Below are 72,089 nucleotides of genomic sequence, written 5' to 3' on the forward strand. Positions count from 1 at the left end.
TCAGTGCTCTATGTACTCTGGGCTTACGCCCTAGGTATCTTTGAATTCCTCCCAGTTCAGCTGATATATCAAGATTGCCACAGACAATTAGAGAGCAGGGCCAAGTTGCCCGTTCTATCTGGAGATCCTCAAAGATCTCTGGGTCATCTTGGTTTGATCCGTTTATATCGCACATATAGTGTAACCTACCTCGAGCTCAACCACTGCCCATTGCCCAAGTGCATCAGTTATTTTACGCTTAGCCTCCCCCATAGCAGCCTTTGCGAAAATTTCAACCCCCCGAATATTAGTGGTCTGGGATGTACAAGCCGTCATATTGTATCCTCTCATACTCATCAGATCCCTTTTTCCCCAGGGAACTTGCATTTCTTGTTCACACACGGAACACCTTGGGTATTTAATCTAACAAACTCGGCCATCCGATGTCTTTTATTCCGATCATTTAAACCACCCACAATTATTGTGCATATATTTATCTTACCCATTTACACTTGTTTTTGACCAATCAGATATGTCTTCACTGCCTTAACCACCTTAACCTGTTCACAGCATAATGTTCCTTAAACAACCATTAATTAATCTCTGGGTATATATTGTTTTAACTTTCCTCGCCCACATCCCGCCACCACCCTCTCCCACCTTAGCCCTTCCCCGCCTACTCCCTGACTCCTACCCTCCCTCCACCCTCCTTCCCTTCCCCGCCACCACCCTTGTGAAGTGCTCAGACCTAGGTCTGCGCATGAGATAAGCGCAGCTCGCTCGACCGAGGGCTTTACATTAAGTCAGTTACCATGTGCTAACCCTGTGGTATCTTCTCAAGAAAATTACTACATTGTATATATATTCATACTTGCACAATACATTTCCTATATTTCATTTAATTCATTTTATATCATTTATATATACTGTTTCTTCCCCCTTTTTAATAATTGTTTTCCCTCAAAGGTGTTAATTTAACCCACTAACAATGCCTCATATCAAGTTTCTACAACTTTTTCATTTTAAGTTATCTAGGCCATCCAGAAACTCTTTAGCCTTAATTTCAGAGGAGAAAAAGTGTGCTTGTCCCTCCCAGATCACTTTCAATTGTGCTGGATTGATCAAATAAGCTTGCATTTTTCTGTCCTGGAAGGGCTTGATCATCTGTCTGAGTCTCCACCATCTCTCCACTGTGGCGTAGCAAAAGTCGGAGCACACAAAAAAGGACACCTCACCGCTGGACCTCTTTGACTCAGGCCTAGCTTTTTCTGATATTGTTTGGCGAAGCAGAACATTTCCAAAATAAACAAGTATAGCTCCGGGCTTTGCATCTCCTTTTATTGGGTATCTTGGTTTGAAGGGAGTTCGATGAGACCGCTGTATCTCATGCGACCAGTTCCATTCAGACAGTTCAGGAAAATCGGCCTTTAAAATCTCCACTATGTATGTCCTGGTATCGGACCCCTCCATGCCTTCCGGGACCCCAAGCAAGTTGTGATCCTCCAGCCTCCACTGGATGTCCTTCAGCTGGGTTTCATGTACTTCAGTCTGAACTGACGTTGCCGTGAGGTCCGACTCAACTGTGACAATCCTAGTCTCGATGTCTGACATTCGTACCCCAATGGTGTTACAAAACTTGATCAGCTTTCTGACCACCCCCTGCACCTTACGCAAGGTCCCGTGCTCTCCATGCCACTGAAGTCAAGCTATCCTGGCTGATGAGGGCTGAAAGCCCGAAACTGGTCCTAGGCTGCTTGTTTCCAGTCCAGGGAGGACCTGGCCTGGCAGTTCGGGCTGGACTGTTTCCATTGGGCGAAGGGTCAAGACTGATTTGCATATGGCTGGGCCCAAACTGGTATGACATGGTGAGCAAAAAAAAAAACGATGGATTTAGGCCCAGATCTCTGTACTGGGGTGAATGTACGACATTGTTCTGCATTCTGTCCATCAGTTCTTTTTTTTTTTTTTTTTTTTTTTTTTTATTTGAGAGTTCGTACCGGCAAATACATATTACTGAATGGGTACATAGATACATAAAATAAAATAAAATGGAATATTACATTATACCCTCATGCAATACAAAAACAGACAGAGTGATAAACAGTGAAAAACAATACAAATTAAATTAGCATATTAAATATCGATACAGCCAATATATCATTCGTTTGTGGTTAATTTTGCTGTCCTCCATGTAGCCACTGGGGCCCAGAGTCGCTTGCCCACATCCCTTAACTTTGCTCCCTTTAAGTCATATAATGCCTCCTCAATATTATGTATACCCAACATTCTACACAACCACATTTGAAAAGTTGGGGCTTCTGTATCCTTCCAGGCTGCGCTAATTAGAATCCTAAGAACTGCTACAGAGATAAAGACTAAAGCTTCAGCCTCGATACTTATGTTTAGTTTCGCGTCACAGCCAATTATTATCAGGGTCGGGGATAGGTTAATTTTAACATCAAGTAGCCCCTCTAAAAACCGTGTTATTTCAATTTTGATTGATTTCAATTTTTCACAGCCATAGAACATGTGTATAAGATCTGCCGTACCTTTTCCACATCTGGGGCAGTTACTATCTATCGCTTTCCCCCATGAAAATAGTTTTTCAGGCGTGTAGTATAAATTAAATAGGGTTTTGTAATGTTGGGCTCTGAGATTCGAGGAGCGTAGGAACCTCTTGTCCATAGCTAACGCCTTATCAACGTCTATTTCTGGATCTCCCAGTTTTTTGGACCATGCAGCTTCGATTTTGCCGACATCATCTATTATTGCATCATTGAATATTTTATATATATCTCTAATTCTATGGCCCCCTGACTTCAAATACTCAATTAGTTCATATTTCCCTTGCAGAGTGATACATGGCCTAATTGATTTAATTCTATTTACAATCTGCATGTATTTGAATTCTTGATAACCTCGTAGAGAATAGTGTTGTGTAAGTTCTTCAAGTGTTCTACACTGATCACCAATCATTATTTGCCCCAGCTCAACTATACCCTGACTCTCCCAATGACGCCACGTTCCATCCCTACTAAGATTTGGAAAAAGTGTTGAGTTCCAAAGTGGTGTGCGATAATGGATGGTAGGTATATCTAGAGCTTTTTTAACAGTTTTCCAAATATACCATACATCCTCGAGCGTCTTATATCCAGTTTCCTTGAAATAACTCCTCTGAGTTTGCCTTAATAAAAGCCCTACGGCTTCACCTCCTACCAATAGCTGAAAAATTGATGGTATTGCCGACTGTCTGAGGGTTGGGCCACCCGGATGGAGTAGAATAGCCATGTCTGTAAGGAGGCATGCAAGATGGTAGCTCTTAATATCAGGCAGTCCCAAACCACCTCTATCTTGTGGTAATGACATATATCTATTTGACCGCCTTATTTTGCCATATTGCCATAAAAATTTCAAAAAAATGGCCTCAATCCTCCTAATAATTTTCTCATCAATTTTAAATGGGATTGATCTTAATTTGTAGAGCACCTTAGGAAACATTGTCATTTTTATAACGTTAGCCCTCCCTATCAATGACAGCTGTAATGAATCCATTCGTTTTAGGTCTGTTTCCATAGATTTCAAGAGAGGGGTGTAATTGTCGTCAATTATTTTACCTGGTTCTGCATTTATTGTTATACCCAGGTAAACTACAGATCCTACATATCTTCCATCCACCTTGGCTATTTTTTTTTAGCATAATACCTGAGTTTTGTCAACATTTAATCGGTAGCCAGACACATCTCCAAACTGACCAGTTATGTTAACTACCTCCCTCATAGCTAGCTCTGGATCTTTTGTGATGACTGCTAAGTCATCCGCATAAGCGAGAATTTTAGTATGAAACCCATTTGATGTTACTGGTTTGATAATCGCACTATTCATTAATTGTGTAATTAAGGGATCTATATAAAGTGCGAACAAGATTGGAGAGCATGGGCAGCCCTGTCTAGTACCCCTTGTTATATTAATCCTATCTGATCTTTCCCCCATTGATTGAATTCTGGCCGTGGGTGATGAATACATAGCACGAATAGCTTGACAAATTCTAGGGCCAAATCCCCTTGCTTCCATAACCTTCCATAGAAAGCTCCATCTAACGCGATCGAAAGCCTTCTCTGCATCGAGGAGGATCATTGCGACCCTCTCTCCCCTAGCAGCACCAATGTCAAATAATGTAATAGCTCTCCTAATATGGTTTGTAGTTCCTCTTCCTGGGATAAATCCATGCTGCCAGGGGGAGACCAGGGACGCAATAACCCTCCCGATCCGAGCAGCCATAATTTTGGCATATAGCTTGTTATCGCTGTTGATCAGTGATATTGGCCTGTAGGAGCCCGGGTTAGTCTTTGATTTCCATTTTTTATGAAAGATTACTATATTGGTTTCTTGCCAAGACTCTGGTATTATTCCGGTATTCATAACCCCATTGAATAGATCTAAGAGCAATGGTGTTATTTCCTCCCTTAGACTTTTATATACCTCTAACGGTATGGCGTCTGGGCCCGCCGCTTTTCCACTTGCAAGATCTTGCAGAGCTTCCGATATCTCCGTCAATGTAATATCCTGTTCCAGTGATATAATCTGGCCTAAATTTAGCTTACTGCCCATGTCTAACCAGCTTATATTCGTGTGCCCTCCAGCTGCTTCCTCCTGATATAGTTCTTGATAGAATTTCCTAAACCCCTCCAAAATTTCACCTGGTTTTTTATATATTTGGCCCTGATATTCGATTTGTGACACAGTGTTTTTACTTGCAACCTGCCTAATTCGCAGGGCAAGAGCTCTACCTGCTTGCTCACCGGTTTCATATAGACATGATCTCTGTGCCTGATAGTATGCTGCCGCCTTTCTTGCTAATTGTTTCTGGATCTCAGCTTTTATGGAATTTACTTTATGTAGGCTCTCAACAGATTGATCACCTGTAATTAAATCTTGTCTTTGTTGTGTCTCTGCCTCGCTCAATTTTCCCATCCATGCTTCCCTTTCACTTTTAGCCTTTTTCCATACGTTGGTGGTATAGCTTATAGTCTCTCCTCTTATTCCTGCCTTAAAGCTATCCCACACCACTCCCCGTGAGGCGCTATACCTATTGGCATCGAAAAAGGACTGAGACCATTTTTTCATACGTGTAATGTAGTCGACATCCGCTAACAGTTTTTTGTCGAATGTCCAAGGTCTAGGGACCTTGAATGATCTATTAATGATCATATTTAGGACTAGGGGGTTATGATCTGACATGATTTTAGGAAGCTTGTTGATTTGAACACTCTTAAGTAGGGTATTCGAGATCATAAAGTAATCTAATTTCGAATATTTATTATAAGGATGTGAGTAATACGTGAACCCTGGATCTCCGGTTGATAAGTTTCCCCACACATCATATAAGCCATGTGACTCCATCATTGACATAATTGCTCTAAACACCCTTGGCTTCCTGCCTATGTATGCACTACCATCCGTGAAATTCGCAGAAATGTTAAAATCTCCACATAGTACTATATTAGTATGCCAATCGATTAATTCATTTTCAATGTGGCTAAAAACTTGTGGCTCATCTGTGTTAGATCCATATACTGTGCAAATAGTGAAACCTAAGTTCATTTCGCATATTGCCCATCTTCCTAGTGAATCCGCCTTACACCTTTTGGCCCCCCCTAGCCCCACTTTGCCAATTATGGCCACGCCTCTTATCATAGAAGTCTGGGATGAACATGACAACAATTCATAACCTTTAAAATTCAACCAGTGTTTTTTGCTCCACGGTAAGTGGGTCTCTTGTAGACATATTAAATCTAAGTTTATCATATTTAGATACTGTTCAAACTTCCCCCTCTTTTTCCAATTATTTAATCCTCCTATATTAAGAGATCCAATACTAAGTTTAGACATTGTCAATTTTTAAATACTTCCATAGCATCAACCTGTCCGGATACCTGAATTCGTAATAAGAACCCATCATTTGTTTCAAATTTCCTCCTTCATACGCAATCCCTTTAGCAGTACGACCTCTCTTTGGTTTTTTATTTTCTCCCCCCAAATCCACCATCCAACCCCCTTTCCCCCCTCCATCCCCCCCTCTTACCACCCCCCCTCCTGCCACCCTTCGAGGCATCCTGGGTTTAGACTCACCCAGCTGTTGATGGCCGTGTGATCCACCCGCCTGAGCCTCCTACCTGGCCTGCTACTATATAATCACGCTTAGTGTCAGCCTTACATCCGATAATAGTAGTTAATAGTTTATCGACACTGAATGTCTCCTTCTATTCAGTTACCAATGTTTTACTTCATACTTGCTTCAACCTCCTTAAGATAGACCTCCGCCTGTATCTCACTTGTGAAGCTCCTTGTTGTGCCTTTATATGTTATTTTTAATCGTGCCGGATTTTGCAGGTAGACTGTTGCTCCAAGTTTTTCAAAGGGGGCGAACAGCTGTCTCATTCGCCATCGTCTTTCAACTGTTGCATGTGCAAAATCCGGTCTTACAAAAAACTTAAAGCCCCTATATTCTCTTTGAGCCGTTGGCCTAGCCAGATCATATATAGTGTCACGTACCACAAAGTTTCCAAAGTTGACTAGGAAAGCTCTCGGATATTTAAGTGATTTCTCTGACCGTTTTGGTGTTGTCAGTGGAAAGCGATGTGCTCGGCATGCTTCTTTATCCATTTCCCAGGAGTTAAGTTCCGGGAAAGTGGATTTCAGTAAATTTATCAGGAAATTTCTTGGGTCACTACCTTCCGAGCCCTCGGGAATCCCAAGAAATCGAAGATTGTTCCTTCTTGTTCTATTTTCTTGGTCTTCGACCTTTGTCATTAGGTCTTTGATTATACCCTCGTGCTCCTTGGCTTGGAGTTGTAATTTGCCAACGTCTGATTCCAGGTTTTCTGCTCGAACTTCTACCGAACACATTCTATCGGAGATTTCCTGACATGTATTGCCAACTTTATTGATAGCACCTTCCAATTTTTGAATAGCGACATGGTTTCTTTGACTATCTTTCTTTACATCTTGATGAAAATTTTTAATTGATTCGAAAACTTCACTCAATGTAGGTTCTCTATGCTTCGGCTGCTCATCGTCATCCGGATTGTCAAGAGAAATATTCTTATTTCTTTCAGATTCTGCGTTTGTTTTGCGATGAGGACGTTTGCGTGATAGTTTGGTTCTCGCTGTTTTTTGTTCTGGATTACTCCCAGGATCTGTTATTTCATCCTGAGTTATATTTAGGTGCCTTTTGGGTTTGCTTCTTTTTCTCCCGGATTTCTTTGTTAATATATAGTCGCAAAGTAGAGTATTTTTAGATCCGATTTCTGTCGGTAAAAGTACTTTTTTGTACAGTTCCTCCTGTCTAGAATTCTTGCCATGATCGGTCTCTTCACTGGATTTGCTGGATACACTATATTCACTGGAAATTGATATTCCTGTCTCATAGATCTCTGATTCAGAACCATCGGAAACTTCTGCCGAGGCATACTCCTTCGTAGGTTGGTTTATATTCGACAGTTCTGCTGTAGTGCTGCCTTTCACTTTCCGCATATTTCGCTGTTCAAGATGTTCTGCCGGGACTAAAACCTCTTCTACAGCAGTCATGGTCCTATTTTGTAATCCTTGTTGATCCATTGTGATTGATACAGTTTCATTATAGGGGCCATTCTGCTGTCTTTCTTTAATTGCGGGACTAAATATATTTGAAATTCTGGGTTGGGAGCCTATTGAATGCCCCGTTATATTAGCCACAGCTTTTAATTTTTTAATCGTCTGTAGTCTTTTAGCCTTTTTCTCCAATAGGTCAAGATTCTCACTGCTTGTCAATTCTTTTTCCTTTTCTATCTCTTTTGCTCTCTGATTTTCCTTAGCTTTCTTTTTTAGTTTCTCAGCTTCCTTATTCCGTTTCTATTCAATCTGACCAGTCTCGATGTTTCTCTCTTTTCCATCAGACTTGATATCCTTCGTTTTGCCATCGTCATTATTTTCGTCGTTTTTTTCCATTGCTTTGTAACCCCTGGTTTCGGGTCGTCTTTGTCTTCCTTTTATCTTCTGAGATCCTTGTAAATTAAGGATCTCTTTAGTATTTCCTCTATCGTGGTCCTCTGAATCCTCTATATTCTCTTCTCTTTCATAATTTTCTTGTATTTCCAGTTTCTCTTGATCGGCCTCTCCTTGTAGCTGGGTCTGAGCCTGGGTCTGAGCCTTTGCTTTAGCTTTTGTATCAGTTGTATCGGTTATTGTACCGTTCTTTATCCCAGGCTGATTCTGATTTTGAGTTTGAGTTTGAGTTTGAGTTTCATCTTGCGGAACAGAGTCACTAGTTATATAATTGTTTTTCTCTTTATCTTTTTCCACATCTTTCTCCATGATTGTATTCAAAATTTGTATGGTGATTTCCGTTATATTTTCTGACAGCACTGCGTTGCCTCTGGCTCCTCTGGCCCCAGGACCTCCAACTTTAAATCTTAACGCTGTTTTAAGTAGCTTTCGGAATCCAGCATGTGCCCTTCTCGCCCAAGGAAATTTAATGGCAAGGCCTGTGTTTTTCCCCAGCTGTTGGTCAAAATAGACCACCTGAGAGTTTAGGCCAATCAAAAGAGAGCCCATACGTTCAGCTCACTTTGTTCCTTTTGTTCCTTTCGCTCCCTTACTCCTTTCACTCCAGGTATATAGTTAGTGTCGTATTGTTGTGCTGTATATATTTGTTTTCTTTCCCTCGCTTTTCCAACTTTTCCTTACTGTCCCTTACTGTCCCTTACTTGCTCTCTTTAATTCTTTTTTTAAAATTATTTTTCCCCCCCTCTCGTACTGGATTGATTGGAACGTCTTCTTGTCAAGAACATAGTCTCACAGTCTCATGTGATCTTCCCGCCTACATATCCCTCTGCAGCCGTGTCTGCAGATGACAGGTGATGTCAGCCAGCCAGTGCCAGCAGCCGGCGGTCGGTGATCGGCGTGGAACACAGAGCACAGAGCAAGAGCACAGAGATTAACGAAGGGGCAGAGAGGCGGAGAAGCAGAAGCCGTTAACAGAAGCCGAGGCCGAGGCCGAAGCCGCAGCAGAAATCACGAATACGGAAAGCTTCAATCACGTCCTGACTTGCTTCGCGTTAAATCCTTTCGCGCCTCGTTTTTCCGTAGAAAAGTCATGGCGTTGACACTGACCGCAGTCCGCAGTCAGCGCCTGGAAGTCTTAGGATCCAGCAGCTGAGTGAAGGCAGAAGGTAGAAGGTAGAAATTAGATTTTCTCAGGTTGACAGCCAGCGTTGTGCTGTATCAAGCATCTTACAAGGTCCAGGTCTCTGGAGCAGGCTCTGCAGCGACCTCTCACACGGACGCCATCTTGCCCCCTTGCATTCTGTCCATCAGTTCTTTTGACACTCCGAGAAGGAACATATAAATGAACATTTTCCCACATGAAAAAATAAATATACATTCTGTCAGGTTGTAAATTGAGCGAAAATACTATTTCCAATACATACTTTCATTGAAATTATTGTTTACCCTCAAAAAATGTATAAAAGAAGCTGACGGCCATTTTGTGCTCAGTGGTTAACTGACTTTCAAGGTGACCACACACAGCAGGAGCAGCAGTAGACTATTGTCTTTCTCAAATTGAACACTGCCATCTACAGACTGAAGTAAGTGTATCATTACAAAAAAAAGAATCAAAATATTGACACGCAAATACTCACAATATTTTACATTAATTTACAGGAATTACACATTTTGAAAACCATCCAGCAATCAAAAGCAGATATTCGAGAAAATATCGTAACATTAAAAAACGTAAGTGATTAAATGAAAACAATGTACGTTAAAGTAAAAATAAAACATAAGGTAGATAAAAAATTAAATTACATTTTAACTTTTGATACAGATTTTGAACATACATCAACACTGAACACCTACCAGGAAGTAAAAAAAAACCTTCACAAAATTCTAATGTAGGTAAAATGCTAACACTAATCTGAACAAATAAAACATTAGTAGACAAAGATCAAAATTATTTTTTAAATATTACTAATTTAACTACTTCATATTTTTAATTCAGGAGACAGGCTAAGGGACAGAGTTGGATAATGGCGGGGGCAAATGTACTATTCCTACTACTACCTGTACTTGCCTCAGGGAAAGCGTTGGATGGTGGTGGAACAAATTTACTATTCCGACTCCGACAGGTGCTTGCCTCAGGGAAGTGTTGGATGGTGGTGGAGGCAAATTTACTATTCCTACTCAGGCAGGTGCTGGACTCTGGTAAAGTGCTGGATGGTGGTGGGGGCAAATTTACTATTCCAACTCCGACAGGTGCTGGCCTCAGAGAAAGTGCTGGATGGTGGTGGGGGCAAATTTACTATTCCTACTCTAAGAGGTGCTGGCCTCAGGGAAAGTGCTGTATGGTAGTGGGGCAAATGAATTATTCCCACTCTAACAGGTGCTTGCCTCAGGGTAAGTGTTGGATGGTGGTAGGGACAAATTTACTATTTCTACTCCGACCTCTGTTGACCTCAGTGAAAGTGCTGTATAGTGTTGGGAGAAAATTGGTTCTACATAATGTTAATACATTACATTTTTAAAAGTAAATTACCTATTTTCATTTTAGTTATTTCTCAAGCATACAGTCAAACATTTTTATTTCTTTTAACTTCTCTACAGATTAAACAATAAAAAACAGTATGAAAAGCGGAAGACATTCCTCAATCACATTACATTCTAAAGCCCATCACCACTGAAGAAGCCAAAGCTTAAGGTAAAAATATACAAAAAGAACATTATGATTTTTTTTATTTGCAGGATTCACGTAGATAATCAATTTATTCTTAAAAGTATCTTTGCAGTAAAAATGTAAATAAATAACATCAACATGAATTGTTTTCAACAAAATCATCATTATACAATCTGTCAAAACAGAGAACAACAATTGAAAAGTAAAAATAATGAAGTCTATAAAGAGAAACAAGAAGGGCTGAGAGAAAAGTATACAGAACCATCAATGAGTGAATATTACAACAAGAAAGAGGTCAAACAGAAACCCATGAAAGGCTAGAAGCTGTATAACTGCAAGCAATATAAAGAATCAAGTATTATCCGATGAAGAAGGCCGTTGAGTGTCCATAGCAGTTGGGTTACATGAATTGATAAAACTTTGTAGCTTTACTGGGTCTTCGTAAGATATTGTTCTGTTGTTATATGTAACCTTAAACAAGCAAGGATGAAAAAGGCCAAAACGGGCCCCCAGTGAACGAAGAGCTGGCCTCATGTTGAGAAAGGCTTTGCGCCTATTTGCAGTAGACTTGGCATAGTCCTGTGCGAAAAACAAAGTTGAACCAGACCAAGTAATGCGCTGAACTGATTTGACCGCAGAAAGCACCATCAGCAGGTCTGTGTATTCCAAAAAGTATATAATTACTCCTCTTGGTCTTGGAGATGATGACAAGTTAGAGGAGGGACGACCCAGCCTATGTGCTCTTTGGATGTTAAGAGTAGTACCTTCAGGTAGATGAAGCACCTTGGGAAGAAAGGAAGTAAAGAAGGCGAGGGGGTCTGATCCTTCGATTCCCTCCTTCAAACCTTAAATACGTAGATTATTTCTTCTACTGCGATTTTCAAGATCTTCTATGTGTTTCTGAAGTGACGATACTTGAGATTGAAGTTGGGAGACACTCACACAGGTAGGATAAATGCATATCCAATTGCCTTGAGGAGAATTTTATTATGGCTGGGATTTGTAATCAAGTGTTAGATGCCTTTGTTGACAGGAACTCAACAGTGCCTTTTGTCCCTAACAAGACACACAAATCATTCACTCGCACTATCTCTCATCACAAATTACTTGGCGCCTCTGTAACCCAATCACTAGGGAATATTCCTTTTATTCTTTGTCACACCATACTCAGTCCAGAATTGACTATGTCTTTGTTTCCCATAATATCTCACAATCCCTTACATTTGCAGACATTGGCCGAATTCTGCTGTCAGACCACACTCCCATCTCTATTGGTTCCGATTTATTGCCTAGAAGTAACGCTCCTAGAAGATGGCATTTTAATAATGCTCTCCTCTTAGACCCCAATTTCTCATCGTCATTTAATTCCTTTATTACTGATTACTTTGAAAACAATCAGACAGAATCTTTATAATTTGCAATTATTTGGGATGCATTTAAGGCCTCAGCAAGGGACTTTATTATAAATGATGTGGCAAAGAAAAGGAACGCGGCACGTAAGATTACGTCAGATCTCCTTCAGGATATCAAAGCACTTGAACACTCATACTATACTTCTAACTCGGAAGTCTGCTTAAAAACATTTCTCAAAGCCAAATTGCAATTTAATAAAAAATCTACAGAAGATGCTTCACTTTACAAAATACATATTGATTTGGTTTTTGACGAACATTCAGTTTTAAAGTTCAAAGATGCGGAGATTCTGGAGTAATTTTCTCTTTTTTATAAATCCCTATACTCCTCTGAAACTCAACCTTCGGACTGCTCTTTAGCGCAATTTTTTTCGACGATCCAAGCACCTCAGCAGTCCTCTCCGGACATTTCTCAATTAGAGTCTGCTCTTACGTAGCATGAATTATTTAATGCTTTACAGAATCTTAAAAAGGACATAGCCCCTGGCCCAGATGGCTTTACTGTTGAGTTTTATACTCATTTTTCCAAACTTTTACCTACAAAAATTCATTTACTCATAAGCTCTTTTCTCTCTTCTCATAATTCCTCTGGCACTTTCTCAGAGGCCCATATTTGTCTTATCCCCAAAGATGGTAAAGACCCTAAATACTGCAAAAATTACGGGCCTATCTCTCTTGTAAATATTGATTATACATTTTTTTCTAAGGCCTTAGCTATACGTCTAGATCCCTATTTACAAAAATTGTTAGGGAAAGAACAATCTGGTTTTGTTAAGGGGCGAGTTATTACCAATAATACACAACTCTTTTTTGACATTCTATCCAAATTGTCTCATCTTGACCACACTTTAGCTGCAATAGCGCTTGATGCTGAAAAGGCCTTTGACAGGGTTGAATGGAAATATTTATTTTATACTTTAAAATGGTTTGGTTTTGGCTCAAACTTTATAAATTTATTGTCTCTCTTTTACTCTAATCCTTGTTCAGCAATCTGCATTAATGGCTTGACTTCCTCTTTTTTTGATTTAGGTAGAGGAGTTCGGCAAGGCTGCCCTTTATCGCCTTTTCTTTTTCATTTAGCCCTCGAGCTGTTTCTATCCAAATTACGCCAAAATCCCCATATTTGTGGGTTCCATTCATCACATGTTCACATTAAATTGGCGGCTTATGCTGATGACATTATGCTTTTTGTTCCAACCCAACAGATTCAATTCCTGCCTTCTTTGAGGAGGTGAAAGCTTATTCTTCTATTTCTGGTTATAAATTGAACAATGATAAATGCGAAATATTGCCTCTAACGAAATATACTTTTAGTTCAGATTTTCAAATCTCCCAATTTAAATGGAGTCCGAATAATATTAAATATTTAGGTTTACATTTTACCTTTTCAATCCCAGGAACTATAACTCTTTGTATGAATAAGTGTATTCAAAAGCTCTCTGATTTAACTTCTTAGTGGCATCCTCTTTATTTGTCTTGGTGGGGTTGTTTGGATACTATAAAGATGATGCTATCGCCCATAGTTTTATACACTATTTCCAACATCCTGGTTCCAGTTCCATCTAAATTAATTAAAAAAATTAACTCCATTTTATCTTCATTTTTATGGAGCAACAAAAAACCTAGAATGTCCCTGAAAAAATTAACCCGTCTTAAGGCCGAAGGTGGAGTTAATTTTCCAGATTTCTTTGCTTATCAGAAAGCTTTTTTACTACACCAAGCCTCTTTATGGTTGCTTAACCCCACAGATGATTGCCCCATTTGGACATCAGTGGAGCGTCTCTTTCTTTCTCCTATTCTTTCTCTGAGTACCTCTCTTTTTCTTGTAAACCGCAATCCATCTCTACTCCTATAATAAAGCACACTTCCAAGTTACTTGAGATACCTTCTCACTCCATTTGTGACTCTAAACAATCCTTCTTGAATTCAACAATTTGGCATAAGAAAAACGTATTAATTCACAATAAACCCTTCTACTGGAAAACCTGGAGGCAAAAAGGTTTAATTTGGATATACCAATTGTTCTGGGATTCACATTTTGTACCTTTTGATGCCCTTATGAAGTTATTTATTTTGCCTACCTCCTTTCTTCATAAATATAATCTGCTCAAATCATCGATGCTGAACACTCTCTCTCACCTTCCCACTGTACTTAATACTTCTGTAAACCCAGAATCCTCTCTTAGTCTTAAGACTTTGTTATTGACTACGCCTAGAGCCTCTATTATCTACAAACACCTACAAGACAAGGATAATAATAGAGAGAAGACAAACACAGAAGAAGCTTGGGAACGTGACTTTAATACTTGCTGGTCAATATTGATATGGACTGGTATTTGGACCAAAATACGCAAATCCTCCAGGGCAGCTAACACTACCCAAACATTATTCTTTGTATACAATAGAGCATTGCTAGCACCATCTACTCATCTAAACGCTTCTCTTCCATTCCGGACACATGTTGGACCTGTTCTTCCCCCAATGCTGACCTTTTTCATATGTTATTCAGTTGCTCACAGGTACACCATTTCTGGATACAAGTTTGGTCTCAAATTAATTCAATTTTTGGTACCAAGTTCCCCTTCTCTTTCACTCACATTTTCTTAGGTAGTCTCTCGCCCATTTGGAATGACACTCTTCTTAATGTCAAGATTATTGATTTAATATTGGCGGTTACCTTTCAACAAATTACTGTTAATTGGAAGGCCTCATCAAAAATATCGTTTAAGGCTTGGTGGTATACTGTGTGCCATAATCATAGGTTAGATAGTGCTTTTGTATACCCCCCTCAATTGGCTGTCAAACATGCTGATCTATGGCCGCCTGTTACAGTTTTTATTGACACAAGTGCCAGACAATGTTCTTTGCCACAACCTTCTCAATGGGAGGTTCCTAAACCAGCTTAGATTCCCTAATGGCTACACAGGTTTCTTTTTGTACCTATTTTGATGTGTATATTTCATGTTTTAAATATTTCTTTAATCCGATTCCTTCATTTTGCATGTAATAGCTTGGATTGTATAGATGTATAATTTACATTGTATATTGTGTGTAAATTACTATCTTTTCTTATAAATAAAATCTTTTCTTGAACTCAAAAAAAAAGAAACAAGAAGGTAAAGATCCAATTAGAGCACTGTGCTGAATGACTACTTTTTAATGCTGTCCTAAAAATGAGTAGATCTGTCATCTGCCTGTAATTCAAGCATGCCTGTTAACAGGTGAAACATAGGAACGGGTAGCAGAAATGTCCTGAGATGTTCAAAGAAAAGAGAGAAGAGAGCTTTTGAAGAAGACACATTACCTTGAAAATCATATGATGGTGTGAGAGCCAGACCCTAATATTTTACTGCTCCCCAATATATTACTCACCCCAAAATTTACCTCTAGCAACTCTGCTCTTGCACCCTTGTTCTAGCGTAATAGTCAACACTCTCCTCAATATCAGGCCCACAAAATTAACTTAGCACAGTAATAATTATAGTGACTAGAACCACTTAGCAACTGAGTTCTAGATCGATGAAAGGATTTTATTAAAATATATTTCAATATAGGAATACAGGGAAATAAAAATATATGTCATGAAGGCTGATAATACAGAGAGCATGGTCATGAATCAAGATTATTATAATTCTCAAACAGTAATAAAAATCATAAGTAGAACTGTTAGACCTGACATCCTTAGGGTGGTCTTCTCCCAAACACTTTGCCTGCAGAGCTCCTCTTTTTGCTAATTGGTGTATACATAAGTGGCATATGTAGTTTACTTATAAGTCCTTTGTAAAGAGATATACCCTAAACCCATGGCCTGTAAATCAAACTCTACTAGTGGGTCTACAGCACTGATTGTGCCACCCACACAAGTAGCCTTTCAAACCTGTCTCAGGCCTGCCATTGCAGAGCCTGTGTGTGAAGTTTTACTGCCACTTTGGCTTGGCATTTAAAACCCTTTGCCGAGCCTAAACACCCCTTTTATTACACATGTTGCCCCTAAGGTAGGTCCTAGGTAGCATATAGGGCAGGGTGCTGTGTAAGTATAAGGTAAGGCATGTACTCTTAAGCTTGGCATGTCCCGGTAGTGAGAAACACCTAAATTAATTTTTTCACTACTGTGAGGCCTACTCCTGTCATTGGTTAACTTCAGGAACTCCTTAATACACTTTTAAGCTGTAATGTCTGATTAGAAAGGAGAAGCTGTGTCATGTTTCATATCTTTGGGATGGTAATGATCATTCAATCAATCAGGAGTTTGTATAGCATGGCTATCCACCTGTGAGGGTCTCAAGGTGCCGATTGGGGAGTGGGCTGCTGATCTTTCTGGGCGTGGAGGTTCAGTTGAAGAGCCATTACTTGAGGTACTTCCTGAATTGGGTCAGCGACGGGGATTGCCTGTGGTAGAGGGGCAGGGTGTTCCAGGTCTTGATGGCGAGGTAGAAGAAATATCTTCCTCCAGTTCTGGTCTTGGGAAACAGTGGGATGGTGGCCAGGGCAAGTTGGCAGCAGTGAAGTTGTCTGGCGGGTACGTGGAATGAGCGGCGGTGGGTAAGATATGCTGTTCCTGTGTCTTGGAGAGCTTGGTAGGCATATGTTAGGAGCTTGAAGGTGATTGATAAATCCTCTTTATTGGTGAATTTGGATTTAACATTACTATTATGAAAATGGCAGATTAAGAAAGTTGACATTTCTTTGGTCTGACAGCTTTATGTGCCTGCAGCCAGTCTCCAATACACATCTGGGGTGGGTGACAGCTACACTAGAGCTACACTCGCGAGCTACGATTTCAGGACGGTTACGTGTGCCTTGGTACACATCTGCATTCTGATGGTTCTTCCTTGGCAGGAAGAGAGGGAGGAGCTGACACTTATACCTGAATAGGCAGTGCCCTGTTCTGACACAAAGGGCTGATTACCCCCTACTGATAGTCTGGAGCCAGGGCTGGTAAGAAAGGGCTTCTGTATACTTCAAAGACCTTTCTTTGAAGACACCCCTACTTCAAAGGCACAACTGGGAATAAGTACTGTGCCTCTGACACCAAACAATCAGATGCTTCTGAACCTACAACTGGACCCTGTCAGACGACCTGCTGTGTGCATCAAGGACTGACCCTCTGCTGGACCGATGACCTGGAAGGCTTACTTTTATGCTGTGCTGCCTGCTGCTATCTGACTCTCATGAGGGAGAGCTGGACTTTGCCTAGCAACTGAACTTATCTCCACGGGCTCATTGACTTGCCTACTGTTCTTTGAAACTCAGATCTATTAAAGGCTGTAGAATTGCTCCTGTGCCTAGTTCACTGAAAGTGGACCCAGATGCTTCCATCAGAGAAATCAATGCATCTCCAGTCTGCACGTAGCATAACCAGTGCAATGGGAGTAGAATCCGTGCATTGAACTTGGAACTGCCATTTTACATCTGGAACCTCTGCTTCGGAACCAATACATCAACAAAACTGCATGGAGAAGATCAACACATTGTTCCTCCTGCATGAATTAGCCCGGGGCATATTTTTCAGACCTCCGCACTCAGAACCAGCACTTTGCTCAACAGAGTTGGCACATCACCGCCACTGCATGAATAAATTCGACTGTGGGCTAGACATTCATGCATCGCTCCTCTGTACCTTGCATCTAGTTGTTGTGACCAGGATCATGGTATTCTGTTCACTGGGTCTGCATGGCTCTTGTCTCCATCACAGTCACTTTCAGCTGTTGATTTTGTGCTGGTCCAGCACGACCAGATAACCCCAATGGGTCCTTATTGCTTCTTAGTGCTAGAACTCTTTTTTATTCTTACAAATTTATAACTCAACTTCTACCTATTGGCTTTTTGTCATTTTTGTCTTGATTTATTTATAAAGTTATTGTCTGTTTTTCTAAAGCTGTGTGGAGTCTTGTGGTATTTTCATTGTGTTACAGTGTGGGTATCTTGCACAAATACTTTACACATTGCGTCTTTAGATAAGCCTTTCTGCTCTATACCACACTACCAGCGGTGAGCACAGGTTCGTTTTTAGTGTGAAAAGCTACAGAATTCACACACTGCTCCTGTGAAGTTATTGAGGGAATTTTCCCAGGTTTATGCTGCAAGGTTATCGCAACCTGGAGCTGATCCATATAATTACTCTCTGTACAGGGCACTAGTCATTAATTTGCTACTTGGGACCGCGGACAACTGTCCTTGTCTGATCTGTGCTTGTCGGTAGGTTTCAAATTCTTATAAATTAATTCAGATGTTTGCTCCTAATATTTCTTGTCCTGATGATGATGACCTAATGAACTTACAGAGGTTGAAACGCCATTGACGCCCTCCTTTGGCAAACCACGAGGAAGCATACATTGTGTTGTGTTCTGTCATTTAACAGACTTTTTTGTGTAAATTGCAGGCCTGGGCGTAGTTTACGGAGTTTCGCTACGTGGAACTCTGTGAAGTGACAAAAAAACTCAGAGGAGGTCGGCAAGTGGCGGAGTACAGTGTGAACTGCCGTTCGCGCTGGTCTTCCTGCCACTCAGGTAGAAATTCTACCGAGCGGCAGCTCGCACTTGCGAACTTACCGCTCGCGAGTGGAGAAAAAACTCAGCTGCACAGGGCGGAGCGGAGTTTTCTGCACTCTGCGAGCTCTGCGGAGGATGGAGTGCAGAAAACTCTGCAAACTCCGCAAACAGAACCGAGTTCACCGCCCAGGCCTAATAAACTGTCCTTCTGCCATTGTTTTTGTTTACACTGGTATATGTCTTCTATTATGTATGGTTTGTGCAACTGTTTGAGCACATGCTGAACAGTGTATATATGTTTTGTATTTTTGAATATTTTGCAATTATAAAAGTTTTAGTCATATAACTATTGTGGGAACCTTATCTCACAGTCTTTTATTTATTGTTCTTTGTGTTGTGCTGCAAGAAGAATGTTTGTTTTATAAAAAAATATTTGCCTTAACCACTGTTCCTCGGATATAGGGATGTTTCTCAGGCGCTTCCTAACCAATATGGTAAATATCACTGAGGCCAACCCTACAACCTTTTAAGTAGCTCATGTTTGCTGTACAGCAAATAAGAACAAAACACCATCTGTTAGGGCATTTTGAATATTGTACAAGTCTTTGTCCACATTGAACTTTGGCTCTCAGGGGTGGGGAATTGAGTGAGAGTATCATAGGGAACTTACGTGTGTTCTCCAACATCTAAAACTAAGATCCAGTTTGAAGCACACTCTGCATCCACATCAAACCCAGAGACACAAGTACAGTAGGACAAAAATAGGGCCCTTCAGCAACCAGACAGGGGATACACAAGAATTGCTTTTGCATCCTGTTTCCTCCCTTTCAAGTGCACACGAGAGTTACATTTAGCTCAACCGACCTGTCAAGCAGGATTCAATGGTATGGTGTCGCAGGATGTCCAAAGTCCTCACTGTGAGTATTCTGTGGAATTCACAGGAGTTATCTCTGCCCATCAGACAGTGAAAAGGTAACTTTTCCTTTATATTTATAACAAATCTGACTTCAACATTGAATATAGTTCTTTATTTTTTCTTCTAGTCCCATTCCCCAGATACAGCACTATTTTAATCTGCACTCTGGTTTTCATCCTAAAACAGCTTGGCCTGCCACATTAAAACTAGATTTTTTGGACTGTGTCATGGACTGTGTCACTCTAGAGGCACGTTGATATCAATTTTCTACAAATCCCACTTCTAAATACCATGCATCCTATCTGGTGGGCTACAAGGCCTGTATAGGGGCGACATACTATTAAGTAAAAGTGAGGTTTTTACTTGCCAAAAAGGTTATTTTTTGACAGGTCGCACTGCAGGTTTTATACTACAGCAGTCAGGCGACAATGGTAGGCCTGAAGACATGTTTTTTTTTTGTCACACTAGTTGCTGGCACAGTAACAGTCTACAGTTGACAAAGTAACATTTCATGCCATGGCATCATTTTCTATGGCACCGTAGAAAGTTTAAATAATAGGGCTTAGCCAATTTCTCCATGTTTTAAGTGTCAGAACAAATATACCTGTCACTAAAAGCAAAGTCCCAGTGTGCACAGCCAAAAGTAAGTAAAAAAATAGTGTCCAGCACAATGTAAAAAATTGGGGTCACCATGCAGAAAAGACAGATTTCCTACAATCAGAGTAAAAAAGGACTTTGCTTCAGTGTCCTCATTTGTTGAAAGCTTTTTTGCCTTTATTATAAGATTGATTAAATGTATTCATCAAACTAAGCTAAACTAAGCTCAGCTCAATTACAGAAAATACTTTGGGAAGTTTTCAAAGTGCTACATTTATCTACTGACTTGAAGATTATTGAGCACCTTATTACATTTCCATTTCATGAGATATTTCTGTTTTCTGTTGGTTGAGTTATACCTTTTATTTTTCTATAACATAAAATCATTTTTTACTTGTTCAATAAGTATTTATAAAAGTGTATGGTTTTTGAACAAGAGATGTGTGCATTGACCAACTAAATTCAAAAACCTGGTCTATTTTTTCATTTACTGAGATTGAATATGCAAGAAAAAAACATATCAAATGCATTTTATTGGAGATCATTTTTAATTAAAATCTCACCCTAATGGGCTTAGCATGGAATAAAACATAGCTGACAGTCATTTAAAGACCTGATAATATCTTTCACGTTCCTTGCCATTTATAATCAATCAATCATCAATCATGGAATTTATATCGCGCACTACTCACCCGGAAGGGTCTCAAGGCGCTTGGGGGAGGGGGTCTGCTACTGCTCGAACAGCCAGGTCTTGAGCTGTTTCCTGAAGGCGAGGTGGTCCTGGGTCAGCCGCAGCTGGACGGGCAGGGAGTTCCATGTCTTAGCCGCCAGGTAGGAGAAGGATCTTCCTCTGGCGGTGGCTCTCTGGATGCGAGGGACGACGGCGAGGGCGAGGTTCGCGGATCGTAGCTGTCGGGTGGTCGTGTAAAAGGTCAGGCGGTCGTTGAGGTACCTTGGGCCCAGGTGGTGGAGGGATTTGTGTGCGTGGGTGAGGAGTCTGAACGTGATCCTCTTGTTGACAGGGAGCCAGTGCAGGTCTCTCAGGTGGCTCGAGATGTGGCTGCGTCGGGGGGCGTCCAGGATGAGACGGGCGGAGACGTTCTGGATACGCTGAAGTCTTTTCTGAAGCTTGGCTGTTGTACCGGCGTAGAGGGTGTTTCCGTAGTCTAGTCTGCTGGTGACGAGGGCCTGGGTGACAGTCTTCCTGGTCTCGGTCGGGATCCATCTGAAGATCTTGCGGAGCATGCGGAGGTTGTGGAAGCAAGATGAGGAGACGGCGTTGACTTGTCTGGTCATCGATAGGGAGGAGTCCAGGATGACGCCCAAGTTGCGTGCGTGGTCCGTTGGCTTGGGTGCGGTGCCCAGGGCCGGGGGCCACCAGGAGTCGTCCCATGCGGAGGGCGACGGTCCCAGGATGAGGACTTCTGTCTTGTCCGTGTTCAACTTCAGGCGGCTGATGTTCATCCATTCGGCGACATCTTTCATCCCTTCGTGTAGGTCGGCTTTGGCGGTGTCGGGGTCTCTGGTGAGGGAGAGAATCAGCTGGGTGTCATCGGCGTAGGAAATGATGTTGAGGTTGTGTTGGCGTGCGATGGCAGCGAGGGGTTTCATGTAGATGTTGAAGAGAGTAGGGCTGAGCGACGATCCTTGCGGGACGCCGCAGATGACTTCAGTGGCCTCAGAGCGGAACGGAGGGAGGCGTACTCTCTGTGTTCTGCCGGAGAGGTATGAGATGATCCATTCCAGAGCATTCCCCTGGATGCCGGTGTCGTTAAGGCGTTGGACTAGGGTGCGGTGGCAGACAGTGTCAAATGCTGCGGAGAGGTCAAGAAGGATGAGTGCCGCTGTTTCACCTTTGTCGAGCAGGGCTCGGATGTCGTCGGTGGCTGCGATGAGGGCGGTCTCGGTGCTGTGGTTGGTTCTGAATCCGGATTGCGATGGGTCGAGGGATCCGTTCATCTCGAGGAAGGCGGCCAGCTGCTTGTTGACGACCTTCTCGATGACTTTGGCAGGGAATGGAAGGAGCGAGATTGGGCGGAAGTTCTTGAGGTCGGTCGGGTCCGCTGTTGGTTTCTTCAGTAGTGCGCTGAGCTCGGCGTGCTTCCAGCTCTCCGGGAAGGTGGCTGTGTCGAAGGAGGCGTTGATGATGTCTCGGAGGTGGGGGGTGATGGTAGAGGCGGCCTTGTTGAAGACATGGTGGGGGCATGGGTCGGTCGGAGATCCGGAGTGGATGGTGTTCATCATGCATGTCGTGTCTTCGGGGGTCACTTTGGTCCATGTCTGGAGGATAGCGGCGGGGTGCGTAGGTTCGGTCGATGGGTGCGGGGGTGGAGCGCCGAAACTGTTGTGGATGTCGGCGATCTTGGAAGTACGAGGCGAGGGAGTCGCAGAGGTCCTGCGAGGGAGTGATGTCGTTGTTGCCGGTGCTGGGGTTGGAGAACTCCTTGACGATGTTGAAGAGCTCCTTGCTGTCATGGGCGTTCTTGTCCAGTCGTTCCTTCAAAGATTTCTTCTTGGTGGTGCGGATGAGCTGGTGATGTCTGTGGGTGGCGAGTTTGAGGGCAGTCATGTTGTCGGTGGTCTTGTCGAGGAGCCAGGCCTTCTCGAGGGTGCGGCAGGCCTTCTTGGAGTCCTTGAGTTCGTCTTGCTTCTGGGCCTGGTGAGTGGGTTCTTCAGTGGGGCGAGGTCATTGGCACAGGAGGTCAGCCATTGCGTGAGGTCGAGGGCTGCTGTGTTAGGGTCCGTTGTCCTGACCGGTGGGTTCTGGCTGAGGGAGGTGGTGAGCTGGTCGGCGGTGATCTTGCTCCAGTTTCTGTGGGGAACCTGCTTCGGGTGGTGGTGGACCGTGTTCTTCTTGAAGCTGAAGTGGACGCAGCTGTGGTCAGTCCAGTGGAGTCCGGTGCAGTGGCTGAAGGTGACGTGCGTGCTGGATGAGAAGAGGGGGTCGAGCGTGTGGCCGGCGTAGTGGGTGGGGGTGTTGACCAGTTGCTGGAGTCCGAGGTTGGCGAGGTTGTCCAGCAGGGTGGTCGTGTTGCGGTCGTTGTTGTTCTCCAGGTGGAAGTTGAGGTCCCCGAGGAGGATGTAGTCGGCGGAGGGGAGGGCGTGAGGGCTGATGAAGTCTGTGATGTCTTCGCAGAACTGTGCGCGTGGTCCCGGGGGTCTGTAGATGAGGGTGCCTCTGGTAGAAATGAAACACTTTTGTTTATCTAGTCCTGTGCAGTGGTCAGTCTCTGGACCCTGAAAGTTCCTGATCTCAATCTTCGGAGTACCCATGGTGACCTCACATTACTCTCTGGCAAAACAGATCTTTTGCACAGTCCATATAATTCAGACCTAGGGTAGGCCTAAATGCCCTTAGTGCATGCTAAATATTATTTAAAAAGTACCAAGGCTGGCTTTCCCATAGGACACCACATGGTTACATTATAACTACTTATAATGTATAACTTCAGCTGGGGACTAGCTAGAAAAGTGACTCAATGGCTCAATTTAATAGTAATTCAAAATCCAGCCTAACGTTCATGTCAGATTTTAAATTACTATTTTGAACATGCCACTGCCTGCCTAAGCTAAATGTGCCTTTCTGCCAGTGTCTTCAGGGTCACCTGAATTGTTGTGGCTCTCTGTGGTGTGATGTGTATTGCTTCCAGGCAGTGGACAAATGGCCTGGCTGTGATTCTTCCTGACAGGGTGGCTACAGAGGAGCTGCGCCAATGCCCTCATTGCACTTCAAAGGGTGGCCTAGGTGCTGCATCTATCCTTCCTGACTTCATAAGAAGCCTACCGTGTCACAGGCAGATGCATCTCACACTGGCTCTGCTTGCCCTTTTTTCACCAGTCTGGCTGGAGACCCTGGCGAAAGGGAACAACTGACCAGAACCAGTTTTAGTCTTATACAAAGGGGTATTTCCCACTCTTGGGCAGACACTGGGAATAAAAGTAGCATCCCCAGAACCTGAGATCAGAACAATCCTGGACCTGTGAAGACTAAGGAGAAGGACTGCTCTGCTGTTTGAATCCCTAAGGAAGGCTGGATCTGCTTGCCTAGAACCCAGGACCCTGGCAGTGCCTCCAAGGTTAAGTTGGCTTGCCTTCTTTGTAACTATGGGCATACATCAAGTTCCAAAAGTCTTCTCTGCTTGACAAATCCATCTGGAACTGACCTGGTCTCCTCTGCTGGCCTCTATGGAAGTGAGTCCTGATCCCAAGTGCTGTCCTCAAGGTCTGGGACCCTTGGTTGAAGTCAGAGTACACTTCTCCTTGCCTAACTGAATGATTTCTCCAGACTCAACGCAGAGTGGTGCTAAGTAATGAAGATGCATGCAGAGGCATGCAGCATAGATTTTCACTGAATGCTTCACTGATGAGATACCAAATGATGCAGAGTCTTGCAGAGCTTTGGAACCTCCCAGATGAAAGCCTCACCAGGTCCAATGCAAAGCAATGCTGAGAAATGTAGAGCCCTGCCGAGTGGTGCTTCACAGTCCTTACATCAAAGTCACAACTAGAACTTCAAGCAGGATTAACCTGGTCTTGTATCCAGCCATACTTCATTACAGCAGGCCTATACTTGCGACTGTGTCCCAGTCTGGCTTGACCAAACTAGGAAGTTCTAGTTCTACTGATTGGATTTTTTTTCATTTTTGTGTAATTTTATTTATTAAAATATCCTCCATTTTTCACAGTAGGTTTAGGATTTGTATTGTGTTGTGTTTTCACTTAATTATTATTTGAATGCTACATAAATACTTTACACACTGCTTCTAACTTAAGCTTGACTGCTTTTGTGCTAAGCTACAGATGGTTAACCAGAGATTTATTTAGTAACTTGTGAAGTTAACCCTGGCAAGGATTGTGATTATAATTTGAGGTGAGTACTCATCGCATCAACTAATAGTCCAATTTCTTACTATACTTCATAGATATAACCATCTCTGTTCATCCTTTTAATCCAGCACACTAGATTGCTTTATGGCACTATCAGGTTTGCTACATGTGAAGCCCATGACATTAATATATGTGATTACCCTCACTGTTTGTGACAATCTTTACAAATTTGAGTTCAATTTGACACAGACAAGAAAAAGAATGATGAGTTAAAACCTTAAAGGGATAATGGACCAGAATCTAGACCAACCACATAGCACAAGATGCATGCAGAACAGCAGCACCTCAAAAGTAATTTCTGCAAAAACACTGAGCTGTATGATGTCTGGTGCCACTTCTACACGAAAAGCAGGTAATTCACTTTCGACCATTGGGCAAACAAAGCCTTCTTGATGAGTAGTTATTACGGATACCCCTATCAGGCCTTCTTTGGATCTGTAGCATTCATATTCTACTTAACAGACTTTTGAGCCACTGCCCAGAAAGCTTAGTCCTGAAATATAGGAGAGGTAGGGTTGGTGGGTGATGGCAGCTTAATGCCTGGAAGAAGGGTGGAGTTTGATAGCACACCATTTGGCTGAAGCAGATCATTACTTTGAGGCTAAACTAAGCTCAGCTCAATTACAGAAAATACTTTGGGAAGTTTTCAAAGTTACAATTAATGACTAAAAAATGAGCTAAACAATTGGACACTAGCTCTAAAAAGATAAATCTATGTTAGTCAAAGTCATATTTTTGTGTGAAATTAGGTTCCTGATTGACTGGAGTGTAAGCCCTGGTCAAGCAACAGCCACAATCCTTCCCAGGGTGAACCACATAAAGTCAGTATATTCATGTGTGCTTAATCCTGGGCATCTTGGCAGACAAACAGTCAGGATTAACTTAGAAGCAATATGTAAAGGTTTTATGCAGCAACCAAAAAGTAATAGAGTGAAGACATAACACAAGAAAAATCACAAACCAATTTAGCAAAATAGATAGCATTTTAATAAATTAGTTGACACCAAAACAACAGAAATCTAATCAGAGGAACTGGAGTTGTGAATTTTTTGAGTTTTTGGAGAAGAAAAGGTGCCTGTCAGATCAAGGCACCAAACGTGGACATCTAGTCTTTCGAGGCTGGGCCAAAGTCAAAAACACATGGGCAACTGCAATGGAGAGTGATTCGGATACAAGAAGAGGATAGGGCTCAGTCAGCGCTTAACTCCGGAATTGTAAGAAATTTTGAGAAAAGGTGTTCTGAGAAGGGAAAGTTCAACAGGGCAAGGCTGTATGAGTTGTCCAATGAGGGGAGTGTCATCGTCAAATAGGCATGAGTGGAAGCCATGGTGAAGATTTCTACGTTTGGACTTAGTCTCTAAAATCAAAGTCGAAAGTCTCCTGTAGGACGAGGTAGAGGGCGAAGAATAGCTGAAAAGGATTTGCTGCTGTGTAGAAGAATGTAGTGGGAAATGCTGCAAAGTTAAATCAAATTCACTTTATTTTGGTTACAAAAGTAGCCATAAAAGCACATAAAAACACATCATAAATATACACCCAGAAATCCATTAAATTAAAATTGATTGTTACAAAAGCAGGCTACAGACAGTACCACAAATTGCCATAGACATATCTTAACAGGGCCAGTTCAGTCCACCGTGGGTCCGTCCTTCTTCCATATGAGGCCAAAGAAAATAAAGTACATTGGAATAACTCCAGATTCCCCAACTAAGCTTCCAAATTTCTGATGAACTTAAGCAATACAGGGAACCCAGTTTATCCTTGCATCCATGACTATGCCCAAGTAGGAAAAATCCTGGGTCTAGGCAACAGGCTGGCCTTGTAAAAAGATGCCTCACATCTTATGTTTCCTAGGCTTGCAAACCGTTATAAAGGTTTTCCTTTGATTGGTGACCAAACCTAATGCTCCCATAAAAGACACAAATTCTTGAAATAAGATATTAAGGCCATCGAGGGATCTTGAAAGTAAAACCGTATAATTGTCATATAAAAAAACTGAGAACTTTTTCCTGACGATTGAAGGATCATCTGAAATTACATTGGACATGGTTGTGCCCAGGCCGTTTTATAAAAGAAACAATGAAGGAGCCTGGACTCAGCCCTGATGCACTCCTCTTTCTAGCTTGAAGCTGTCAGTCCGTTCACCTCAAGGACTGAACTAAATTAGACAGGTCATACTGTAATGGTCTCAGGAACTATAACAAGTTGTCCTCCACCCCTCCCTCATTTAAATTGAAGCGTGTAGGCGGTGCAAGGTTTGCTATCCTGGCCCCTAAACTTTGGAATTCTCTTACTCCTAAAATTCGCTTTTGCACTGACCTCCTAGGTTTTAGAAAACTTCTTAAAACCTGGCTGTTTTGACAGGCTAATGAGTAACCGCTTAGGGCACAGGTATCTATCAGGGTAGCGCCATGAAACCAGCCCGGTGTACGCGCGCTATATAAATTCTTTTTAACATAACATAACATAACCCCTATATTGGGTAAGATCTTCCATAGTTTGGACCGGACCACACTGTTGAAGGCATAGGAGATGTCTTTGAAGGCCAGGCAGACAGAGCCGTGCTTTACAATAGTATAATTGCTGACCAGCATATGTAAGTTTAAGCATTGATCCATTGTGCCGAGCCCCTCACAGAACCCATTCTGCACCTTCAACAACATGTCTTTCCCCACGGCCCAGGTTAGGAGATGCTGTAGTACAACTCTCTCTGACAGCTTCACAGCTGAGTCTAGGAAAGATATTGACCGATGGAACTCTGGTGAATAAGGGTTACCCTTCTCAAAAATCATCACAATGACAGCTCTGTGCCATGACTGTGGAAGTCCAACCTTGCAAATAGCATTAAAGCAATTACACAGCAGTGGGGCCCACAGTTCTGGAAAGGATTTATACAGATCCATGGACACATCATCTAGTCCTGGAGCCTTATTAAAGGGGCTCTTATTAATTGTCTCCATAACCTCATCAAGTGTACATTCGAGAGGTAATGGGAAGACCACCTTCTTCTATAGAGCAATTAAAGACACTAGGTCCATTGACGTATTTGATGTGGTTAACTCAGGCTTCATAACTGATGATGGTTATAACAGTGTTAAATTAGAGGCTCATAGTTTTGAGGTTATAAACCTTCAGCCAAAAGGCCCGTGTTTTTTTCAGCCCACATGCCCTGACCAGCTTTCTCTAGGATTCATTTTGAACTCTACTATGCTCTACATTGTATTTCACATGAGTACCCAGTTGTCTGCTTCAGCACCTCATGTAGTAATACCAAGGCCTTTCTGCAATGCTGACCAAACCATTTAGCCTTAATGTACGAGGAGCCCCACCCTTGGTTCCCCACCACCTTCTTGGTAGACATAGAACGAGGCTCATGAGGTTGTGATCACTGTAGGCACTGATAACAATAGCTGCCCTAGAGACAATAGCCAACAAGTAATGTGTAGCAAAAATGTAATCAATAGTTCAGGAATACTTCTTCTTTCAAAGGTGACCTTAGCCGAACAGTTAGGATCACACAATTCAGTCACATTGGTAAGGTCAAATGACTTAATCAGTTGGAAAAGTGCTTGCCCTGTCTGATCCCTGAGGTGATTGTCATGCCCTATGACATTATTGTCAAACATTTTAAGTTTGTTTTCCATCTGTATTGTATCACGTTTGGTATTAAAATTCCCACCTAAAATGATCTTGTAACCCTTGTGCAAATAGGCAAAATGGGCTTCTAGGCAAAATATAAAATTATATAACTTGTTGATGCTGGTAGTGTTATCATTGTCAAAATACCCACTATTGAAATTGATAAAGATAACATTTAAATCATTGGGCCACATGCATAAAAATGCTTGAAATAGAGTGCAACCAGAAGGGACCAGACTGATTTTAAAGTCAAAGGTAACTTTGAGCCATGCCTTTAACCCTGCCCTGGCTCTGCCGAACAGGGATGGAACTGGAGAGACTGAGTGGGAACAATAACAATCCAAACTGATCGGTTCAGTGGATCCAGTCTCATGGAAGAAAATAATATCATATTTACTTATAAAGTTGACCCACTCCTAGTAGCCCACTTTACTAACTAAGCTGGCAATATTCCAGAATAGAATCTTGATCTCTTGGGCATGGTTTTCTAGGATTACTGAAAGCAATGATTATGTAGTCTCCAGTAAATTCTTCATACATATTCCCAAATCAGTCAACTCAACTTGCAATAAGCACCTCTGAAAAATGCTAAAAACTGTAAGCATTCTAGTCTGTACCAGACCTCCCTTCTTTGGAACTCCCTCACTGCAGATATATGATTAAAACGCACAATGCTGTCCTCTTACAAACACCTAAAAGCACATCTGGATAAGCTAGACCTGACAGGGTATGCCTAATGTGATCTAGTAATATCTTGCTAGACAGTCTGTGAGCTACTGGTAGCTTGCGATCGACCTGTTGGAGAACCCTGCTCCAATATAAAGACTCTACGAAGCAGGCATGGAGCAAACTGCTATCGACTGGATCACATCCTACCTCAAAAAAGAACTAATTTCATCCATATCCCCCTTCTCATTCAAACCATATTTCACAAAAGAAGGGGGCCCTCAAGACTCTATCATCTCATCCATGCTTTTCAACAACTATATGAAGTCATTAGAGGCACTGATCAATTAATTTCACCTCACATGCTATAACTATGCAGAAGACACATAGATACCCAGTAAACTGAAAAGGTCTGAAGACATTGGGAGCTCACAAATGTTCAGTTGCCTCCCTTTGATTAGTGCATAGCATGGAGCCATCTCAAACTGAATGCTTAAAAAATGGAAATACTCACATGAGGCAAATGGAAAAATGATGACCCACTAGCTGCCCAGCTTTACGATCTGGGAGCACCACCTAAAGGATCTAAGGAAGTAAGAAACCTCAGAATTACCATGGACTTCAAGCTTTCAATGTATGCCCAAGTGGACAAACTAGCAAGATCCAGCTTCATTACTATAAAATTCTGTGATGTATCTTCCCCCACCTGGGATTTCCACACACGGTCCAGGCTACTATCGCTCTTGTTCTGCCTAAACCCTATTATGCCAATAGCCTCTACCACAGATCATCTTTATCAACTATGAAAAGACTACAACAGATTCAGTAATCTGCCGTCAGACTACTCTTATATATAACGCCACAAGCCCACATTTTCCATGCCTTGAGAGCCCTACATTGGTTACCGGTTGCCAGAAAACCCAGATTCAAGCTACTTTGTATCACTCACAAAGTGATACATGAAACAGCACCACTCTTCATCAGGAATAAAACAACCAAATACATTCAACAAAAGAACCTCCATCCTGGATTGGCAACTCACCTCAAGATCCCACCATACAAGAAAAAAAACATCGGTGGCACATCCTTCTCTTTTCAAGCAGCCAAACTTTGTAACTCTTTACACCAGAACATAAGACCTATGGATAACTACCTTACCTTCAGAAGATTACTCAAGAGGTGACTCTTCCCCACATGACCACCATTTTCAAACATAAATATACAGCATATCCCTGTGTATATAAGCAGTTATTTTGATTATATAGGTGCACCAAGATATACATGTTCATTGATATATGTGTATAATAATCATGTTTACAAATATATAGATATTCATTAGTTCTGCTTAACAAGTGTACATATTACTTATGGTTATATTATTTATGTTTAACATGTATTTAGGTCCCTGCACAAATAAGTACATTTTTATCATAACTATTCATCAACAACTGCTTCACTATTAAAGAAAAACACAATTATAAAAACAAATAAATCACCTTAAAGTATAGCAACACTTGAAAGTCTGAGTTTATTAAACACAACTTGAATCTAGATATATTACCTTACTTCTACATATATAACTTCCATGTACTTATGTAGCTTTATATTTCGTATGTTACTCATAGTTCACCATCTCCAATTAACTACATTATATATCTCGCCCTATACCTCTCTCACTGTATCCTTTACCTTCACTCTCTGACTCATCCCAAACCTGAATCTATGTATTTATTTATTTCAGAATTTGTACTGCGCATAGCTTCCCCAGCAACGGGGGGTCCCCGCGTCACCGAAGACCGAGGCTGTGGGCCTGGAGGAGACTTAAAATTAGACAGCGAAGGGTCAGGTTTTTATGGCTCTGCAAAAAGCAAGGTGGTTCTGGATCACTCTGATGGAAACAGGGAGCGAATTCCAGAGCTTCACAGTGAGACTGCGGAAAGAGCGGCCACCCGCTCTAGCTTTCCGAACTCGAGGAATGCATACCAATGCTTGGTCAGCAGATCTAAGGGAACGCCGTGGCACATAGAACTCCAGCAAATTAGCCAGCCCTGGAGGTACCTGTAGGGTCAAAATCCTATGTGCCACACAGAGCCACTTAAACTAAATGCGCTTTTCCACCGGCAGCCAGTGAAGTTTGGGAAGCACATGAGCAACAGAGCTGGATTTCGGCAGTGCCACCAATATGCGAGCCGCTGCATTCTGAATTCTCTGTAAACGCTTAATGCTGGACTTATTGGCACCCAGATAGAGGGAGTTGCCATAGTCCAGCCTCAAGAGAATAGGCACCTGGACAATGGTATGACGTACCTTGGGAGGAAAGAAACCCAATAAAGGTTTCAAACCTCGCAAAAGCACAAAACAAACCCCTGCCACAGCCTTCGACTGAATGTCGAATGTCAGGCCACTGTCAAACCACACACCCAGGTTCTTCACAGCCTCCTTAGTCATGGGGGCAGGTTTAAGACAATCCGGCCAACACTGCTCGGACCACATCTCCCGATCCTTCCCAAACAGAAGGACCTCCGATTTACCTGCATTCAACTGCAGGCAATTTGCTGCCATCCACAACCACCAAAAGGTCCTCTTTAAACTTGTCCAGGTTGATGCTACATTTCTGAGAGAAGACGATCACCAATTGTGTGTCATCGGCATACGACACCAATGAAAATCCCCTACCCCTGGTTACCGAAGCCAGGGGACGGACATAGATGTTGAACAATAAGGGGCTCAAAATTGAGCCCTGCAGCACCCCCTGTTTCAAAGCAAACTCCTGCGAGTGAAACGGTGGCACGGAGACCTGAAACGACCTCCCTTCCAGAAAGGACTGAAGCCAATCCAAGGCCATACCTCTAATACCAATCTCCTGGAGGCTCTGTAAAAGTATCATGTGAGAGACGGTATCAAATGCGGCACTTAAGTCCAGAAGGACTAAGGCCGCAGAGTCACCTACATTCAGACTCCCCTGGTTCACTTCCGTCACTGCCAACAAGGCAGACTCGGTACTGTGCCGCGCTCGGAAACCGTTCTGCTATAAATCCAGGATGGCATTCTGCTCGATAAACTCAGAAAGAGTGGAATTTACATGAGATTCCACCAGCTTCGCCAGAAAAGGCAGCTGGGAAATAGGGCGATAATTGCCCAGATCGGCAGAATCAGAGGAAGGTTTCTTTAGCAGTGGAGTGACCGCGGAGTGTTTCCATGCCCCGGGTACGGATGCTAAAGACAATGAGAGGTTGACCAGATCTATGTTCACGGGAGAGATAAACTCTTGAAACTGGCGGAAACAGGCAAGTGTCAAGGGGTCAGCCGATTTGATTTTCAAACAGGGGGACTCAAATTCTGTGGGGGAGAGGCGAGGAAAAGATGATAACGTATTCCCCACCGAGAGACTGACAACCCCCGAACCCACCCCCTCCATGGACGAGTCCACGGTAGGCAGTCCCCGATAGATCTTCTCTACTTTGTTCATGAAGTGCCTAGCCAGCTCATTACACTGATGGTTCCAGGAAATCAGGGAGACCCCAGAAGAACCTGTGCTCTTCATGCCCTTCAGCAGAGAAAAGATAGTCCTGGCGGGTTTCGAACTGACCGAGATTTTATCAGCCACGTAATCCGCTCGGGCTCTCTGGATAAGTTTGTGGTACTGCTTAATGGCTTCTCGGTATTTACTTTTTGCAGCCACATGATAAGAGCGTCTCCAGGTGCGCTCAAGCTGTTTACAGCCCTTTTTGGCTGTAGTTAGCGACTCGTTAAACCAAGGGTTAGACGGCCCACGGTTCTTCCCTCCCAATTTGGCCAGGATGCAATTGTCCAGACCTGATGACAGCCACTCATGAAAGCGCAAATTCACCAGCTCCACATCCAATGGCAGCTGAGGCCTGTGGCTGGACAGAAAAGCGGAAAAGCGACCGATGTACAGTTTGAGCCAGGGTCGTTTTAGAACTGGAACAGGACGATTCAGGTCTGTCTTTCCTTGAAATCGTAGCAAAAATGGGATAAAAAAATGGTCTGTCCAAGCCTGTGTAACCGGCGGTAGTACCTTTAATGCGTTAGGTTAGAGAATAAGGGGTCCAGTAGGTGACCGGCCACATGCGTGCACTCAAGGACCTGCTGGACCAGTTGGTAAGCCTCAAGATCTGCCAAAAAGCTGGTAATCTCAGCCTTCCCACAGTTCTCGAGATGAAGATTAAGGTTGCCTAAAATGGTGAAATTTGCTGCGCTACTAGCGTGTAGCATGACTTTGTTCAATAAATCTTCCCTAAACAGGCCAGAGGGGCCGGGGGGATGATAGATGAGAAGGCCAGATACAGTAAAGGTATGATTCAAACTGAGTTTAAACAGTGCACTTTCACAGTCCACTATGTTCTCCTTACTGAAACTACAGGTGTAGACCTCCTTGACAATAATTGCAATACCACCCCCTCTACCACCTCCTCTATTTACGCAGTTCATCATAAAACCTTGGGGAAGAGCCAACCAAGGCTCCACAACTGGCTCTTGAGTGAGCCAAATCTCCGTTAAAAATAATGCATCCGGTGCCCCGTCGACTAACAGATCAAAGACCTCGGCATGATGCTTCACTAATGACCGGTAGTTTAAACTTAGAAATGTATAATCCGTGTAGTCAGGAGGGCATGGGAGGAAGGAACTCCTCCCGAGGGAGTTGAATGTACAAATATTACATTGAAAAGGGCCATCCTGAGGAGACTATACTGATGAAGGACAGTTGGACTCCAAAAACAGGAGCTCTTCACGAGAATATCTCAAATGATCGGCGCAAAAATGGGCAGGGGTTTTGGCGACAGGCGACGTTCCGGCGCGGATGGGCGCAAACGGATTTGCCTTTGGCGCGCCTTCGGCGCGCGGGCATTGCTACCGCTGCACGGAGTCAGCTGTGCCTCCATTTCAAGAGTCAGGGGAGCAAACACTATCCCGCTGACCTGCAGTCTACCCAAGATGGCGGTCTCACTCCTGCCGCCCCGGTCGAACTGCAGCCTTTCCCCCAGCCAAGCCGCCTCTAAGCAGTGCAAAGTCCTCCCCGCAATAGCACAGTACACAGCACCCGGTAAGTGCAAAAAAGTAAAATTAGTGCGGCGCATGTTAAAAAGCTAAGAAATTATGCCAGAAGAGAGCGTAAGTTAAAGAAATACAAATTAACAAATCTCACTCCCGGCTCACGTCTCAGGAGTCTAGGGTCTGCGCGAAGTCAGCTGCGCCTCCTTTTCAAGAGTCAAGGGAGCAAACACTATCCCACTGACCTGCAGTCTACCCAAGATGGCGGTCTCCCTCCTGTTGCCCCGATCGAACTGCAGCCTTTCCCCCAGCCAAGCCGCCTCTGAGCAGCGTGAAGCCCTCCCCGCAATAGCACAGTACACAGCACCCGGTAAGTGCAAAAAAGTAAAATGTGTGCGGCGCAAGTTAAAAAGCTAAGTAATTATACCAGAAGAGAGCGTAAGTTAAAAAAATACAAATTAACAAATCTCACTCCCAGCTCACGCCTCAGGAGTCTAGGGTCTGTGCGAAGTCAGCTGTGCCTCCTTTTCAAGAGTCAAGGGAGCAAACACTATCCCACTGACCTGCAGTCTACCCAAGATGGCGGTCTCACTCCTGTTGCCCCGATCGAACTGCAGCCTTTCCCCCAGCCAAGCCGCCTCTGAGCAGCGTGAAGCCCTCCCCGCAATAGCACAGTACACAGCACCCGGTAAGTGCAAAAAAGTGAAATTTGTGCGGCGCAAGTTAAAAAGCTAAGTAATTATGCCAGAAGAGAGCGTAAGTTAAAAAAATACAAATTAACAAATCTCACTCCCGGCTCACGCCTCAAGAGTCTAGGGTCTGTATCTACTACTCTCTCCAATGCACTACTCTATTTCTCACCTTATACCTCTCTCAATATATCCTCTACGTCCACTCTCTGACAAACTCCAATCTATTACTGAGCCCCAAAATAACCCTTTCTATACTCTTACCTTCTCTACCCCTCCTTGCATCATTTCAAACCTCGTTTACTATTCAGATCTCCCAAAAAAACCCTTTCTAAACCTTTTCCTCTGACTCTTCCTGGCTCCCCTCCATTCATCCCAAACCTGCTACTGCTGCTATGATCTCCAAATAAACAATTTCTAGACCCTTCCTTCTTTTCTCCATCCACTATTCTTTTTCATCCAACTAACAGACTCACGTCCACCACTGAAATTAATTTCATATTTACCATACTAATTCACCACTAATCCTGTTTTGGTTCTGCAGTAGCTTGGTACTTGCCGAAAAGCGTTTTGACACCTCATCATGGGTAGTATGTGCTATATGAATGCAAATACATTTACAATTACAGCATACAGCATGGGGCAATGGCTCAGTACACTCCATCAACTGGTAAACTTCACTTTGAATGACCTAATTTAGCTTTCACATTGAAAACATCAACAGACAGTGCATTTCCCTTCAGTGCCCATGTTTTAGTTTTTATTTTATAACTACTTTAGTATTCCCTTCATGTTTGAAGCTCAATGGGGGAAAACGGGACCTCTCTATCTTATGAGTACACAGACCACATTCCATGTTTATCAGTTCTTTCCTCCTACCATTGCAAATTCTTTTTGAAATGTCCTTTGTTTACCTTACTGCTTGTATTCTACAGAATAACAGATTAAATATTACATGGACAATTCTTCAGAGCACATTTATTTTGGACTCAATTTAAGGAATGCTTTTTTAATAAACGTTACCCAGTGAGAAAACCCGCCATTATCATGTTTAATCTGCACAACTTGTAACACTTTAATTTGTTTACTCCTTTCTTTCTTTTTTTTATTTCTGTCTAGCTCATTTCTTTGTTTCTTCCTTTCTTTACTTCTTTATAGTTTTCTTCCACTCCTGCCTTTGTTCCTTCTTCTTTGCTTCTTTTCATTTTTTCTTTCTTTCTTTACTTCTTTCTTGCTTTCTTTCTTTTTAAGTTTCTGTCTTTCTTTCCTCTTTCTCTTTCTTTCTTTCTTTCTTTCTTCTTTCTATCTTTCTTTCCTTCTTTTTTCCATCATTCGTTCCTTCTTTGCTCCGTTCTTTCCTGCTTGGTTTCTTTCTTTCTCTCTTTCTTTCCATCTGTTTTCCATTTTTCTACTCTTTTTTCCTTCCTTTTTTCTTTCTCTCCTTTTGTTACATTTGTCTTTCCATCATTCCTTATTTTTTTTTATTTTCTTCTTTCTATTCATCTTTTATTCTATCTTTTGTCTTTCTATTTATCTTTCTTTCTGTTTACCTTTCTATCCTTTCTTTCATTTGTTCTAGCTTTCCTTCTATTTTTTTTATTATTTTTGTTTCCTTCCCTTTTTCTTTTTTCTTTCTTCACTTCTTCCTTTCCCTCTCACCTTCTTTCCTTCCTTTCTTTTTCCTGCATTCCTTCTTTCCATTGTTTCTTTGTTTCCATTCATTCTACTTTTGTTCCATCTTTCCTTCCTTCTTTCCATCTTTTTCTTTTAAACTCCTTTCTTTCTTTCATTCATTGTTTCTTTCATTTCCTTTCTGCTGTCTTTTTTCATTCTTTAATTTTTTCCTTCTTGTTTCCAGTCTTTTATTCTTTCGTTTTTCTTTTCCTTCCGTCTTTCTTGCTTTCTCTCTGGTCTTTCCTCCATGCCTTCTTTTCTTTTTATCTTTCTTGCCATCTTGCTTTCTTTCTTTTTTTCCTATTAACTCAAAGGTGAGAGTCTGGCAGTCAATGGCAGAAGAACTAGAATTTGCAGTTCTGTGTCAGCCAAGACCTTTTGATTTTATAGGGATTTCAACCATACTTCATCCATTTGCCTGGCTGTGCTATTCACATATTTCTCTAAACCACCCAATCATGAATCAAGGAAAAATGTGTCAGGCAATATCAGCCATTGGCTGACTTCACTAGTGACGGCATGCTACACTTTAACAATAAGCATATCCACACAGAAAGTTGTTCCCTTTTGAGCCAGTGTTTACTTTGCTAATGTGTGCTTTTTAGGGACCCAAATTTATTTTTCCTTTTAGTCAATGTTTTTTTTAGTTTGACAAAAATCCGGCAGGTTCCCGAACAATAATGTTTTGGGAAAAAAACATGAAAAAACAAAACAAGAATTGTCAAAAGAATGACAGACAAGGCCAGACCTATTAGCTTTGCCAGTGTTTATTTCATGTAAAGTCGATCACAGTGCCGCTAATGGGGTGAAAAACATGCACAAGCTACCTAGGATGTGAGAATTTAAAAAACAATTGTGATGGCCTAAAGAATGAACATTCAGAGATGGGGTGCAAAAACTCCATTCCGAAGTACACTGGCTAATTTTGGTACATTAGTAAATTTAGGGAGAGAACACAACCCTGCAGATACTTCCAAACATACCTCACAGCATTGACTGCCTGTATCTGAAGGCAGCATGGTGGAAAAAAAGGAATACTGCTCCCTTTTTGTGAAATGCTCATCCGCTTTCTGAAAATTTAGCCGTTGTGTTAATCTTTGTGTAAAGAATTTATTTTCAAGGTAGCTTAAGGTTTTTTTTGTAATACACAATGGCCCTTAGCGGCAGTGCATTGACAGCTTGGAACATTGTAGTGTGCTGATTACAACAACACTGGTCGTAAACTGTATACTTAGTACTTCAATTACTGCTCTGTGACTGCAATCAACATGGATAATCTGCTTAAAGTACCAAGCTGGCACACTGAATCACTGGCTTTGGAATCCTGTAAAATGTCCCTCTCTTGCTTTCAAAGTTTATATGTACCTGGACTTTATGTGTAAGGCGCAGGTCAGGAAGTTCATTCAGCAAGCCAAGAAGGTGTTCTTTAATTTAGTGAGCTATTACTAATTTGGAGCAACAGTAACAAGGCCATGTATGGCTAGCATGTTCATGCCAATAATGGTGCTAGATTTCAAAATTTGCACATTATTTCTTTACATTTATATGCATTTGTTCGAGACAATGCAATTGTTTTTTCCTGTGCTTTAAAAAAAGAGGCAATGTTCTTCCCTGCATTTCACAGCAATACAATTCCACTTTGGTAAATCAATAGGAATATTGAAAGTAAAAGGGGAAATCCTGTGCTCCTAGGACCCTGCCTAGCAAATACTTATTCATAGTCCACAGTGCTTAACCCTTTCTCTGCCAGCCCCCACAAAGTGCTACATCATTTTTTGGCTATTGGATAGTTTGAGCTTAAGCCCCCATAACGTTGTGTCCACACAAGGTATCCACCTTGTGCTGTCAACCTCCTTCCAGTTAGCAGGAATGTAATAAAGAATGGATCTCAGATAGCTATGTATTTCTGAGAAGTAGACATAATTCTAAATTCAGCAAGGGGTCAGTTGTGTAGATCCTTCAAGGTTTGTCTATTGAAAGTAGCAGTTGAAATAAAAAGATTATTGAAATTTAGTTGAAAAAAAATGAGCATTTGTGCAAACATTTTTATCTGTAACTTCTTCTAACTATGGTAGATTTTTGAAAGCTAAATACCGTTTTTACCTTAGGACCCTTATGGTTGCGGAGATATATGAGACTTGTAGGTTCACCAAGAACCCAAGGTACCCAGAGCCAATAACTGAGTTGCACCTTGCAATGGTTTTTCATTGTGTACCGGGTATACAGTAATTCATTTGATAAAATATAGGAGTGAAAAATAGGTATCAAGGAAACCTATGTATATCTGAAATTGGAACAAGATATGAGGTTTAGAAGCAGTGGTTATTTGTGCATCTCTGAATCTGTGAGTACCCATATTAGCATGCAAACTAGAGGGTGTTTTTCAAAATGACTTTATTTTTACACACTGTCTAAAAGTTGGAAGGCAGAAATACATAGAAAGCCAAACAGTAATAATACTTGTTCTCCTCCTATGTGTTCCCCAGAGTCTCCCAATAAAAATGATACCTCACTTGTGTGAGTAGGCCTGGTGTCTGCGACATGAATTGCCCCAAAATGCAATGTGGACACATTACAGGTTTTCACTGAAAACTGACTCTTTTTACACAATGTGCCTGGCTGTGGGGTTTGGGCCCTAGCTCAGCTGACACCTGTGTATACCTAGCAAACCTGTACATTTATGAAAACGAAACATCCTGGGGTTTCCAGAATGGGGTGACTTGTGTGGCTTTCACCAGGTTCTGTTACTCAGAATCCCTTGCAAACCTCAAACTTTGCACAAAAAAACAGTTTTCCTCATATTACTGTGATGGAAAGTTCTGGAATCTGCTGGGAGCCACAAACTTCCACACACCCAGCATTCCCCAAGTCTTCAGATAAAAATAGTACCTCGCTTGTGTGGGTAGGCTTAGTGCTTGTGGCAGGAAATGGCCCAAAACGCAAGTTGGACACATCACATTTTTTCAGTGAAAATACCCTTTTTTGCAATGTGCCACCTAGGGAAACCTAGAAAGGCTGTACATTTGTAAAAACTAGACACCCAGGAGAATCCACAATGGGGTGACTGGTGTGGCTCTCACCAGGTTCTTTTACCCAGAATCGCTTGCAAACCTCAAACTTTGTCAATAATAAAAACACATTTTCCTCAAATTTCTGAGATGGAACTTCACAAAGTCTGCCAATAAAAATGGTACCTCACTTATTTGGTTAGGCCTAGTGCTCGCGACAGGAAACGGCCCAAAACGCAACATGAACACATCACTTTTTTCCTGTGAAAAATGGCAATTTTTTCAAAATGCGCCTAGCTGTAGATTTTAGACCTAAGCACAGCCAGCACATAGGGAAACCTAGCAAACCTGTATATTTTTGAAAACTAGACATCCAGGGAGATCCAGGATGATGTGAGTTATGTGTCTCTTACCATGTTCTGTTACTCAGATTCCCTTACAAACCTCAAACTTTAAAAAATAAACCACATTTCCTTCACATTTCTGTGATAGAGACTTCGGGAATCTGTAGGGTGCCACAAACTTCCACCCACCCAGCATTCCCCAAGTCTGCAGATAAAATGGTACCTCACTTGTGTGGGAGGCCTATTTCCCACAACAGGATATGTCTCAAAACACAACATGGACACATCACTTTTTTCCAGTGAAAACTGACAATTTTTTGCAAAGTGCCTAGCTGTGGCTTTTGAGCCCTAGCTTAACCGATACCTAGAGAAACCGAGCAAACCTGTATATTTTTTTAAACTAGATATCCAGGTAAATCCAGGATGGAGTGACTTGTGTGGCTGTCACCAGATTCTGTTACCCTGAATCTCTTGAAAACCTCAAACTTTGTAAAACAGAACACATTTTCCTCAGATTTCTGTGATGGAAAGTTCTGAAATCTGAGGGGAGCCACAAGCTTCCACCCACCCAGCATTTCCCCAAGTCTCCTGATAAAAATGGTACCTCACTTCTGTGCGTAGGCCTAATGCCTGCAACTGGGATAGGTCCAAAACACAACATGGACACATCGCATGTCTCCACAATATGTTTTGGGCCCTTCCCTGTCGTGGGTACTTGGCCCACCCACACAAGTGAGATACCATGTTTATCAGGAGACCTTGGGGAACGCTGGATGGTAGGAAATTTGTGTCATCTGATTGATCCCACAACTTCCAACAAAGAAACTTGGAAACTTAGAAAATGAGATTTTTGGAAACTTGGAAACAAGGAAAATGAGATTTTTTTAACCTAAATTTGAGGATTGCAGATGATTCTGGCTAAGAAAACATTGAGGGATTCAAGCAAACCATACCGCCCTAAACATCCCCAGGTGTCTAGTTTTCAGAAGTGATTGGATTTGGTAGATTTTTCTAGATGTCAGCCTAGCCTGGGACCAAAATCCCAGGAGCCCCCTTTCAAAACCATGTTGTTTTATGATAGGTAATACTGATGTCTCCACAATATGTTTTCTTGCCCTTCCCTGTCACGGGTACTTGGCCCACCCACACAAGTGAGGTATAATTTTTATTGGGAGAACTGGGGGAACAATGGGTGGTAGGAAATTTGTGGGGGCCCGGTGATTCTACAACTTTCATACAAAGACGTGTGAGGAAACCGTGATAGTTTTTTAGCTGAAATTGAGGTTTGCAGGTAATTCTTGGTAACAATCATTGGGGAATCCTGCAAAGCCACACCTACCTGGATCCCCAGATGTCTACTTTTCAGAAATGTCTGGGTTTGGCAGGCTTCCCTAGATGGTTGCTGAGCCCGAGACCAAAACGCAGGTGCCTGCCTTGCAAAAACAGGTTGTTTTGTCATAGATAGGGGGCATCCGCATTTTTGGTCCGGTGCTCAGCAGCCATCTAGGGAAAACCACCAAACCCAGATGTTTTTGAAAAGCGGACACCCAGGGGAGTCGGGTGATGTTGGCTTGGAAGGATCACTCAATGTTTTCTTACCGAGAATTCCCTGCAAACCTCAAATTTTGTTAAAAAGTCACATTCTGTGTGGAAAGGTTGCGAGATCATTAGGTTATGTGCTTTGGGCATCATTTTTTCAGAAGACTGAGTGAAATGCTGGGTGGTGGGAAATTTGTGCCAGTGCAGTGATCAGCCAAATGTTCCACACAGAAATGTGAGGAAATTGTCAATTGCTACCTACATTTGAGGTTTGCAGGACCTTCTAGGCAATAAAATGCTGTAGGATCCGCACAAGCAACATTGCCTGCCAAGCGTAGCTTGCCCCATCTGACCCCCAGGGTGGGCAGAAAGACTGTGGCCACCTCTGTTTTATAATAAAAAGATAATCCTGATGACTAGTGGGATTTCTGCACTCCCAGGGTCAGATGAGGGGTAATAATGCCCATCTGCCCTCCAGGGCAGGCAGAAAGACGGTCCCTTTCTGTTTGGGGGGTGCAGGCATTAGAATGACGATTTAGGGCAGCCCCCACCCTTACATATTTAAAAGAAAAGAATCCTGACGCCCGCCCAGGGGAGCATATGGGGGTAATAATGTGTTGCAATCCACAAGCAGGGATTCTCCCCTTTCCAATGATACCTCTCCTGTTTGCCTACATGCTCGGGGAACTGAGATAGCCCCATGAGCAGGCAGGCAGTGAAAGTGATATGAGCTGATTGGCTCATTTCACTTTCTATTTCAGAGTGGTGAAGTAGGCGCGACTCACACGCTGATTGTCCCTAGACGAAAAACAAAACAATTCCCCTGGCAGCTGGGGAAGCTCTTTCACAGCTGTCGAGGCTGAAAGAATAAAAAGAAATCCCTCTGCTGGTTGCTGATGAGAGATTCTGTTGAGAGTGCAGAGGACGTAATGGACGTTATGGTTACGTCCTAGGCACAGCAGCACCACAGCCGAGGCCATAATCATTACGTGCTCAGCATGCAGGATTAATAGTTGCTGGTGTTTCCAGTGTTTGGCACCAGCGCATATTTAAGGCAGTCCACCACATGGTGATGCTGGCAGTATGTTTTTATAATAAAAACACATGAGCCAAGTGTTTCACAATGAAACATATGATTACAAGTAATAATACCAGGTTGCTCAGCCTGCTCTTACAGCTTTGGGTAAACTAGTTCAGTCCAAGTTGTAACATTTGCTTGTATGCAATGGTACATACATGTCATGGGTACTGATATTTGGTAACACTGGTAGGGACTTCAAGTGGCACAAGCAGCATGGGTGTCCTGAGAAATATCTTGGGCCCAGGCACTTATTATTTTACAAATTAAGCATTTCCAACAGGTCTCCTTTTTAAGCAAGCACAGCCAAAGCCAATAGACCTTGTTTATGTATGAAAATGAAGGCCTTAGCTGTTGAATTTGGCAATACTTATTCAGATTGCATACTCAGGTGCACTAATTACCATATTTGTACTTTGCATCTGCCAAAGTCATGAGATTTAAAAAAACAGAAGTCTGACAAAAACTCTCATATGCAAATGTGTCATTCTCTTGCCCTCGGAGTTTTGAAAAGCTTCAATGAGCCCAGTCAGATAGCCAGGCTTCCACTAGAGGCCCCTCAAATCAGATACCAGTTTAACTGTTGCAGACTGTCCTTCCTTCAATGGTAGGTGAATGGCACAGGGAACATCGAATCCCAAATATCAATGGAACACAATATCCTTACCACAATATCGAGGAAGGAAATATCAAAAAGGTAAGTGCACAGAGGGAGGTAAGGAGTCACTATTCTTAACTCCACATCTACATATATTAAGGATACATGTATCACCAAGCTAGGTATATGTGGGGTTAGGTATAGAAAATGTACAGAAACCTATGGTTCAATATTATGTTTGTCCCATCGAAACGTGGATTTGATATTCCTGGCCTACAACATAGTATCAGAGGTCCATTGCGTCAGGCACATTCCCTTGCTGTAAGTAGGCTGCAGTCCCAGTGTCTGATACTAAAACTCCCTTGTGTCATCACAGGTTGTTGAAGTACGTAGGCAGCAGCATCCCAGGCTATTCTTAGAGATACCACAGATGGTTAGCACAGCCCCTCAATGGTCATACCAGAAAATTCTGAAACAAGCAGGCATCCTTCAATGTCTCCTTTTGTTGAAAGTGGAAATAAACATTGGTAAAAACTTGACTGTGCATGCATTCGCTTTCAGCATGAGAGATCATAGAGGGAATTTAGCATCAACATATAACATTTAATAATCAGTTTCACAAGTGAAGATAGACTGGGATGGCCATATCAAAAGAAACAAGAGTGGTTGATGCTGAGGGAGAATGCAGGTGGAGAAGGAAAAGCAATGACAGACATCAGTTGAATTTAAATAGCTGATGGGTCAATAAAGAGAGGGTGTGAGAGAAGAGAGAGTGGTGATGACAAATACGAAAACACAGAGGGAGAGGAGGAAAGCAGAAAGGCAAAGCAAACAGACGAGAGCAGGCAATGTGAAAATAAATGCACGGGCAAACATGTTAGGCTTTCCATTCAACGCATCAGTCAGGGAACAGTTGTCAGTGGACTTTACTAGACTTTCACATTTCCCAAAAATCTCTTTTGCCAAGTTCTGCCTCCCCTCAATTTTTGCAATGTAAAAATTAAAACACACTTTTTTGATCAGTTTATGGTAGATTTAAATGGCAGACAAGTATGCATTAGAATCGTAAGATTTCCTCCAAGTGCATTCAAGCACTTTGCAATCAGACATTGTTTTGCTCAATTAACTGGTTATCAAACCACGGGGCATTTGACTACTTTTTTTGCTTAACCACCCTCTCCAGAATCAATCTATCAGCTCCAAGGCAATCAAGAATTGGTGTTCATCACTGTGTCATTGATATTGGTGACAGCTCTCGGAACATTGCACTGCAACACATTACAAGACTTGGCTTCGACTAAAGGGACCCATTGCCTACTTACATGTGTTTTACACTTCATTTGTGGAGCTGAGACATCCACCACCACAGTTGGTGGAATCACATAGTAATCTGACCACACCAAAGGAATAGGCATTTGCACACATAGGGGGTCATTACAATAGCGGGCAGATCGCCACCACCCATATGGCAGTAGCGATCCGCCCGCTAAACTCCTCCGACCGCATGACTTTCCCCCCACCACATTACAATGGTGGGGAGACCCCGGCGGACGGGAAGACCATCCGCCGGTTTTCTGCCGATAAGCAATCTGCCCGGGCGGAAAAGCCCAGAAATATGGTGGCGGTGCCTTGTAGGCATCGCCATCCATATTAGGATGATGAGGGGAATTGCCTTTCCATTGCGGAGACTCTGCCATTGAAAGGCAGGTGGTTTTGGCTTCGGGGGCCCATAGCAGGCCCCTAGGGTGTTCGGGGGTGGGGGGTGCACAGGAGGGGTACCTATGGCACCCCCCTGCATTGTCATGGACATGATGGCAAGCACCTTACGGTGCCTGTCACCTTGTGCATGACAATGCACACAGTGCATTCCCAGCATTGTGGCGGGCGGTGCTGTGAGCACCGCCTGCCACAATGCTGGGAATGGAGGATGCCACGGTGGCGGTGACATCCTAATTGCAGGTGCGGCTGGTCCCAGCACCGCTAGGGTGGCAGGCAGACTAAAGTCCGCCCACCATCCTAATGGGCCTCTTAGTTGGGGTAGCTTGGAAAACACCAGATACAGAGGTGACCCGCCACATATGTGGTACCGTTAGTTAATTGGATAAGCTGGATGGCTAATACCAATCGAGAACAGAGTGCTCTCACATTCATGCATTGTAAATTGCTCTATAGTACAGAAACAAGCCTCTTTAAATATAATGGCAATCCCTGTCCCCTGCAGAAAATCTGTCAAGTCTGTTATTGTTATAGCCGGCCGGCACTGCCATAGCAGCCATAGAGCAGGCATATTTATTAAGGTCTCAGTTAGAAATAATGCATCTGGATCATAGTTCATAATAAAATTAGACTCTTTTGTGTAGATGCATAGCAGAGAATGGAAACTAAAGTTAAACATACTTAGGCTAGCTAACGTCACATCGCTCCTAATAGAGCTATATTTCTGCTGGACTAAATTTGAAGTCACACGACTAGCAGCTAACTTCTCCCTTACTGAGATTCACAGAGTAGCGGGGGCTTGTAGACATTGTGGGTTGGAGGGCAAGCAGTTCAGATGAAAAATATCAAGAGCCATGCCTGGTCAAACTGGCAGAGTCCCAGGCCCCTTGCTCCGCCCAGCCACAGACGGGCTTGCCTTTGTTGTGCCTTTGTTACAGCAGCGGCGCGTCCATGCATCAGCCCTCTTTTGTTAAAGAGAGTAGGGCTTACTGATGCAGTCATGTGATGGGCCTCTAGACCGCACACAATAAAACATTTCTTCAATAAATGGCACAGCCAATATTGATTTCCACCAGGCATTTTCCCTCCACAACTGACCACGCACCGGGGAGAGGGCCAGTGAAAAAACACACAAATGCAGAAAAAAATAAAATGCAAAATAATATCCAACTTTAAAAATTCATATAATTGTTAAAACTCACGATGTAAAAAAGACCGACTGGGTAACAGCATCAGCTGCATCCTTCACACTACCTCAGGAGCGCTTGTAAAGATAGCAAAAGTTAAATCATATTCCACAAAAATAATGAGATATGACTGCCATCAATGTAAACACTGCCAGCTTCTGCAGGAGGTGGGAAGGCTGCAGGTTCCCCTTTGTTTCCTCTTCGCCAAATGTTCATGTAGTAGGAACCTCCATAACACCGCGGGCGTAGAGGAAACTCATAATATGCTTGGCAGGACCGCCAGCGTTTCATCTCAATCACATGTCTAGACAATGAGGGTTCTGATAACCACATCTAACCCTGTGAAAGCTGTGCTAAGCATCAGTTCCCTGATGATAACATCTGGCTGCAAATCAGACCACATAACAACTGCTTTGCACTCCGTTTACTGACTTTCTAGTAATGCTGGGCCAACTGGTCTATAGCACTATTCTCATGGGCCAAACTACGTATATGAATCAAATATTGGTGATCTCAAACTTTGCTTTTTTTTTGTAAATTTCTTTTTTATGATGTGCATTTGTTTAATAGAATTGTCTGACAAATTGTTCAACATTTAAATTACCAACAGTTGCATGTGATTTATTGAATCATACTACCAAGATAGTATTCCACATTGTTTGCGTTAATCATCTGCATTTTTGCTCTTCTTTTTTATTAATTTAACTTTATTTATTTGGTTTTGTGTTGAACAATCAGACATAGGAGCATACAATCATTACAGCATTTCGTATGTATTGGCAATGGACATATACATACTTCAAAGAGGTAGAACCATTGACATTTTCTAGATCTTTACATGATCACCATACATTTGCGATAGCTATTCTATTTACTTATAAAAGTGGACAGGATTTTGCAGCGAAAAAGCTTTTAAAAAAGGCACTTTCATTTCCGATTTTGCATGTGTGCTGCACTACACAGCACACACAAAGTGGGAAAAGGTTTAAAGTTAGTCTAACCATAGTATTTTGTACTGGAAGAGAATCCTTCCAGCACAAAACCTATGTTAGACTCATGAAGACACCTTTGCAGTATAGTGCAAAGGTGAGTCTATGCTGCACTGAAGCAAATTTCTGAGCTTGAACTAGGGAGAGGGGAGGATAGTGCTGTATATCTGTAAATATGGTGCTCTCTTTACGCAGTGCTGCTGTACTGCCCTGTGTGATCATCATCTAGTAGCTCTGGGCCTAGGATTCTGCGAAATTGACCTACTTGTGCGTACAAATGCAAAATGTTAGCATAATAACGTGAAATTGCACATAATTACACAAATGCAAATCCTTAATTTATCGCCACATTTTAGAAAAAAATGCACCCTTTCATCAGTTTTTGTTGCGAAGATGTATTTCTTGGAAAAAAAAGTGCAAAATACTACAGCACAGCAAAAACAGGCGCTTGCGTTTTGTTGTTTGCTTGCATTTGTGGTAGATTTTTACCAGGAATGATGCATTTGTGGTAAGTTTCTAAGAATGCCATGAAATTACGCGTTCATTTCATGATTTCACATAACAAGGGTAATGTGAAATCGCGAAATTATTCGAAATACACAGGCGTAATTCAGATTACACCCAGGCCTATATTTCACACATACTCTGTCAGCACATGCAAGAAAACAGCCGCTCTAAATAGGCAGCAATTTTGTCTTAATAAGGATATTGTTTTAATATTCCAAAAGCGGAGGACATTGTATTTGCTAGGATACAGAATTGCCTTTCCTGTTGTTCATACAGTACTGAGCACCACTGACATTAGCAGTTTCTCAATGTTTGTTTAAAAAGACATGTCCAAACTGACAGTCAGACCCCGTGGGCCTCTGTTGATATGTCAGCCAGAAACGTTATTTATTGCGACTTAGAAAAGAGTCTGAGTAGCAATTAGCGAGTTCCTTTCTGGTTGAAAATGTGGCCTTTGGGACCGACTTGATATAACGTGGATTACTTGATAAATAGACTTTGACTTCTGGTATTGCAAAATTGCTCTGCGCTTTTCACATTGAGGGACACGAGCTAATTTAGCTATTTCCAGCTTCGCAGAAGCATGAGTAAAATACAGGAATAAATGGCATTACACACCGAACCCACCAGAAAATATTCTATGGCACATAAAGAAATATTCTTACTTAGTTCCAGGCCATTAAAAAAGTCCTTATGATTAAAGTATCTCAAGCTGATGTGAGCAGGCTGTAATTTCTCAAGGAATCTCTCCGCTCCGCAGACAATAGATTCATATTGTAAGGTAGCAAAAAAGCCATGTACGGAACGACGTGGTTTGTACATAAAATTTAGAAGTGTGCTATGCGCTTTGATGGTGTACTAGGGCTGAATTACGCTGGATTTAGCTAAGTATGCGTAATGCAGAGTTTACAGGAAGTAATACATTAACCTTCTCTTAACATAGGTCACAGCATGCATCCTGGTACTTGGCCTGACTACCTACCAATTTGCATTAAAAATGATAATCTTTTATTTGTCAGATTTCCATCTGAACTTCCTCCGCAGATTATAATAACACACTCGCAAGCAATGTATTATTATCAGCGGCCGTCGATACGGTCAATCACGAGGTACTTATTGACCGTCTGCAGAATTTGGGCTTTCACAATTCAGCACTGATGTTGTTCAAATCTTACCTCACAGGACGCCATCAAGTGGTGTCAAATGGGATCTTCAATTCAGAAGCCTTCTGTCTGCCTTGTGGGGTACCTCAGGGATCTTCCCTTTCCCCAAATTTATTTAATCTTTATGTCACCTCACTTGCCTCTCTGATTAGATCTTTTGGGCTGTCCCTGGCATCATATGCCGACAATACTCAAATTGATTGTATCAGTGGCAAAGGGCGAGAGTCAGGCGAGTGACACATTTAATGAATGTATGAGTTCAGTGAACAGCTGGATGGCCAGCAACTGTTTAAAGTTGAATTCCACAGAAACAGAGGGCATCTAATTTGGTAACGATCCCTCAAAATGGTCACCTCACTGGTGACTATCAGATCTAGGTCAGGCACCCACGTCTATCACCAAAGTAAAAAGATTTGCGGTTTTTGCTGAATAACAATTTGAATTTTAAAAATCAAATTAATCTAACTACCTCCTCCTCCTTCCACTGTCTCAGCATCATTAAAAAAAATAGAGAAATTCCTGCCCACTGACCTTTTGAGAACAGTAGTTATAGTCCTAGTACTCGCTCGATAGGATTATAGCAATAGACTCTAGACCAGCCTGTCTAAAGGCTTACTTAGAAAACTTTAGAGCATCCAAAATGCTGCTGATCGGTTTCTGCTCAAAATTCCTAAATATCAATCAGTCAATGCCGCTATCAGACAGCTACACTGGCTTCCGGTCCACCGCCACATTTCCTTTAAGGCTCTTTGCCTAGCATATAAATCAATCAAGGGAAATGCACCTGCTTGTTTGAAGGCAAATCAGATACGGTAGTCCCCAGCAGAACTCTTCGGTCAAGCACAGCGAACTTGCTGATGGTCACTCCCTTCAGACAGATCACCTGGGGAGGCAGGAAGTTTCTTCAGAACCACTGCCTTATTGTGGAATTGTCTGTCTCCGGAACTTAAAGCTGCACCTACCATTTTAGCATTCAGGAAGAATCTTAAAATGTGGTTGTTTAACCAATGATCCCATAGGACTTACTCAGTGCCAAGACGCCTCTGGGTATTCGTGCGCTTTATAAGATTTTTATTCATTCATTCATTAGTTAGTAGTAACAAATGCTGTCTCAACTCTAGAGGAAATAGGATTGATCAACAAATGCATGTCACATTCCAACATACAGATGGAACTGTGTATGAATATGTCTGGGTAAGTATGTACAAGTGAAACTAGGCAATCATTCTTTGAGGGCATGATTCAACATATGCAGTGCAGTAGGCAAATGCAAAGAACCTGAAACTAAATATTACATTATAATTTAGACTATATTACAGAGGCATGGTTGGTAGGAACAAACCAATGGCATTTCAGTACAATACAATTTTTATCAGACATGAAAAATCCGGCTTGAGGGTCTTAAGGCTGCCAGAGGTACTGGGCCCGATGGATAATAACTGGGATCCCCCATATGGTAGACCTTAAATAGCAGCCCTGGAGAATGGGGTTACTGGAGGCCTATAAGGCTCAGGTAGGGGAGCCATGAAACCACACACTTTTAAATACTTTAGGCCGCAGCGGATGGGCTCCCAAGGGTCTGTGGAGGCTCGATAAGGGAGTCAGTGTCCCTAACTCCCACATAATATCCAATGGAACTTTGGGAATGGTGTCCCAAGGAGCTCATAGCGGCGTGGGCATGATGGCCATGTGCTACTTCCCATTTATTATAATGTCGGCCCTGGGGGATGGGGTCCTTATGTACTCCCAAGAACATATCTGTTTCCCAGCCCACACTGCAATGGGCAGAGAAACCTGTGTTTGCTCTCACTTGGCATGAACAATTTTATAGTTCCTGCCAAGCGAGAGCAAACAAAAAGTCTGCTCCCCGCTGGTGGGAGTTTTAAAAATGTTCCCACCAGCTAGGAGAAAATTTCAGATCTGTATCCCTGTCGGAAGTGATGCAGGCAAGGAAACAGATTTGAATAGTGCTCCTGTCTGCAGGGAGCAGCATTGTTTGCTGCTCCCTATAGGCAGGGGCAATGCTGGCTCCTGCTGGATGCAGACAGTTGTCTAGGGTCGCAAGGGCCTTGATGCTCCCTCTACAGCCTCCAATGAAGAGATGGTAGGTTTACTGGATGGGCACCAGAACACCAACCCTTTGTTGGCCGGGCCCGAGAGATGTGGTCACTTGGGGCAATATTGACCTGGGAGGGGGGTCTTGTGGACCCTCCTCCCCCTTTAATAAATGGCCAGGGAATGGGTCCCGGGCCGGATATTACCTGGGGAGGGAGGCTGCTTGCTTCCATCCCTTATGAATTTTGGATGGGCGCTAGGGGATAGGAGTGGTCTTATCATTTAATTTCTATGGTGTTAATGCTATTTCCTAACTATAATGTTCGTGTAACCTGGGTGTGTGATTTGTTGTGGGGTGTGTAAGTGGGTATGTGAGTGTGTGGTGTGTGTGGCTTGATCAAGACTGTTCGCAATCAAAACGTCTAACTGAAATACATTTCTAAATTTCGTGCATGTTCCCTGAATGAGAGTCTTATTTGTGGTTGAAGGAGAAACATATTTATATATCTTTATCTATATCTATATCTATCTATATCTATATCTATATCTATATCTATATTCACTTAAAAAACCATAGGTTTCACAAATGTTATAGTTAGCTGGACATTTCACTTGAAAAAAACCCAATGAAATTCCCCCGTTAGAGTTAGTTCAGGCAACTATAACTCACGCGACCGCAATCCACTGCTGATGACGTCAGATATTACATCACTGTATTTAGACACTTATTTACCCATTTATTCTTCCATTAATCTTTAGCTATACATATGTTACAAATATTTATTTTACAGAAAGACACATATGTCATCAGTGATGTAATATCTGACGTCATCAGCAGTGGATTGCGGTCGCGTGAGTTATAGTTGCCTGAACTAACTATAACGGGGGAATTTCATTGGGTTTTTTTCAAGTGAAATGTCCAGCTAACTATAACATTTGTGAAACCTATGGTTTTTTAAGTGAATTTGCAAGGTTTTTTAAATGCTAATTCCTAACTATAACGTGTGTGAAACCTATGGTTTTTTCAGTGAGTTTCAAAGGTTTTTTAAATGCTAATTTATTTATCTTTTTTTTTTTAATGGCATTTACATCTTGCGCGCAACATGCGCGCACTGTGCGTGCACCTTTCCGATTTTTTCTCACCCTTCGGGGTCCTTCAGGGACCCCCTGAGAAAGGCTAGGGGGTCAGAAACTCTCTACCCTGCCCCCTTTTCACGTTCTTATATGTTTTTTTTTTTAAAAGGTTTTTTACCGTGCGCTCACGGTGCGCGCACCCCGCGATTTTTTGAAAAAAAAAAATGTTTTTTTCACCCTTGGGGATCCTTCTGTGACCCCCTGACAGAAGCTAGAGGGTGAGGAACTGTCCACCCTGCCCCCTTTTCACGTTCTCCACCTTTGTTTTTCACTGCCTCAGACTGCGAGAGACATAATGGCGGCCGACACTTCCTGATTTTGACCGATTCGAATGTTTACTGACATCTAACAACCAATCAGAATTTCGCTCGCGCACGGCACCGTGCGCGCACGGTGCGCGCACCGTGCGCGCGTATAGATATTTATATGCTTTTAAATGCTATTTTCTCAGTAAATATTGAACAGATTTACACCAAACCTGCAAAAGGCACTTCCCTGACCTGAGGACTACCTCTCTGCCAAATTTCAAGTAATTCTGTTCAGCCGTTCAGGCTGTACCTTCGACTAAAGGTCCTATGGAAAAATGCATTGGGAAAACGCGTTTTGGGACCCTCCTTTTTTCTCGGCCCCCGCTTGACGAATCACCCCGAGACTTTCAGGGCAGGAGCTGAATGGAGCGCCCCATTTGTTTTGAAAATTTTGCTAGGATTCGTCAACCGGCGCCAAAGTTATTCAAAATAGAATGTTGAGCTTTCCTATGGAAACAAAATCCTAACTATAACTATCTACTGGCGACCGCCAGTAGATAATATATCTATATATATATATATTCAATGAAAAAACCAAAGGTTTCACACATGTTATAGTTAGCTGGACATTTCACTCGTAAAAAACCATTGAAATTCCCCCGTTATAGTTAGTTCAGCGAACTATAACTCGCGCGCCCGCAATGCAGTGCTGATGACGTCACATATTACATCACTCATGACATGGTCAGTGACATCACTCATGACATCACTCATGACATCTCAAATGACATCACTGATGACATCACTGATGACATCATCCTTGTGATAGAGTGGCAGACCACCTCTGCCCCTAATATAACCTTTGATACACACATTCAAAAATAGAAATTAAAATTTTAAAAACAATGGACATACCAATACCAGTTACAACAACCTATTCAGTAATTCTAAGATCCACATACACATCCACTCATTCACCAACAGTCCTGTACAGTCACTCATACATGTACTCACTCATCATATGTACTCATACACGTATACATCCTGTTACACAATGCCACTCATCCATAGAGGTACTCACACACATAGTCACTCATGCTAATAAAGAATCAAACATACATTTACTTGCATATACAGTTATACACACACCGCCACACTTACTTCTACAGAAACTTACACATACTTAGTCTTTTAAACAATCACTTATAGAAACACATACTTATTCATACAGGAACTCTTCCAATCTCTCACTCTCACATATACTCGCTTATATACACCAATTGTCACATATACTAGTTTAAAACATATGTAGTTACTCATAGAGACACTATTGAGACAGTCATTCACTCACTAACACACCCATGCACACACTCATTCACCCATAGAGTCCTGCACACATGCTGTCTTCAACACATACAAAGAGTGAGTCATTCATTCATGCACCTATGCACTACGTAATACCCTCCACCGAACCATACAGACATCAGACACTGATACTCAAAAAACCAACTAATAACCTATATAGACACCCATGTAGCTACTCACCAACCCATGCAGCCACTTATACACAAAGTGAGAGACTGATACAGATATTTACATATTTAAACATTACTCACTAAGCCATGTATTCACTAAGATACACTTAATCAGTCAGTTATACAATCAATTTTTCAAAAACAATTCATCCATTTAGACACTTATATACCCATTTATTCTTCCATCGACCTTGAGATATACATATATAAAACATATTTAATTTTCTGAAACACACACATTCACTGGATGATGTCATCAGTGATGTCATCAGTGATGTCATTTGAGATGTCATCAGTGATGTCATGAGTGATGTCACTGACCATGTCATGAGTGATGTAATATGTGACGTCATCAGCAGTGCATTGCGGGCGCGCGAGTTATAGTTAGCTGAACTAACTATAACGGGGGAATTTCAATGGTTTTTTACGAGTGAAATGTCCAGCTAACTATAACATGTGTGAAACCTTTGGTTTTTTCATTGAATTTCTAAGGTTTTTTAAATGCTAATTCCTAACTATAACGTGTGTGAAACCCATGTTTTTTTCTGTGAATTGGCAAGGTTTTTTAAATGCTAATTCCTAACTATAACGTGTGTGAAACCCATGGTTTTTTCAGTGAATTGGCAAGGTTTTTTAAATGCTAATTCCTAACTATAACGTGTGTGAAACCCATGGTTTTTTCAGTGAATTTGCAAGGTTTTTTAAATGCTAATTTTGTTTTTTTTCTTCTATTTTTTAAACATATTTTTATTTTAATTTTCTATCCTTTTTTTATTGTCTATGGTTAAATTTTTAAAATTCTCTAATATGTTTTTTTAATATATTTTATAAAATAAACATGTAAAATTTATTTGCAATACATTTTTTCCTTTTTTTTATTTTTTTTAGTACGCGTACCGTAAGCTTACGGTAAGCGTACGGTTTACGCAACGACCGTAATTTATCTACGCTGTTTGCGCATATTTACGCAATTTGCGTAGCTGCGCGTACACTGCGTGGGCGTGTACGCGTGTACGCTACACGCGCACGTTACGCGGAAGTGTCGGGGAGTGACTGTTAAGCGCATGCGCGCAAGCGCGTGTCTTTTTTACGCGCATGCGTACTTTTTCCGTAAGCGTACCGTAAGCGTACCGTAAGCGTACGGTAGGTCATGTGATCATGAAACACAACTTTTGATTGGTTGAAACTACTTTCAGTTCTAGAACTCTCCTACACCACACCCATTCCCCTCATTTCTGCTTGTGATCCCTTAGGAGAAGGAGCTGGGTTGTCTTTGTGATACGATGGCAGAACAGCAGAGCCCTTCTGAGAGTGAGGCTAGCACTAGCAGCACTACCTTGAAGCAGAGAGCGAGGAAACAAAAGACCTCTTATGTATGGGATTATTTTACTTTTCCTGAAGGCCAGCAAAAGGTAAATGCACCCTTAGTAACTTGTAAGCTGTGTAAGCGTGTACTTTCAAGAGGTAATCCTGACAGGAAGTATTCCTTTGGGAATCATACCATGATGAGACACCTCAAGGATGTACACAAAAGGACACATGCTCGACTTACTGGAGGTAACCCTTCAGTAAGTCAACCAAGCACATCCACAGCTGCTCAGCCTGGACCATCATCTGCAGTGCCGAGTCCTTCTTCTGCAGGTCAGGTGAGCCCTTCATCTGTGGGGGGTGCATCTCCTTTTGCTGGCCCTCAGGAAATTAACCCTCGATTTCTGAGGGTTGATATTCGATGCGCCTCTTGTCATGATTTAATTTGTCATAGGGAGACCAGTGTTTTCCTAGTGAACAACAAAATAGATCAGCACACTTGTCGCGGAGACTAATTTTCCCAATCTTTCTTTCCTCTGTCCCTGCATGAACACAACGGCTCTATTAAGAGCCAACCTTATCTTTCATCTTTTTTTTATATATGTTTTTAAAAACTTTTTTTTTTTTTTTTTTACCGTACACGTACGGTGCGCGTAATTTTTTTTTTTTTTTTTTTTTTAAAACACTAAAAATCAATTATCACATTACAAGGTCCTTGAGAGACTACAATTAAAAATTGAAAATGTGATTGTAGAGAAGTGGAAAAAAGGGACCATGAAATTTTTGACTTACCATACCCACTCAAAAAAATATTTATTAATTTAAATTTAATTTTAATTGCTTTAAAAATGGTTCTAGTTTTCGATTTTTTTTTATCTCAATCTGAAAAAAAGAAAAAAGTATTAATATTTAATAAAACATTTTATAATACAGTACACATATTTACATATTTTTCTAATTTTTTTTTAAAGAGTCATGGTTTGATATTAGGCAGAAAACGAAATTTCTTTGCCAAGCTAGTGAACGAACAGTAAAGATGGGTGTTCCTCAGGGCTCCATATTAAGCCCCACCCTTTTTAACCTCTATATGACTCCATTGGCCGCTGTGATTAGACAATATGGCTTCGATGTCATATCTTACGCAGATGATACTCAGATTCTAATCACCCTGGGCCCCGACCCAGATGAAACCAAGCAGCGTTTTAAAGACTGTCTGATCCAGGTGGACGAATGGATGTCATCAAACCATCTCCAATTAAATGGAACCAAAACAGAGATCATGCTGTTCGGTAATGCAGCTGACCATTGGACGCATGAGTGGTGGCCACCCAAGCTCGGTCCTTGCCCTGCATATAAGAACATGGTCCAAAACTTGGGCTTTCATATTGACAATAATTTGTCTATGAGTGGCCACGTAAAGCATGTGATTAGCACATGCTATGGTGTTATGCGGAGCCTGCGTAAAGTGTTTAGGTGGCTTCCTTTAGAGGCCCGCAGACCTCTAATACAAGGCCTCATCATGAACAGAGTTGATTATGGCAATTCGCTTCTGCATGCCATTAATTCAGATCTTTTGGCTAAACTCCAAGTCCTTCAAAATACGGCCGCCAGGCTAGTCCTGGACTGCCCATACAGGACTTCGGCCCGCCTCTGCTTAAACTCCCTTCATTGGCTCCCAATAAAGAAACGAACCCTGTTTAAAATACTATGCTTAACTCATAAGCAAATGTATGGAAATGGCCCCAAGTATTGGCAGCCAAAGCTCCGTTGGTATAAACCTTCCAGGGTCCTGCGATCCAGTGATGCTGCCCTGCTTATCCCCCGAAGGATTCGTACAGCTAGGCAGGGAGGCCGTGCTTTCTCCTATCTGGCCCCCTTTTCATGGAACAAAATGCCTTACCATCTCCGTATCATGCCCAATCACGGTGATTTCCGTAAAAAGCTAAAGACCTGGCTTTTTGCCAATTAATCTGTGGCCCTCTGTTTCTTTTCGGAGTGTCTGCAAGCGCCATGAGACTCTCTGAGTGATATGTGCGCGATATAAGTATCTCTGACTTGACTTGACTTGAATTTGAAAGCACACTTATTACTCTTTTTTTTGGCAAGTGATAATCACTTTTACAGACTGACACATTATGAATCCACTTTTCAGATTTTTTAAAAAGCCCATGTCCAGACTGCTTTTTCAGACCACCACCATCTGTATCCTGGGTGACTGCCTACACTCCAGCAAGGGCAACCAGCCTTAGTGATGCTGAATGTATTTGCATTACAGACTGAAACCTCAAACCCCACTCGCTTGTAAACACTGTGCATGATTATACATGGAAAGCAGCTGGGTGTGTGCTAAGAGTCTGCTTCTGCACCAAAAAATCGCTCCCCCTTTATCCTACTAATGCAACTGTGAAATCACCAGAGCAAAACGCAATAAATCTCTGCCTGTAATTCCTATTTGCACACAGAGTCATGTTTTCACATTAGTCACAAAACGAAATTTCTTTGCTAATGTGAAAGCACACTTACTGCTCTTTTTTTTTGGCAAGTGATAATCACTTTTACAGACTGACACATTATGAATCCACTTTTCAGATTTTTTAAAAAGCCCATGTCCAGACTGCTTTTTCAGACCACCACCATGTGTATCCTGGGTGACTGCCTGCACTCCAGCAAGGGCAACCAGCCTTAGTGATGCTGAATGTATTTGCATTACAGACTGAAACCTCAAACCCCACTCGCTTGTAAATACTGTGCATGATTATACATGGAAAGGAGCTGGGTGTGTGCTAAGAGTCTGCTTCTGCACCAAAAAATCGCTCCCCCTTTTTCCTACTAATGCAACTGTGAAATCACCAGAGCAAAACGCAATAAATCTCTGCCTGTAATTCCTATTTGCACACAGAGTCATGTTTTCACATTAGTCACAAAACGAAATTTCTTTGCCAATTTGAAAGCACACTTACTGCTCTTTTTTTTGGCAAGTGATAATCACTTTTACAGACTGACACATTATGAATCCACTTTTCAGATTTTTTAAAAAGCCCATGTCCAGACTGCTTTTTCAGACCACCACCATGTGTATCCTGGGTGACTGCCTACACTCCAGCAAGGGCAACCAGCCTTAGTGATGCTGAATGTATTTGCATTACAGACTGAAACCTCAAACCCCACTCGCTTGTAAATACTGTGCATGATTATACATGGAAAGGAGCTGGGTGTGTGCTAAGAGTCTGCTTCTGCACCAAAAAATCGCTCCCCCTTTTTCCTACTAATGCAACTGTGAAATCACCAGAGCAAAACGCAATAAATCTCTGCCATTAATTCCTATTTGCACACAGAGTCATGTTTTCACATTAGTCACAAAACGAAATTTCTTTGCCAATTTGAAAGCACACTTACTGCTCTTTTTTTTTGGCAAGTGATAATCACTTTTACAGACTGACACATTATGAATCCACTTTTCAGATTTTTAAAAAAACCCATGTCCAGACTGCTTTTTCAGACCACCACCATGTGTATCCTGGGTGACTGCCTACACTCCAGCAAGGGCAACCAGCCTTAGTGATGCTGAATGTATTTGCATTACTGAGTCCAACCGCAAACCCTTAAACTATTCTTTTTTTATACCAATTCACCTTAATTTATCGTGAAAACATAGTCCATATTATTTTACATGTTCCTCACATTTAAATTTCTCCCAAAACAGAAAATAATAAACACAACTTCAACAAAAAGAATTACATTTCTATTATTCATTTCTTAATTTACCATATACATCTCCTCTCAAACTCTAAACTCACCTTTAAAATTAGTTAGTTGTGAAAGAAATGTGGCACTCAAACAGCAGATTATCAGAGCCAGGATCTCTGTTCTCTACACCTCTCTCCTCTCAGCAGAACCAGATAATGGCAAAGTTTCCCTCTATTTTTCCACACATATACATGTAAGTTACAAATCTCAGTGCTTCCCCCTTTTTTTCAAATGCAATCACACATTTCTATTGGTTGAAAACCAACCCTTTTCCAAAAGTACCCTTCCCCCAACTTGACTTCTGCCTAGTACCCTTCCCCCAACTTGACTTCTGCCTGCTACCATAGCAACAGCTCATGGAACACTGCTGTGTGGAGTCAGGTCAGAAGTTCGCCAAACAATGTTTCAATTCCACAGAGCAAGAGTGCTTGACTTTTCAAACCTAACAGCAAATCCATAGTACTGTTCTTTGGTAACACATTTTTCTGTACCAATACAAAACATGCTTCTATTAATTTACACATACAGCCTAGTTTTTATTCTAGAATGGTATGAAACAGCCAATCAGTTCTTTTAAAAAAAAAAAAAATATGTATGCCTCCATTTCCAAACTGTCTTTCTTTTCATATTGCCATTCTACTGAAAGACACCTCCTGAGTGCATCCAGTTCTCCTTTGAAGATGTTCACAGTGTGGATTGTAGGGCACAGCTATGTCTTCTGGAGTGAAAAGTTTGCAGAGAAAACAGGTATAGTGAGAGACCTTGCTTTGCCAAATGTAGACATTAAATGGATTGGTCAGAGAGGGTTAAAGTGGCACCAATTGATGCCATTGGTGAAATCCTTCATGCAAATCCAACACCCTGACCTCATAATAGTGCACTGTGGTGGCAATGACCTAGGCACTTTGACTGGGGTAGGTCTGGAAATGCTTATGAAGGACACCTTTGCACAACTGTTTTCACTTTTCCCTAAAACTGCCTTTGTGTTTTCTAACATATGCCAAAGGCAAAAATGGAACTGGTCCAATCATTTCTGTCCGCAGATTGACAAAGCAAGAAAGCACGTCAACAAATCTGTTTCTGCTTTCCTCCGTGACTATGGTATGGGTTCCATTTACCACAACAACTTGCGTTACGACATGCAAGACATTTATAGAGGAGATGGTGTGCACTTCAATGATGAAGGGAACAGAGTCTTCCTCTTGAACCTTAGACTCTGCATCGGTACTTACTTGTAGGTACCACTAAAAAATCACTTAATAAACACAACGGCTCTTTTTAGAGCCCCCTAATATCTAAACACTTAAATCTGAATTTCATTTATTTTTTTATTTTTTTTTTACCGTACGCTTACCGTAAGCTTACCGTACGCGTACCCCGCGATTTTTTTTTTAAATCAATAAATGTTTTCTTTGTACTTTTCTGTCCTTCTTTGACCCCCTTACAAATGTTAGGGGGTCTGTAACTCTCTCCCTTGCCCCCTTTTCAAGATATCACTCTTTTTTACCGGAGTGAAATACACAAAATGGCGGCCGCCGCTTCCTGGTTTCGGCCGATTCGAATGTTTACTAAGATCTAACAGCCAATCAGAATCGCGCTCGCGCACGCCACCGTACGCGTACGGTAAGCTTACGGTAAGCGTACTGTAAGCTGGCTCAGATATATATATTGATTTAAAGGCTATTTTCTCAGAATCTACTGAACAGATTTACACCAAACCTACAAAAGGCACTTCCTTGACCTGAGGACTACCTCTCTGCCAAATTTCTAGTAATTCTGTTCAGCCGTTCGGGCTGTAGCCCTGTCTAAAGGTCCTATGGAAAAATGCATGGGAAAAACGCGTTTTGGGACCCCCCTTTTATCTCAGCCCCCGCTTGACGAATCCCCCCGAGACTTTCAGGGTAGGAGCGGAGCGTAGCGCCCCACCTATTTTGAGAAATTTGCGAGGATTCGTCGACCGGCGCCAAAGTTATTCAAAATAGAATGTTGCGGATTTCCTATGGAAACAGGGTCCTAACTATAACTACCTACTGGCGACCGCCAGTAGGTAATATATATATATATATATATATATATCCAAGGTAACCTTTTTCCAACAGATTCTAATACAAGGCGAATCGGAAAGCAGGAACGGACACCTCTTGTATGGTGCAGAATTTTTATTATTCAATGCGCTATGCCGCCATGACGCGTTTCGGTCTCCCAAGACCTTGATATATATATATATAACGACCAAGGCTCCCCTCACGGAAAGACCGGGCACACACAAAGGCTTGCTTGGAACAGCATAATGCATTTTGGAGAGTTCCTTCTTCAGATGCCTTCCCCCAACAAACAGTGCTGTCAGTTTCCAAACTTAAAAGGTGCCTGCTTTGCTATGATAGGCAAAAATCACATGGCGGGCGTGGCAGGAGTATGAGCACCTCTGGTAAGTACTAACCCGGGGCGTAGTTCGCGAAGTAGCACTTCGCGAAGCTACGCTAAGTACAGTTTGCACTACGCGAGCTACGCGTAGCACTTCGCGAACTGCGTAGTACCTTGTTCGCACTGTGCCAGATGTCGTTTTCAATGATTGCACAGTGCGGACAAGCAACCGGCACTGTGCAATCATTGAAAATGGCATCTTTCACAGTGCGAGCTGTAGTTTTCTGCTGCTCGAGTAGATTTTTACTCGAGCGGCAGCTTTCTCAACGCGAACTGGTAGTTTCACATCGCGAGCGGTCGTGAGCATACGCGACCACTCTCAATGAGAAACCTGACCTCCTCGCGTTGGGAATCTCGCCAGGAGGTTTATTTTCCATGCTCGCGATCGCCAACTTGATGTTGCTGATCGCGAACAAGGAAAAAGTCTCGCCGGGATGTCATTTTGCTTACTCGCGGTCGCCAACTTGACGTTGAGGACCGCGAGCAAGCAAAAAATGACCGCAGCACTACACAACACTACGCTACGTGTGTTCGCACTGTGCTATGTGCAGTTCGCGTAGTGCGAAGTAGCGCGAACTTTGCAAACTACGCGAGCGTAGCGTAGTGCTTTGCCCAGGCTTAGTAAGTACCTCCTCCCCTTGTGGGTGGCGCTCACGTTCCAGCCAATAACACCAATGTTCCAAGCACCATACTTCCGTTCCCACAAGCCAACATCCTGCCGCTTCTGTACTCTTCGGGAAATCCCGATCTGGCATCTTGGACTGGAGTCAGTCCAAACACTTGTTGCTGGATGTTTCAGGCAGCGGCGGTACGGCAGTTTTCCAAGCACATTGAAAGTCACCACAAGTTGCCACTAAATCCTGCCATACTTCTTGCGGATGGGGTGCCCAAGGTGCTTAGTGGCCACGCACCAAAATACAACGACCAAGGCTCTCCTCACGGAAAGACCGGGCACACACAAAGGCTTGCTTGGAACGGCAATTTTATTGGAACGGCATAATGCATTTCGGAGAGTTCCTTCTTCAGATGCCTTCCCCCAAAAAACAGTGCTGTCAGTTTCCAAACTTAAAAGGTGCCTGCTTTGCTATGATAGGCATATATATTTGAAAAGGTTTGCCATCTTGTGAGATGCACTCCCAGGAAGTAAGCAGACTCAGCAACTGAAATGTTAAAACACACTGACCAACAGTTTAATGCAACGCGTTTCAGGCTTACGCCCTTCTTCAAAGCCAACTGCTCTCCAGGACAGCCAAACATTACTGCCAGCATTTTCCTTCCATTTATTCAAGTCACGCCCCAAGTGGGCCGGCAAATCACATTGCCCTCAAAGCATGATGGGGCTGGTAGTTCCTTACCCATGTGGGTCTGTTTGTAGCCATCACAGTTTTTCAAAGTTCTTTAAATGGTGCTTTAAAACAAGGAAACACAGCTCTCTTTACAGGCCGCTCCTCCTGTTCCACCCACAGTCAATATAAAACAGCAGGCGGCCCCGCTTGGGATCTTGCGGTGGTGCTTCTCTCGACCTAGGCGGGCCGAATTATTTATTTGAAAAGGTTTGCCATCTTGTGAGATGCACTCCCAGGAAGTAAGCAGACTCAGGAACTGAAATGTTAAAACACACTAACCAGCAGTTTAATGTGACGCGTTTCAGGCTTACGCCCTTCTTCAAAGCCAACTGCTCTCCAGGACAGCCAAACATTACTGCCAGCATTTTCCCTCCATTTATTCAAGTCACGCCCCAAGTGGGCCGGCAAATCACATTGCCCGCAAAGCATGATGGGGCTGGTAGTTCCTTACCCATGTGAGTCTGTTTGTAGCCATCACTGTTTTTCAAAGTTCTTTAAATGGTGCTTTAAAACAAGGAAACACAGCTCTCTTTACAGGCCGCTCCTCCTGTTCCACCCGCAGTCAATATAAAACAGAAGGCGGCCCCGCTTGAGATCTTGCGGTGGTGCTTCTCTTGACCTAGGCGGGCCGAATTATTTATTTGAAAAGGTTTGCCATCTTGTGAGATGCACTCCCAGGAAGTAAGCAGACTCAGGAACTGAAATGTTAAAACACACTGACCAGCAGTTTAATGCGACGCGTTTCAGGCTTACGCCCTTCTTCAAAGCCAACGGCTCTCCAGGACAGCCAAACATTACTGCCAGCATTTTCCCTCCATTTATTGAAGTCACGCCCCAAGTGGGCCGGCAAATAACATTGCCCGCAAAGCATGATGGGGCTGGTAGTTCCTTACCCATGTAGGTCTGTTTGTAGCCATCACTGTTGTTCAAAGTTCTTTAAATTATGCTTTAAAATAAGGAAACACAGCTCTCTTTACAGGCCGCTCCTCCTGTTCCACCCGCAGTCAATATAAAACAGCAGAAAGCCCCGCTTGGGATCTTGCAGTGGTGCTTCTCTCGACCTAGGCGGGCCGAATGATTTATTTGAAAAGGTTTGCCATCTTGTGAGATGCACTCCCAGGAAGTAAGCAGACTCAGGAACTGAAATGTTAAAACACACTGACCAGCAGTTTAATGCGACGCGTTTCAGGCTTATGCCCTTCTTCAAAGCCCAGCTCTCAGTCTTGTAACAAGGTCTTGATGAATTGGCACTTCTAAAATTGTTCACAAGGAAGAGGTCTGTCTTCTGCAGGATAGTTCCCTTCTAGTCTTTAGGCAGAAAAGCTAAGATATAAACAGCTTGAAAGTAACTGGAGGCTGAATAATGATATGGAGAAGAAGCGGAGATATCCTAAGAAGTTTCGTAAAAATATTCTAAAACGCTAAAATTAAATTGTTTTGTCAAACAAATAGGTGACCCCAAGAATGCAAAGAGAATGATTTTTAAAATCATGAAAGCATTCTAGAATCCAGAGGCTAATGAGCAGATTATTCCAGAATCTCAGCTGTTGGCTGAAGACCTATCTAATTTTTTTCATGACTAAGTTAAAAAGATTTGCCCGAATTTATATAGGACTGAGGGTATTTCATCCTTAGGGTCAATTTCTGACATTAGGTATGGAGAGAAATGCTCTCTTCTAAAGTCGTTTGAGAGGATTACTTTTCCTGAATCTGAGAGCATTATCCCAAAAATTAAATCTGGATAACCTCCCAATGTTTATCCAGATTTAATTTTGTCTTAGGCGGATCCCGCCAACAATCTGCAGACTAACGCTCCTATTTATTCATCTTTGAAATTGGGTACTGTGCCAACAATTTGGAAAATCAGATTTGTGGTGCCTTGCTTGGAAAAAATCAATTCCGATATGCTTAACCTAAGTAATTATAGGCCTATTTTACTTCTTCCTGTGCTTGGAAAGATTCTGGAAACTTGGGGACAGCCAGGTTGAGGAGGGGTGTTACCCCAAAACCAGACCCAGGATGCTTGTTTCTGGTCCAGAGAAGACATGGCTTGTTAGGTCAGGCTGGTCGGTTCCCATGAGGAAGAGGGTCAAGACTGATTTACATATGGATGGGTCTGAACTGGAGTGGTGAAGTGAAGTGAACTAAAGAACAATGATGGATTCAACCCAGATCTGTGACTGGGGGTGAGTGTCTGAAAAGTTTCAGTGCTCTGTCCATTATCTCCTTATGTTTACTTTGTTCAGCCTAAATTGGCTGGGTATGCCCATACATGGGCACCTTGCTCACTTTGCCACTGGATTCAAGCTAGCCTGGCTGATGCGGGGAATTACCCTGAAACCGGTCCAAGGATGCTTGTTTACGGCTCAGGGAAAGCCCGACTTGGCAGTATGAGCTGGACTGCAACCATGAGGAACAGGGTCAAGACAGATTTGCATATTGCTGTGTCTGAACTGGGGTGGTGAAGTGAGCTAAAGAACGATGATGGATTCAATCCAGATCTGTTACTGAGGGTAAGGGTCTGAAAAGTTTCAGCACTCCATCCATCATCTCCTTGTGCTTCCTTTGTTTGTCCTAAGTTGGCACGGTATCCCCAGATGTGGGTCCCTTGCTCATTTTCCCACTGGATTCAATCTAGCCTAGCCGATGAGGGGTGTTAACCCAAAACCGGTCCCAGGATGCTTGTGTCCAGTACAGGGAAAACCTGGCTTGGCACTTCAGGCTAGACTGTTCCCATGAGGTACAAGGTCAAGACTGATTTGCAAATGGCTGGGACTGAACTGGGGTGGCGACGTGAGCTAAAGAACGATGATGGATTCAACCCAGATCTATGACTGGGGATGAGTGTCATAAAAGTTGAAGTGCTCCAACAATCATCTTTTTGTGTTTGCTCTAACTCCAGTAAACTGCCAGATTACCAGGCACATTAAAAGTTATAAAATACTTCACTCTTCTCAGTCTGGCTGCTGTTTGGGCTTCAGCACAGATCTGCACTCCTGGAGGTCACTGAGTATATTAGATGCAATCTGGACCTAGGAAGAAAAGCAGTTGTTATTTTATTAGATTTGTCTGCCCCATTTGATACACTGTCACAAGAAATATGTCTGTTAAACATGGAGCAGGCAGAAGCTGTGGGTAGGGCTCAGAATTGGCTCCAATCTATCTGATAGGCAGCAAGCAGTCTTCGTATCACCTCTTATGCACCATGGTGTCCCACAGGGCTCAGGATTAAGCCCAACCCTGTTCAACATTTATATGGCACCACTAGCGCTAAGAGCTCAAATTGGAGTCTGAATATCATTTCTTATGAAGATGACACACAGCTAAAGCTGCCATTCCATCTGCTTGATAATACTGGGGTTGGTAATTTTCAGGGTTGTCTTTCTGCTGTTGCCGTTTGGAAGCACAGTAGTTGTCTACAGCTCAATTTGGATAACTTAGAAATCTTCGCTTTTGGCGGTCCTTTCCTGGTTGACTCCACAAGACTTTGGCCTACTGATTTAGGGGCAGGTCCCACCCCAACATCTGTTGCCAGGAATTTCAGGGTTCTATTGAATATGGCCTTATCTTTTAAGCCTCAGGTGCAGGCCACAACTGCCATGTTTGGCACTTTTAAAATCTTTAGGAACATTTCTCAAATAGCTTCCTCTGGCTAACCGGAAAGATATTTTACATGAACATATCATATCTAGATTATATCATACCAATGTACTCTATCTTGCTGGCTTCAGAGAGTTCAGAATGCAGCGGCTCACCATCCAAAAAGACATTCTTTTTAGCAAGGCTTGAAACTACTTCACTGGCTGCCCGACAAGTCGAGAATTAAGTTGAATGCACTCATTTACTTTTACGAGGCACTTCATCAGAAAGGCCCTAGGTCTATATATTCCTGCAAAGGCACTATGCTCTGCAATTCAAAACTGCTATTTGTACCTAAAGTGTGAAAAGCCAGATCAGGAGGCTAATTTTTTCCTTCTTAGATCCTAGCCTCTGGAAAGCCTTACCTGAGTCTTTCCAGTCTGTCTCTAAGGAAAGCTTGTATAAGGAGCCATTGAGGACATTTTTTGTTTCAGGAGGTGTAGTCTAGTCCTCTCTCCAACACCGGCAAAATGCCAAGATGCTTCTCATGAAACAGCAATTGTGCTTTTATAAATACACTTTCATTCATTCACATATTGGCAGTACAAATACTCCATTGCTACGGTGAAGGAGTAGCGTTTCTGCCAATATAATGGTCATCCTGCTGAATATAGATGCGCCCGGTCCTTCATATGAGAACTGCAGAGACTACCCTGTCTCTGCCACGTCCAAACTACTTCAACAGCATGATGAACTAAGGGCAGTCAGAGAAATGGCTAAATTTCTGTCTGTCGCAATTTAAATTGGTGGCTAAAATACCCCCCTCACCATGGAAGATGACTCCCATGCAGAGGGGGGAGACTATGTTCTTATTTTCAAAACAAAACCCCACTTTGGTCTTTTATTTTTGAAAATAAAAAAAGTTTTTAAACTTTACAGTGCAGCTCCGTCATGTTTGACGATGTCATACGGCAAAGTTCTAATACATTGTCAGGAACTACCTTGACAGCGGTTCCTGTCAATAGGTGAAATGTCTGTAGGGTAAACTGACATTTAAACATTTTGCAGACTGGTACTCCATCAGGGCAATGGAGTAATTTACTCCCTCCCCCTGTTGGATTACATTCCTACAGCCAAGTTCAAAATCAGCACCATATGCTCTCATGCTCCAACTGCTTTGTCCAGACCCTGTCAATACAGGAAATGCTTTAGGTTTTCATTTTATGTTAGTGTTAACTCTCTAACTTTGCCATATCTTCTGTGAGGTTCCTGAATTGAAATTTTAAATAAGAAGCCCCAGAGCCGTTTTAGGCCTTATATTTACATCATCCAGTACTTTTCTCCAAATCTGAGACGCATTTTGACTTTGGCTAGAGATCATATGGTGAAATTCTGTGTTTGCAGTGATGAATTTGTAATACAGAGTGATTTTAGATTTTTGATACAATCATTCTATTGCATATTATCTGGATACTGGTGGAAGAAGGTTCTGAGTTCACACATTAGACTCCATAAGAGTAAAACATATACATTGGAGAGTAAGGTTGATGAATAGACCCATGTGGAATGCCACATTGCACAAACATGACAGAGAAAGAGTTTCCAATGTAATATGTAGGGATCAGTCTGATGGTTTGGCTTTGAGAAGTTTGAGACCATCACCATTTATTTCCATCAATTTTTTTAATGTGTCAATTAGTGTATTGTGGCTTACAGTATTGAAAACTATTATAAAACTGAATAGGAAAAGAGGTTATGCCTTCATCAAAATGATTGACCATGTAGCCAATGATCTGTAGTGAGGCAGTTTCTGTTGTTTATCTGGTCTAAAACAAGATTGATGTGGGCACAATAAGTTATAGTTGCAGATGTGATCTTTCAGTTTTGAAGTTAAACATATTTACATTTTGATTTGTCCAGAAAAGGGGGTGCTGAGATGACTCATTTTCAACAGGTTGGGGTCAAGGTGAGTAGCATAGTATGTCCTAATTTGGACACTTAGGCAGCGTGCCATTTTGGGGAGATGAAGTTGTCAACATAAGCCAGTTTTGTAGTATAGTTAGAAGTTTTTTGTCTAGAGTAAAAGAAAGGTGGGCATCAGTGAATTCCAAGGGCTTCCAGTTAGGGATGCTACTAATGACAGAGTCCTCTGAGACTATTGAAAGCAGTAGATTTTTGAGGAGGTTGTGTTATTCATAATTATATCATTGGAGTTGATGTATGTGTCTCTGGCTTTGTTGCTCTTGTCAAAGAAATAGGATGCACACCCAGAGGCAGCCTGCTCAGCCATTTGTTGACTGATCCCGTTCTTTCACTCAAGCCATTCGCCTGCTGACACTAGTGTCATTCAGAGGCACTCACAGCCAGAACCTCGATCTACACTAAGCTGATACAAGTTCCCTTCCCCCCCTACACTCAGTCCTGATGAAGACCCGCAGTGATTACCGAAAGGAGCACCTCAAGGGTTGAGACGTCGACGCTACACCTAGGCTCAGACCAACCACGGCCCTACACGAAAAAGCATTACTAGTATCCAGGGTCTATGGTTATTAGGCTGGCCATTGTATACATTTTCTTGTCCCATCCCCTGTACATAAACCTTGAATCACTTTGTATATATTGCACAAACTGCTCACCGTCTTGAGCACACATGTCACGATTTTCACCAATTGTTCACAACTATTGACTCTAAACCTTATCAAATAAGCATATCTGAATGTATTAATTCTGAGATAAATATAAAGTGGATATATTTTCAAGGTCTTTACGTGATTTATTACGATCTTTAGATGCATATATAATAGGCTTGGGCGCTCTTCATGTCTGATGAATAATTTACGTTCAAGATACTTTGTACATGTAAGAAATAACTCCTTGTATACCCTACAGAACCTCCCTTTTTGTTGATAAACTTTATACCCAGGTTCTGAGGGACACCGGGTCGCCCCATTTCTTAATAAATTCGAATTTCTACCATGTTCCCTGAGTCAGTTAGGATTATAAGATGCAATAATCAAACTGCCCATTCTGGCCTATGGAGAACAGGTAGCCTTGCAATAGTGAAAAACGAAAATGGCTGTAATTCACTATTAGAACATGCCACACACACCAGGGCATGTCCTACCTTATACTTACAATGCACACTGCCCTTGGGCCTACCATAGGGGTGTCTGATATGAAGAAAAGGGAAGGTTTAGGGACTGGCAAGTGGGTGCACTTGCCCAGTCAGCATGACAGTACCAGACTGCACGCAGGCTCTGCAATGGCAGGCCTCAGACACACTTTTACAGGCTGCTTCTGTGGGTGGCACAACCCGTGCTGCAAGCCCACCAGCAGTATTTGGATTACCAGCCCTGGGCACTCCTGGTGCACTGTACTATGGTCTGACAGGTAAACCAAACCAACCAATCATGGAATCACTAATTCATACATCAATTTACAATAGGGAGAGCATATGCACTGATCAGCAGTGGTAAAGTGCCCAGAGTCATAAAACAGCCAACAACAGGTCAGGAAAAATATAGGAGGAAGGCAAAAAGTTCAGGGATGACCCTGCCAAAAGGGCCAAACCCTCCACGTACAGGGCCTGATTCATAAAGAGCGCCCACAGTTGTGGCGGAGGCTCTGCAGTCGTGGTTTAGTCTAGTGCGGAGACTCCACCATGACTGCAGAAACTCTTTGTGAAATGGGCCCTCAATGTTTATTATTTCTGCTGCACATATTCATGAAAGTCATGGGTGTTTATTTCTAAATGACATTTTTCTTGAAAAAGTCTCTCTTGCATGGGCTCAGCAATGTAGCTTACCTCAACATTTCTTCTGCCTGCTCACTGTATTGGATTCATTCGCAATAGTTTACTGTTGTTTCTTAACTAGCTTTTTTTCTGCCATCTCTGGATAACCTTAGGGGCTGAGTCAATATTCATGTAGTGGGATAGTGTTTAGGTGGTAAGGCTATGTGCCGCTGCATGTCACATCAATTTCAATGCTCTGATATGCTGAAATTTTAATTCTTTTGTTCGCACCATAACAAATCTACAATTTTCATTCTTTTCTATGAGAAGATTTCCTATACAAACCTTTACATTTGGAGGTGGGCCAGAAACCATCTGAAGCTACTGAGGATGATGTCCAATTTCTTAATAATTTGCTGCTCATTTGGCATTTAGAATAATTCTTGATTATGCCTATTATTTTGTATTGCTCTATTTTTGAGCGGCTTAATGGTAATGACAATGGTTTTATGCATCTGCAATTTCTGTATTGTATTTTTTAGACTTTTGTAATACATCTTTAAACATTTTTTTATTCCACTCTGGAACTTAATTATTGAATCTGTTCTTTCTTATGTCACTGCATTTGTGATATGCTGTTTTGTTCTTTATCTTGGGACATGTTGCGTCCCTCATTTAACAACTCATGGGCGTGCTATGGAATTTTTTTGGGGTTTTGTAAGATTTTAGGTGTTCCCCCAGTCTATTCTGTGTTTTGAGTTCCTGGAATTTTGGGATGAGCGGGCTTTGAAACAGTGCTCCAGTTGTCTGGTAGATAAATGAAAACATGGCAACTATCCTGGTTTTAAGGGTTTCATTGTGCTGTCATATTTTCCTGTCATATTGTGAGGTATGATTTAGTTGATGATAGAGGACCAATACCTTTATAAGTGGTTTGCATGCTCTGCCAGGTTGAACCTCGTAAACCTAAATTATCGTGGACATCATTGATCCCTGCTGGGAAAGAGATATCCTAATGTACAGGCATTAGGATATATCTTTCCACTAAAACTTTTGACTATTGGGTCTTTTGTCATCAAGCTTTGAGACAGCAGTCACTATATGCTATGCAACAGTATGCTTGTGGTGAATCTACTTTTCTGGCATATGCACAACGATGAAAAGTAGAAAAGCCGGTGCAATGCCAGCACATAGTCGGAAATGTTGAAGTGATGGGCTCTGAGTGTCCTGAAGCCCTGTCTGTTTCCTGCGACATCCAAAATCAGTTGCAGTCGTTTCAATATATATTTTTTCCTCTAATCGCCTTTTAGTGGTCATAAGATAATTTAATCAAATTTATATTCATTTGATAAGTTTTGTAATTCAGATATCTTGCTATACTTCGTAACTGTGGCATTCTAATATCCAAAGGGGTGTGGTTCAACCTAACAGCATTGCAATAGATTTAGATAGCAAGGGTGGTGAATGGAAAAAAATAATTGAAGGAAGGGGGTAGGAGGAAAGGAAGGGAGGGATTGCAAAAGAAAGGAAGGAAGCAGATAAAAACAACCGGAATGGACACTGGATGGAAGAAAGAAGGAAGTGGTTAGGAAAGAAGGGAAAAAGTAATGATGAACAGAAAGAAGATAATAATTAGAAAAGAAGGAAAAAAAGATTTTTGCAAGTTAGGGTGCGACTGTTGAAAGTATTGATGGATGCAAAAAGTATGCATGAAAAGGATGTATAGTGTTTATGTGATCAAGCAGCCATTGTAGTAACAATCAAATAGATACTTTAGTAAACATTTTACAGTTCATTAGTCAAGCAAACAAATATGAATATTGTTCTGCGCATTCTGAATGCATATCTGGATTTTAGACATCAGGTGTTCAGAAAGGCCTTATTCAACCCCGAAATAAAGCGTGTCTTGGTGTAATTCAACTATTACATTTCATTTATGCTTCAAATTGTAGAAACTGTTTTATTGAAATGTGCATGCTTTCACATCCTATGTGATTTTAGCAGCTCGGTGGTGGCTCTGTAGCTCCATGCCAACCATTAAGGCTCTGATTTAGAAAATGCCTCCTCTATTTAATAGACCTGAAATACTGATTAACATTTACAGATTCAATTCCAAGCACTGCCAGAGGTTACTGGGAGCCAGGAAAAGCTGGTTGTGCCAGTCAAATTCCGAAGTG

Source organism: Triturus cristatus, chromosome 4_1 (assembly GCF_964204655.1).
Source record: "Triturus cristatus chromosome 4_1, aTriCri1.1, whole genome shotgun sequence".
In the NCBI taxonomy this organism is placed as follows: Eukaryota; Metazoa; Chordata; class Amphibia; order Caudata; family Salamandridae; genus Triturus; species Triturus cristatus.